We start from the raw sequence: 72089 nt of genomic DNA, 5'->3' as shown, positions 1-72089 counted from the left end.
TGCTTAAATAGGGAAAGGTTCTCGCAATAGCCTCCAAATCAACAACCTCCTCGGTATCTTCAAACGCCACATCCCAAAGCCGAAGAACTTTCAAATTTGTCGAACTTGAGATCATTTGAAAGAACCTGAACCAACTAAATGTGAAATTGCTAACATCAACAACTTCAAGATTTTCAACCGTTTCGCCTAAATCAAGATGTATAACACTAACATCGTCGAATTTAAAAAGCTTCAATCCCCCATTTCCAATTAGATCAAACTGCTCCATGGCACAATCTTTCAAGTGCAAATCTTCTAGACAGTCCGCCTCCAAAATAAATTTATCCAAACTAATTGCTTCCACATAAATGCTCTTCAATGTTGGACTATTCAACTCAACAGTCACTTGAGAATCCGACAAGGTGATCTCCAAATTAATAAGGGATAAAGACTCAATCTTTGGGCAAGCATTCAAGAGAAGACTCAAATCCAATGCCGAAATGCATACATAACTAAGTGAAAGCAATGTAAGGCAAGGAAACCTCTGGTAATTAGGTTCTACTCCCGTGATGGTATTGTGAACAATGACCAACTTCTCCAACTTTCGTCTACCACAAATATCGAGAATATTAATACTAGGGTTAGTCCGGACATTGTAATACAAGCTCTTCAAACTTTCCCTAGTATACACTAACCAAGCGGCGACAGTTGAAGCCGAGAACTCATCACCATCATCCATTATAATTGACAACCCTTGTAAACCATTAGTTTGAAAAATCGTTAATGTAATTATGATCTCAATTTGGCTTGTCAATAAATCGCGATAAACAGGTGAATCATTGAAATTAAATGTGAGAGAATGGAGATGATTGCGAAAAGCATCCCTCCATTTTCGACAAGTTGCTGAAGCAAGCACAACATCCCTAGCAACCCCAACTCGTGATAATATGTTACCAATCACTTCAGAAGGAAGATTCTTCATCATATAACTCGTATCGAAAACCAATCAACCCCCACAAATAATTAATAGCACAATTTAGGGGATTAATTCTTCAAACCCAACAAAAGATCACATCTTTATTACAATTCTATCCATCCCAATTTGTCAATAATCAAATCATCATCTAATTGTTCTGCAAAATTAACAAAAAAACTTTCATCATCATCATCACAATTCACAACAACAATCATGTCCCATCTCTTCACATTAGATCAATATTAACACAAATTCTTGTATAAGACGGCCTTAACAATAATTTGTCAATAATCAAATCATCATCTAATTCTTCTGCAAAATTAACAAAAAAACTTTCATCATCATCATCACAACAACAATCATGTCCAATCTCTTCACCCTAGATCAATATCAACACAAATTCTTGTATAAGACGGTCTTAACAATAGTTTGTCTAAAACGGGTTTTAGTAACCGTTTTTCTTATTTTTTCTAACCATATTTTCAGTTACTGGATCCATTTTAGACTATATCGGTGTAAAACGGCCTTACAGAAGACCAATTAATTAAATGAATTAAATAAACGATCATTCAAACACATGAAGATCCAAAATTTAGCAATCATACGAATCAAAGCATGGAAATCAGCATCTGGGTATTCATAAAACTAACCTAATCTCATGAAAAAATATGAAATGTAAACAAAAATGGGAAATTAAGACATACCCAATTGAGAATATTGCAATCAAAGAATGCCCAGATGAAGCATTGATTCAAAAACACCTGGAAATCATCAAATCAAAGCCAAAAAATGCAATTGAAATTGATGAAATTAGAGTTTGTTGGAAGATGAGGTATGAATTTTAAGAGTGAAAAAATGAAGAGAGAAATGAGAAAAGGTCAATTTTTGAGTAGAAAAGGCAATGATAAAAGGCGTATGTCTGGGAGAGAGACTCGCCAACCATTTAGAAAATGCGGCGGGCCATTATTCCCTTGGTTTAATTGTCATCTTTAATTGTTTTTTTTTTTTTTTGGTCAAAAAAAAAAAAAAAAAATTGTAGAAGTTTTTTTTTTTTTTTTTTTTTTTTGACAATAAAAAAAAATTGTAGAAGTTGATGTTGGATTGTTGGTATGTTTCTTGGTTAATAATCTTGTGCTCATCTATAAATACTATTAAAAGGCTAACCTAAAATGTTCAATTAAGTCCACGTAGACAATGCCACGTAGGATAAAAAAAGCCACGCAGACATTTGAAGCCCACCTCAGGCCCCATAACCCAAATGTCACATACACATTCATACCCAATTACCCCGTCTCTTATCATCACTGTTCCTACCGAAAACGACAATCCCCCTTTTTCCGCTCATTTTGTTAACCGGCATTAATTTATTATTACATGACATTAATTTAATTCATTTATCTATAAATTAATTTAGTTCACTTATCTATAATATTAAAAGATATTATCTATATTCTTAAATGATTTTTGTATATTAAATATATTGTTTTCCCAAATTTATGTAACCTTAGAAATTACATCAAATTTTCATAATTTATAGTTAATATTGACATTTTAATTGAAATTTTTGTGATAAAACATGTTAATAAAATTTATAATTTATAATTAAAATTGAAATTTTTATAATAAAATATGTTAATAAATTAATTAAAACTTATTAATTAAAACTCTTCATATTACTTACCACCCACCATTTTTATTAACATTTTTTCCTATTTAATTCATTTTTTTTTAATTAAACACGGAAATAAATTGATTAAAACTCTTCATAATACTTAACACCCACCAAATTAATTAAATTTTTTTTCTATTTAATCAATTTTTATAATATAATATGTTAATAAATTGACTAAAACTCTTTATATTACTTAACAGTTAACACCAATAATTTTCATTAATATTTTTTCCTATTTAATTCACCTCTTGAGTTTCTCGGCAATCAATTATCTAATTAAATAATACCACAAAATAAATTAAAAATAAAATTAATATATTGGATTTTATGGTTGTATAATGGCTATAAAACCTATAATAGTTTCTATCTATAAAATCTTATTAAAAGGCTAACAAAAAAATGTGACATTGCAAGTTTAATTGTGATGTGACAACTTTTAATGTGACATGGTAAAAAAAAGTGATATGGATTACCAATTTAAGAAAATTAAAAAATATAAGGTAAAAAAAGTTAAAAAAAATATAAGGGATAAACACAAAAAAAAAAAAAAAAAATTGTAAACCATTGATCTCCTCTCATAATTTTATTTATTTATTTACCTTATTTATTTAATAACCATTATTTCCTTTATTTAATGAAATGACCTTTTAACTTTCCTTTCATCATTACTATATATACTCCTATTTATGTACCATATTTTTTTATTTTTCTTTCATTCATAAATTTTTGAGAGAATTTGTAATAGAATTTTTCATATATATAACTATTATATTCACCCTAATTTTCAATTTTATTCAAAAAATAGCACCTAAATTATACATAGAAAAGTAAACTAATTGTTTCATTTTTCTTATGTTTTGTATTAATTTGTTATTATTTTTTGTGTTTGTATTAATATTGCAGGAGAATGAATTTCCAACTTTATTCAAAAAATTGGTAGGTAAGGTATAGCTAAAGAACTAAATTAATTATTTCGCTTTTTATTTTTATTATGTTTTGAATTAATTAGAATCTTATTAGTTACTTTTTTGTGTTTATATTAATATTGCGGGAGAATGAATTTTCAACTTTATTCAAAAAATTGGTAGGTAAACTATACAATGAGAACTAAATTAATTGTTGCACTTTTTATTTTTATTATGTTTTGAATTAATTAGAATTTTATTAGTTATTTTTTTATGTGTGTTTGTATTAATATTATAAGAGGATGACATACTCACATATCAATAACAATGCACGAGATTCGAAATAATGGCTATGAATCTTCTTTACAGATTTTTTTTCTTGGTTTGGATGACTCTTTCATTTTTGTCAGTTTTTCATTTTTCTACAATGGTGTATTAGAAATATCGAATGGTAGCAAAAATCTTTAATAAGTTGTTGACATGTTGTTGCATTATTGTCCTTCACTCTTTCATACACTTTAGTCTCCTTTGTAACACTTATGTTTTATTTTTAGGGTTATTTCATAGGAATAATCCTTCCTATGGGTGGTCTGCATTAATTACTCCATCCTATCAATAATTCCAATTAAATCCAACCTATACAACATACCTTCCCATAACAGTCTAAGGTAACCGGCTACCTACTCATAAGGTCATACAAAAAAAAAAAAAAAAAACTAAAACTAATAAAACAATACTAAATTCTAAAATCAACAAAAAAAAACTCTCTTATCTCTTCCCTGTCCTCTTCTCTCGGCTCTCACTTTTCGTCAGATCCCACCAAACAAACGCCTACCATATTCATCACCACTTGATTCCTCTTTTCCGATCATCAGACACCCTACAACCACACTTCACCATTATACAAAAATCGACCACACAATACCCAACATCAATGACGACGGTGTGTCAATTAGTGGTAATAAATTCCATAGCTACAGACCTCGAAGGCCTCTCCACCGAAGCTCTTTATGGTTATCTTTATTGTCGTTGTTGCCATGATGGTGTTCCGAAACGCCAGGAGAGAAAGAGAAAGCGGCAATTTGGGTGAAATAATTGGCGTCGAATCGTTAATTAGTCAATATAATTATGAAATGGAGAGTAGGGATTTTGAGGTTGGTATTTTTAGGGGTCTGATATCGGATATATGAGCTATGATGTCGGAAAATTGGGGGCTTAAGGTTAGCAATCGAAATCGTATGAGAGCCAAAGGACGAGGAAGGATTCAGGGTAAAAAAACGATGAGGAGGTTACAATTCGGTGGGGTCATGTGTCGATGGTGATGAGGAGAAAACAAGGGAAGAAGGGGAGTGTGAAGGACGGTGGTGGTGGCACCGAAGGGAACAGGAAGAAGTGTGGAGGGTGGAGGAGGGAAGGAAGGCACTCGTTAGTGTCGGTGGGGAAGAGGGAGAGTTAAGGAGCAACAGGCGCCTTTGAGGAACAATGGGGTGGGGAGGAGTGGTGGTGCTGATGGTGGTTAGGGGATAGGTTATTTAAAATAATGTCGACGGTACAGGAGGGGGTGGTAGAGGTGGTCGGCAAGATGGTTGTTGCGAGGTAGGCTTTTGGATGGTGGATGGGTGAGATGAGTGTTTTTACAAAAAAAAGGGAAGGAGATGATAAATTTAAGAGTTAAATAAAGAGGGAGGAAAGGTTACCTGATACAACCGGTCAAAAAATCAAGTGAGTTTGTTATTGGAAGGTATGATGTATAGGTTGGATTTAATTGGAATTATTGATAGGATAGAGTAATTACTGCAGACCACACATAGGATGGATTAATGTTATGAAATAACCCTTATTTTTACTTTGTCAAACAGGTTACAAATCAAATTGTTTAGCCAAATTACGATACACATGTCAATTTGATCTTATCATAGTGTTATAATATGCATAAATAGTAATTAGTTAGAAAACGATTCTTATTCTCCAATTCATTGTTTCAATTCCAATGTGTAATTAGTTTTGCTCATCTTATACTAATAATAATAATTATTAGAGTTCACTTATAAAGTTTTGATCCTTACTTTACTCTCTTACTTTTTGTCCCATATCTAATCTTATATATACTACGGAGTATATTATTATAACACAAAATGTGATATTTTAAATATATGTAATCTTTCCTTGGAATTATTTGGAATAGTTGTTAAAGTTGCTCACATAAAAGTTCACGACCGTTTCTTTGCAAGATAAACATAGGGCCAAGTACTTTAAAATGCACCAAAACGACAATAAAAAAAAGATCTTCATTCAAGCAATAAAGAGGCAAAATGCAATGTTTGTTGGTGAAAAAACCATTCATATTCTATAATCTTTAAGCTGGTCAAATCAATGGTTAAATAATAAAGAGACAATTGAAGAATCGCTAATTAAAGAGACAATTGAAGAACCATTAATTGAACAGGCAATTGAAGAATCATTAGCAATTAAAACGAGAAAATTGAGAGTCATTGATTTTCTTTCTATAAAATCTCATCAAAATACCAATTCATATTGTCTTATTTGATACCAGGTTGTCGAAACCAACATTACCCGTCCTTTGAAAACAAGGGACGACAATGGAGCGCAATTTCATGTTCCAATACTTCTATGGCGTCAAGATTGTCCATAAGACCAGAAGTACCCGAAAATTCAATTTGACGGATTGTGTCCTCACTTCAAAACAACCAAGCTATTCACATTTTGGTTTGCGTACCATCCAGAATCAAAAATTTGGTGTATTAAACTTTTGTTTTAAAATACCGTTCTCCCAGTCGTGTTTATTTATTTACTTTTTTTTTTAATTATTTGTGAGTGGTTTTTTAATTAAAATTAAACAAATGATTGAGAGGGGGACTACTCCATATAAGTTATTCACAAATTAAACACTTAAACACAATCAATTATTAACGATCCCGTGATTTTCACGGGCTCCAAAACTAGTTTGGTTGTTATTAGGTGTGTAGAATTGTAGATAGGTAGAGGTGGTTACGGAATGGGTCGGGTAAGGTCAAGTCAGGTTGGTCATTGATTTCAATTGGTATCGGTAAGATTTACGTTGTCCTTGCCTGTGCAGTGGGGAGGGGTGACGGGTGACGTGGTGCATGGTGGGGCGGATTGGTTCAAGCCTCCTATGATCTGACAAGGGGTGAGAAGGATTAGGAGGATGGACTTTTTTAATGTTTGGATGGGTTTTGGGCAAGTTGAACTTTGGAAATTCCACCCTGCGCGTTGAGGCAAGGTCGAGTGGAGGTTGGGTTGGGTGGGGTGGGATGGGGCAAAAGCAGAGTTAAACCACGCCGAACTGGGTTGACCTACCTCTTGGAGTAGTTTTCAAATCACACATACTAGATCAATCATTCTTTTTTACTCTGTATAAGTCATAGTGAGATTATCTAATTTAGTTAATTAATTCAAGATGCTTTTATAAGAGTTTACATGTGAGACCTTTGAATTGGAGTTCGTGTTTTAACTATTGAGTATAGGCGGACACTCTTATATTGGTTCACGTAAAAATTGGTATTGCACATTGATTAAAGTGTTTATAGTTGTGGTACTAGTGTATTGTAATTAGTCACTAGCTTGTGGCTATTAATGTTCTATGAAGATACATTAGTTATCTTCTTTGTCCGGATTTTTTCCTTATAGAATATTTGATTTTGACACAGGACTAAGGAGACGGGACATACTTTATTATAAATATCTCTGAAGAATTCAAGCAACTTGCACAAGAGAAAAACTAGCAATTTGCCTAAAACATTTGAACATAAAAATGTAAGGAAATGATTAGAACAAAGCGCAAATAAGCATGAGAAGATTAACCGTATTATTCCAGACTTAAGTACTTCTGAAATTGTCGTATTTTGAAATTCGATAAACTATAAAATGGTTATATATAGTTTAATTTGTTATTTATTTTCGAGTGAATTCGAGTTAAAGAGCCAAAAAAAAATCGAGAAAGGGGTGAATATACTTATCATATATCTCGTAAGCCAAAGAGAGGAGACAAAGAGATTACATAGTTCGTTCCTTGCTTCAATAAATAACAAGTTTAGTACACTACAACTTCCAAATTGCAACAAATAATATTTTGTAATCTAAATACGGAGTACAACTCTTTCTTTATAATCAGACAACATATAAAACTATAAATCCAATAGGATAACAATTTTATGATAACTTATTAGAAATAGTATTTTCCTATTAGTGAGATATTTATTAAATTCCGTTTACACGGAAAATGAATATTGCATTCGCGATAATTTGAAAACCAAAGAATCGAGTTATCAGATAAAGAATTTAGTCACTTGAGGGGGAGGTGGGTTGTTGGTCGGAAGTTGGTTAGTTGGTGATGGAGGTGGTGGAGAACCGGGAGAATTATTTCCATTTACCGGTGATGGAGAATGAACCGGGGTGGACCATCCAGGTTGTCCATGAACCGGTACATTAGGTGCATACCGGGGCCTCCTTAAAGTCGGAATATGTGCGGGCCTTCTGTGCACCGGTGTTGTTGGACTGTGTTCGGGTTTCTTGTGTTGTGGCATTGGATATTGATAGGGATGTCTATACTTGGGCTTTGGTTCATAAACGGGCTTATTGTAAGTTGGTAGCTCTTTATTAACGGGTTTTCTATGAGATACCGGGGTTCTACTGAATGGTGTCGGGTTGTGCTTAGGTGACCGAATGTAGGGTTTATCGGGCTTCCCAAATGCATTTGTCGGAGCTCCATGTTTCGGATTCGATTCATCTTGTGGTAGTGGGTCACCCAATGAAATGACAATCAATGAGAACAAGAGCAAAGATATCAAACAATAGTTCGTAAGTGCCATCTTATGTATTTGAGATCGTGTTGATGAGATAGAAAATGTTTTTTTTGCTCATGAGTTTTAATACTTACGCTCCTTTTATATAATGAATGTTAAAAGTTAGGATTTTTAGCGACCTTTCTTGTTTTTCTTTCAAAAGAATTGTTGTTTGATAGCAACACAAAGGGTGTGAATTCACAGATACACCTGAAATGATGCAAACATGTATTAAATATTAACCCAACATACTCGAAGTTTTTGTTGTCATGAGTCATGACAAAGAGCACTTTATCCATATGTTTTTTTTTTTGCTACAGTTCTTTTGTGTTGTTATTTTATTTCTTTGTTGTAGTTATTCTTAAAACATTAGAGTACATCCTCATATAAATAACATAAATGCCAAATAAATGTCTAGGACGTAGTCACGTAGGAAGTAGTATATTGGTGATGGAAATAAAATCGAGGACTAACACTACACACTAGGTGACCATCAATAAAATCTCCTTTTTCATTGTAACCTTACTCCTACTTATTTTTTTTAGGTTGTTTTATCATGTTGTTTTACTTTTTATTTATTGTAGTATTCCGTAATATACAAAGACGGTATCCACGGACCACGACACTTGTAGCTCAACAATCAACAAGTGCGAGGCTTATTTTATTACTCTCTTCGTACCAGATCAATAATAATACTTACCTAATACGGTCGTATCACACCAATAGTAACATTCCTTATTTGGCCCACAACATTACCAAATTATCCTTATATCCATTTGATATTTACATAAAATGCCACTACATACCCCACATATCAATTCACAATTAAACCCACAATTACATACCCCACCTATTTTCTTCCCCTCTTTACCCCTTCTTTTAGCCTCTTTTCTTAAAAACCCCATTTTTTACCACATTACCATTTGTATGGTACGGAGGGAGTATGTTGTTTTACTTTTTATACTTGTTTTCTTGTCTGGAGAGCGCCGACAAAGATCAACCCGGCTCATCTACGTGGCATCATCAAATATTCTTTTTAATCCAGTCAAAGGCTCCGTTTGGCACGACACTTCAGGTAGCTTATTTGACCAAATTAGCTTATTTGACCAAAATTTTCGCTACCTGATTTTTTTATAAGTGTTTGGCAAGTAGCTTATTTGGTCAAATAAGGTACCTGAAATGAAATGCTACCTCATGTAGCATTTGAGAAATCAGGTACCTGAAATGACTTATTTTCCATTTTTTACCCCTTTATTTTATAATATTAAATAATTTTCTTATCCTTTTACGTCATTTTACCAAAATCAGTTACCTTTTCAGCTCGTTTGCCAAACACTTTTTTATATAATCAGCTACCTTATCAGTTCCTAATTTTCAGCTACCTTATCAGTTACTTTTTCAGGTTTCAGTTAGCTTTTCAGTTTTCAGCTACCTTTTCAGGTTTCAGGTACCTTTTTAGTTAGTTTTACCAAACAGAGCCAAAGTGTCCGTTCACTACCGCTTTGACTGAAGGAGTGTATTAGAGAATATTAGTAAATGTGATTATAAAACATATTATCATAAGATAATACTCCCTCCTATTCATTTTAACTCTCTCCCTTTCCTTTTTCATCTATTCATATAACTCTCCTTCTTTCCTTATTTAGTAAAATTTTATACTTATTTTAATCATCTTACTCCACAACAATACCCCACAATACTCATACTTTATCTTATTTTAATCACCTTACCCCACAACAATACTTATTTTAATCATCTTACCCCACAATAATACCTTTCCTCTCTCCAATTATCTTACACCACCACAATACTTTACAATAAAATAATCATACCCTTAATTTGCGTGCCATTTTGAAAGGGGAGAGTTAAAATGAATAGGAGGGAGTATATTATAGCTAAGAGATATTATTTATATTAGTTAAGAAATATTATCTTTAGAAATATTTTTAGGATGTTCCCCAAGGTACTCTCCTAGTAGCAATGGTTATAATCAGGGGCGGATCCACCTAGTAGCAAGGGTTATATTTTCTCCAAGTAGAGCAAATACTCATTGATGCTTCTTATTGCTGGTACCGTACGAGATTCTAGGGTGAGATTATCAGTCAGACCCTTCAAAGTCTTAAGACTCTGTCACATCAGCTTTCCACTAACTTTTATTATTTCTTTATTGTTCAGACTCATCTCAGACTCACCTCAGACTTTATACATTATCCGCCAGACTCACCCCAAATTCTACTTTTTCACTCCACTTTATTTTTTTAACAAAAAGAAAGGACATATGTTGTTCACCTATTGGATAATTTTTCTTTATGTGGGGTCAAGACTCACCCAAAGTCTTTAAGTTGAGTCTTGGATTTCTAAGACTCAACTTAAGACTTTGTTAAGACTTTGTAAAGACTAAGGTAGATTATTGGTAGTCTTGAGTGAGTCTTGTCTCAAGACTTACCAAAGTCTTGTCTCAAGACTACCAATAATCTTACCCTAAGTTGGTAGTCTTTTGACTGCAGCCGGTTTCTGTTACTATTTCATTATCCCAAACTGAGACTTTGTCACACTATCTTTCATTATTCTTTTTGTCACTCGCAAACTTGCGACGAGTCAAATACTACACATGTGGGTAGATAAGACAAAACAGAATGCTACTCCCTAGGCACTCTACTTTTGTCTTATCTACCTACATAAATAGTACTTGGCTCCTCATCATCTTGTAACGGATATATCCATCACAAAGGAGAGATTTACTGCCTATTCGCAGCCTCTCTTATTGAGCTTTATCAACATTGAACTCCTTATTGATTTCATTCTCTTTCTCAGTCTCATTGATTTTCTTAGCCTCTCTTTCACTACTCTCTTTATGAGTTTTATCAACATTGAACTTCTTATTGATTTCCTTCTCAACAACACCTGTTACTCCTAAACCAATGCTTTCTACAACATCATTCAAACGAGACTCCATATCATTGTCTTGCTTATCTTGGCTTTCATCATCACCATGCAAGTCTGTAACTGACAAGGGTAAAGTCGTGTCCCCTAAATCAAAGTAATCCTAAGTCGGTACTAACTAATAGTCAGCGATAAGTAAGGGTATCGTATCCACATGGAGGTGGTAATAATCTAGTTTGCTAATTCTTTAGTCCGTCTTAAAGTAACAATTTTCTTGAAGGTTGGTTGGTTGATTTCTATAATTAATCGCAAAGTAAATAAAGGTGAATTAAATAATATTAAATGGTCTAGGGATCGGGTTCACTAGGTCAGTTATTCGGGGGTGTGATTTAACTAATTAAAAGATCAATTAAGTTATTTAAGGTTATATGATCGGTCGACTCAAATATACCCTTTAGATCTAAACTTAACATGCAGTCGCTATAATTAAGCTAGTCTATTCAATTGTCGCAGCTGTGGACAGCGGGCCGCCCACGGGGGCGCTTGGCGAGGGGGGTGCTCGGAGAACAAGCGTTTGCATTTTGTAAGGAGTCGCCACCAATTTTTATGGGAAATTGGAACCGTTCGAATACCTCGTGTCATGTCAAGACACAAAGTAGTGACATGAACACTAAGCAATCGTTACCCTTAGCATTCTATGTCTAGAATGACTCTCGTGGATGCCAATGAACACGGGTGCTCACGGAGATCTGGAGTAAGGGGTGAGGGTACGTATTAGGAAGCTCTTTTGATCGAACACCTAATCCCGCCCGCCTCGATAGCGGCCTCTACTAATGATTAGGGAGTTTATTCGTACTCGATATACCGTCGGCTATATGCATGCAATGCAACATCCATTGAATTAATCCTAGCATGTGAAGAATTAGACTAAGTCGGTGAACAATTAGTTTATCATGCAATTTGGTCGGATTTGGGATTTAATATTGATTACATGTGAAAGCAAACAAACGATACAAAACAATAATTATAAGTTACAATAATGAAAATTACATTAATTACATCGGAAAAGGCGATTTACGTCGAAAATACCTTTAAAACGGATAATTTGATAAAAAGGAATAAAAGAAATAAAAGAAATAAACTAACGAACAGAAGTTAGCGATAATACGAATATTAGTTGATTAATACGTAAACTAATTAAACTACGTCAAGGCAGAAAAGGAGTTCAGAGACAGAAATCACCCTGGAACAAAGAGCAATCGCGCCCTTTGGAAGAGGCGCAGCGATTCTTTGCGTCTGTTCAAGGGTGAGTTCTGGCCGTGGAAGCCGAATCGCAAACCGTTAATGTCGATTGGTGATTTTAATGATTGATTAAATTATTTGACTCGGATGAAAGTGATTAATGGATTATTTACATACGATTAAAGTCATAAAACAGTAAAACATGGAATTTAGACGGATTAAGCGGGTTAATTATGTGAAGGGTCGATGTTAATGAATGATTAATTAAACTAAACAAATTAATTAAACTAAACATGATGAATGAATGACGGATATGGATGCAAATATATCAATGACGAATCTTTAAACCCAATATGAACAGATTGAACTTCTAAAATCCGGGTTTGAATATTGATGACGAAAACCCGCAAATATTGATTATAAGGGATTTAAGTCGGATTTGAGATGATTAAAACATGTGAATGAATAATATACATATGAATTATTAATGATAAATAATTATACGAACGAATTAAAGAACAAGAGAAAATAAATAAAACAAAAGACGAATTACAGAGGACGAGGAAGAAGAAAAGAAGCGAGAAGCTGGCGGCCTCACAAAGAGGCGCAGCAGTGCTGCGCTCCTTGAAGAGGCGCAGCGATTTTTGCGTCTTTTCTCGACGTCTGTCTCGGAAATCCGCAAAAAGGTTTTAAAGACGGTTTTAGAAATCGGTTTTAATGAGGTACTTTCGACGTGAATCTTACAATGGTGATACGATAAAATAAATAACAATAAATAAAGAGAATTATTACACCCTCAGACTTACATGTTGACGGAACGAGATGAACTAAGAAGATCGATTAGTGAATGCTCGACGCGAATGCAAGAAAAGAATGCCCTCTAAAGAGGAAAACGATTTAACAAGTTGATTAATTAGATTGATTGAGTGTAGTGGTCAAATTGGTCGGTCATGCAACGGAGAGGCTGGTACCCGGAAGGATCCGAGCTTACGTGGTCGAAGGTTCAAGCACGTAGGCGCCAATTAGTAAGAACGAAGTCTAGAATGCAAAGGGAGAAGAGAAGGGCGGACACTCGCGTGAGAAATATGAGGAACGAAAGCTCCTATTTATACTAATCACACGGAGGTTTAGGGTTTCGGAGACTCTTTGGAAGTGAATCTCGGAAAGATATAAAAAAGATACGTAAATCATGCAAAGAAGGGCCTGGGAAGAGGCGCAGCAGCCACTGCGTCTCTTGGGAGAGGCGCAGCACCTGCTGCGTCTATTCCCAGGAGGTTTCCTCCTGATTAAGAAAGATTTCCGTGTTTAAGTTATGGTAGGACGGAATTGATTCGATTATCTTTTGAATATTACGGGATATTATTTGCCAAAAGATAGAATTTGAGAAATATGGAATAGAATTATCCGGAACATTCCAGAACATTCCGACTCGGGATTTAACTATCGAAAATGGAGACGGTTTTTGACCGGACTCGAATGCACTCTAATTATCGCCAAAACGACCGTATCGGGACGTAGATGACAACTAAGAGGTTGACATTAATATTTGAGCAATCACTTGACGATAATCTTACGAATTGTCACAAATCGTTCCGCGAACCAAACATGCGGCCCAATCATCACCGGGTGGTTTGCGAGAGGTGCAGAAACGAGGTGTCTACAGAGCCCCTACTTTGACTGAGGCTTGGACAAGGCGAAAGTCAAAGTATAGCCATCAGGTCAATCGAAGATTACAACCCGACGACTATGGCGACGCGCGAGGCGCTCAAGGGGTCTGAGCCAAGGACCTATCGTCGGGAACATTTTAGAGTCTGTCGACTATCGGGGAGGGTCGTTTAAAGTCCATTAGACTACGTAAGGAAGCTCGCCAGCCATAAGAAGAGATCATACCTGAAATACCCCGGGTGAAGCGGGACTGAAGACGCTTCGGCAAAATTCTTTGGTCTGAAGATAACTTGGTGTCTGAAGACGTTAGGGGGTCACAGGGACTCTGAAAGGAACCTCTGGAGAATGACACCCTGGTCGAACTCCGCGGAGAAACAGGAAATGTTGAATGCAGCAGGACGTCGGTAGAAACTGCTGGGGAATCCGCTTGCGTCGGTCTCAAACGAACTCTGGCGAAATTTAGAGGCTGAATTTGCTTGCGTTGGTCTCAAGCGAACTCTGGCTGGGGAATATACTGATGACTTTGGGGGAATCTGCTTGTCTCTGTCCTCAAGCAAACTCTCGTTGGGTGATTATTTTGACGACTAGGAACATCTTGATCGTCATGGTAGAAACTTCGAGTGAGCAGTACTGCAAAATACTACTGCACCGGATAAAATAAATTGAGCAATACTGCAAAATACTGCTGCGCGGGGTAAAATGGGTTTGGACAATACTGCAAAATACTGCCGCGCTGGGTAAAACGTGGGCCGGAACGAAAGAAAATCGTCGAAACGGACCAAAATGGTAAGAAAAGCATCGAGGAAGAGGCGCACCAAAGATGGGCCCACAAATAACGAACTCATAACGAACTTTTGAAAGTTCGTATGGAGGGAACAAAAGGAAGAGGCGCAGCAAGAGCTGCGTCTCTTGGAAGAGGCGCAGCACCTGCTGCGTCTTTTCCCCAATTTGGCAATTCCTGCGTAAAAACGCGAAATCAGAAGGTTTATGTTCATTTATTTTCGAAACCTATTTTCTTCAATTTCTCTCTCAAATCTTCACCATTTCCGTCAAGGTTGGATTCAAAAGCTTGCTTGAAATATGACTAATCGAGGTATGTGTCTTAATCTTGCATTAATCATCCATATTTGTCGAATTTTGAGCCGCAATAACTAGGGTTTTCGACCCATTTGATCGAAAATTTGGGGCTTTTCCCCCAAATGGATTTGTCTTGCCAAATTGATGTTAGGAATGGATAATAGGCAATGTTAGGAACATAACCATGTATTTGCTTTGAATTTTCATCGAGTTTTGAGCCCTTGAGCGAATTTTGAGACGGTTTCACAGCTAGACCGCTAATGGCTTCGAAAATGGCCTTAGGATTGCCCATTTGTGATGAAATTTGATATTTGGGACCCTTGGGTGATGGGTAAACTTCCTGTCATCTTGGAATTTTGGTTTGTGACAACTTTTGCAGGACACTCTAGGGCATAACCGCCATTGTAGCGAAATGCTGCCGAATTTTCGACTTTGAACCCGGAACTAGGCTTTGACTCGGACTTGACTTGACCCACTTTGTCACATGAGTGATTGGGTTGGCGAGAACATGGCCAAGGATGGCCAGAAATGGGGAATTCCCGGGCCTTGGAGGCTCGAAAATTTCTTAACAAAGGCTTGTTGTCACGTGACGCGGCCTGAATTCACTTTAATGCTGCAGGTGATGACGCTTCTACTTCGGGGAGGACCCCCATGGATATAGACGCTGCTACTATTGAGGAGGCTTTGGAGCAGGCCTTCACCGCTGCGGTGATGGCTGCTGCAGACGAGGTTCCCGAGGAGGAGGCTGCTGACGAGGAGGAGATTCCGAGACGGGCCCACCTCGGACGAGGGGGTCGTCAGCTGAGGGGAGCTCTCGCGTGGGCTGAGACCTGGGAGAGTAGGCACCTTGTATGGGCTGCAGAGGGTCACTTGTCCTACAGGACGGTGAAGAGTTTGGTAAATAGGAATTCCCTAACTCATTACCTACCCCTTTCTTCTTTTGTTCAATTTACTTTCAAATTTACTCAAAACTAAAGATAGCTTTATTTTGAATCATAATAGAGGCGGGAACATCCGGTCGTTCTCGGATATACGACGGCGATGGAGCACTACGAGCGGCCGTCGGCGGAGGAGAGGGCCATGATCGAGCGTGGAGCGTTTGGTCCTCTGGTTCAGGTCCGGAGGGATATCGTGAAGAGGAAGTTGCGGGCCAACCTTAGCCTGGTTCGCGCTTTCTTGGATCGATTTTGGGATACGACTTCCACGTTTCACCGCTTTCGGTGAGGTGGGAGTCACCTTGAGGACTACGGCATGATTTCCGGTCTCCGCCGTGCGGGGGATCGAGGAGATGGTGTGGCCGGAGACGGCATGAGGGCGGATTCGGCCGAGGCGAGGAGGTTGATCGGCCGGAACCGTCGAAGAAGGCTGTTGCGGTGCCGGGCTTGGTACCAAAGACCTATGTTCGAGATTACTTTGCGGGAAGACCCGGCAGACGGTGGTGATCGATGGGAGGGAGATCGCTCCTCCTCCTTGACCGGTGGCAGAGGGCTCGTCTTTGGCTTTGGTGGTTCTTGTCTTCGATTTACCTCGGAGACAAGGGTGAGAGGTCACGACGAAGCTTCTCCCCTTTCTTTCGACTTGAGTTCCCTAGGGCGTTGGGACCGGGTCATCGCTGGTTTTGCGGTCCTCATCCGCTTTATGAGGGCCATGGTTCGTCCGGAGTTGATGGAGAAGGGGACTTCTCCTGGCGTCGTCGGACCTGGGCTACTGTTGGAGGTATGAACCTTCCTTTAGACTAAAGTAAGTTCTTTTCTTTGTTGAATCACGAAAGACCGTCGTTGATTATTATGCTTTGCAGGCGTGGGTGTATTCTTACTTCCCGGGCCTCGCGCCCAAGAGGACGGAGCCACTGGAGAGGGCCTACCCGTGGTGAGGATCGGGTCATGTGCCGGACGAAGAGCAAGCGCTCTTCTCACAATGTCTACCGGCGGGATGTGAACGCTCTTCAGCCGAGCAGCGTGAGTATCCTATTTGTATGCATTTATTCTTCTCATACTTTGTTTTAAATTGATCATAGGAATGACTTTTGCCTTCATATTATCGCAAAGTGGGTGCCGGACCTTGGGCGGAGTACGCCGGAGCGCCTCCTTTGTCGCCGAGGTCCTTCGACCCGGGAGCTCGAGCATTCTTTGTTGTGGACGTCGATGGGTCTGTGTGGTATCCGGGCGAGCGGTTAGCTCGTCGGTGCTTTCGGGGCGCGTTGACGGTTCCCGTCGATCCTCCTAGGACGATGTTTAGGGAGCCTTCGAGGCCGAGAGGAGGCGGACTTGGCCGGGCGCTAGTGGCGACGACCTTCTTCTCGCTCGGTGAGGACTACTCGGCGTTCCTTTACGGGAGGTTGGCGTATTGGCCGGTAGTGGTGAGTGTCTTTTGTTTCTTGTTGGATTTTGATTTTCGAGAATTGCGACGAAAGATCATCGATTAACGAGAGCCATTTATCTTCGTAGGAGGTTGAGGCGGCGGGCATCGAGCCCCCAGAGTACCCCGAGACCCTCGAGTACACCGACGCATCGGGAGGACGACGATCTCCGAGCTGCGTGACTTTGACGTGGCTGTGACGGATGCGGGCCTAGATGACTGGCAGCATCTGATTCGGAGGGTGAGCCTCTTATCTTACGCAGTTTTCGTGCAAGAACTCATTTGATTGAACTTGTTCAGTTTACTGACAATTCTTTTGAAATGCAGGTCGCGCCATCTCGGTTTGTGGCACTCTGGAGGGTAGCTAACCGGCTACGAGCTACGGCCATCGAGGCACTCGTCGGTGGTCGAGGTCGTCAGGTATGAACCTCATTCATTTTTCATTGATCTTTGGTTTTTCAGTTTTGTTTGAATTGATTGACATGAGCCAATTTCTTGTTGTTCACAGGCCGACCGTGAGCTGGAGCGAGAGTTGACCCAGTCTCGGGAGGAGACGGCTCGTTTGTCGAGGGAGCTCGAGTTTCGGGATGCCGAGATCGCCGCTCTTATGGCGAGGGTTGTCGAGCTGGAGGGTACCCAGCAGTAGTCTGCTTGGTTTTGATTTTGAACTCTTTTTTGGATTTGTTTGGGGCGCAAGCCCCCAGTTTACATTTGGACTTGTTTGGGGCGAAGCCCCCAGTTGCACATTTGAATTTGTTTGGGGCGAAGCCCCCAGTTGCTTGTATATTTGCTTTTTGTTGTATATACGACGGCCTGAGTGCCTTTTGTTGCTGGGTTGCATTATTTGTACCTGCAGGTTAGCTTTTGGACAGGTTTGGTAGATAACGGTCTACACCGTCATGCTGCCGAAATTTACATGTGCAAATCACGTAAAACATACATTTTTATACACATAAGGCCTTTAATTAGTGCAAAATGAGACTCGAAAGGATGTGAAAATGCAAAAATTTTGCCGGAAATGACCGGACGGTAGGGAGGGTTACCCCCGAAAAAAAAAGAAAAAGAGAAATCTATAAGTTAGAAATTAGAATTAAAAAATATTAAGAAAATGAAATGACTTAAGTAAATGTTGAAATAAAGAAGAATTAAAATGAAAATTAAAAAGTGTGAGAAAAATGGCGGAAAATGTCGACGTCGCCTCGAAATGCGCGCTTGCGGATTAAGGAAACCTGAAGCATGGTAATTACGGATTTACCAAAATAAAATCCCGTAGGAATAGGAAGTTATTCGCTTATAGAATTAGGAAAGATCCAAACGCGGAAATCACAGAGATAAGGCTGGGGAAGAGGCGCAGCATGAGCTGCGTCCCTTTGAAGAGGCGCAAAGAGTGCGCGCCTGTTCCCTGCAGTGTCGGTTCGACGGATTTTTGGAAACAGCAATTAGTATAAATAGAAGCGTCGACGAAGCTTTAAATCATATAATTCTTCCGTCTCTTCTTCGTCGATTCACACATAAAAACTCTCAATAAATTTTCAAGAGAAAATTATCATCATGAATACCTTAGAGGTTCGCTTGAAGGAATGGACTAATGAGTTTTCGAACATTGAGAAACATGACATGGGTGCTTATAACCTTGGATCTTTGCTGAGTTTGAAACTCATTAAGGTTGTAAAACCGTTCTTGGACGCTTGCCTTGATTATTGGGACCCAAATTACCATGTTTTTGCGTTCCCGGGAGGTGATATTTGTCCTTTTAGGAGGAAATTGTCGCTATTGGGGGTGGGACCCCGAACATTTACCTGCCATCCCTTCTACTGCTCAGGGGTATAAGAGCAAGTTTAGAGATTTGCTTGGACTTACTAGACTTGAGGTAGATCGCCTTGTTACTCCGAAGGGCGTGAGGATGCTAGATTTTATAGACCGATTCATCAACAGGGCCGACCCTACCGTCTCTTATGTTGCTAGGAGGAGAGCATTTGGCTTCTGTTTGCTTCATGTTTATGTCTTTCAGGGACATGTTGATGAAGATTTGAGAGGTGACCCTCGTCTATTGGGCCTTATTGAGCAAATGGAGCTGCGCAGGAGCCCAGCTTGTCTATGTTTGGGGGAGATCATCTTGGGTTTGGACAATAGGAAATCCAACCGCGATCTTCCATTTTCGGGGAGTCCCGTCATCTTACAGGTAAAAGACACCCTTCTTTGTTTCTTTTTTTTTTTTTCTTCGTTTTTTTTTTTTTTTTTTTTTTTTTTTTTTTTTTTGTGGGTGTCTAATACCTGTTTTTGGTAGGTTTGGCTTATGGAACGGCTCCGATTGCTCGAGCCCCCAGTTCATGCACTTTCCTATCATGCCCGTATGATTTCGATGAGGACACGGCTGTACATGGTGGACTTCACCCGGGTCTGTGATTATTGGAAGAACAAGCTGAAGAATGATGATGGCCCGCTGATCAGGTGGGTTGTTCCGTGGTGGCACCTCAAGTCTGTCACTGGAGTGTCTTCTTTGGATCCTACTAGGTCCATCCGCATTCCTGGATTGGAGTTTATGGTATGCATCTTTCCTGAGAGATTGATGAGGCAAGTCGGGTTGAAGCAGATGATCCCTAGGCTCGACACCGTTCATGATCGCTATGGCGCTTACTACGAGAGCCGAAGGGAGTGGGCTATGAAGTGGGCCCAAAGAAACATGTGGTTCTTGAATTTCTCCTCCAATGCCTTGTGGGTGTCGGACTCTTATCTGATGTGGAGGAAAGCCGCAACTTCGGAAGAGCGCGAAAGACTGAGGAAACGCGAGCCCGTTGACTACAAGGTGCGCGAGGGAGAAAAAGAGAAGGAGAAGCATCTGACTGAAGGAGAAGAAGAAGCCGGGTTCCAAGTCATTCATCCTTCGAAGAAGTCGAAGACTACTCCTGTCACAGAGATGGTGGTTGGCAAGAATGGAAGAGTCAGGCCTCGAGAAAGACCGTTGGTGATTAGGTCTGAAGTGGTGCAAGAGCGCCCGGCTCGAGGTCGTGACAAGAAATATGACAAGAATGACAAGGGTAAGGGAAAGATGGAGGAATAGCCCGAGTCCTTATTTATTATTTGATTATTATTATTATTGTTGTAATGAAAGGGAGGGATTTTTAGAATCCTAGCCTATTCTATTTTTTTTATTATGTAACGTATTATTATTATTAGAAATTGAATGAAATAAAAGAGGTTAAGTGGTTACGAAACCGTTGTGATTTTCCTTAATTATTCTTGTCGAATTTCAAATGCAATGCAAATGTCCTTCTATTTACATTTTAAATATAATGGTGGGTTGAATCCCGTGAAGGATTGCCTACGTATTCACTTTAAGAAAGCGAAATCAAACCCTTGCGCGTAGTTCAAGTAAATGTAAAAGAATAATTGTTCGAAGCAAGAGCTTGTAATGAACATAGAAAATAGGCATGAGCCTTTGCTTACTCGGGAGGTGCGAATTTAGTTTGTTTGATGATACGAGGATGACAATTTTGCCAAGATGCATGAGCATGGTGACATTCAAATGGGCCAGGGGCCGTTTATTTAGTGCCACAAGAGCGACACGTAGGTTTACGCGAGGCGCGTTTTTGTCCCTATTCTAGGCATAGTATCGTTTCAGTTGGTCGAGATTTGTGGGGTTTGAGAACTCATTCCGTCTAGGGTCGTGATTCTAACCGCACTCGGGAGTATTGATTTGACTAGATATGGTCCGGCCCAGTTAGGTTTGAATTTTCCCCTTGGGTCGACTGGTAAAAGAGCTCTGACCGATTTGAGAACCAGATCTCCTTCTTTGATGTTTCTTGGCCTAACTCTTTTGTTGAAAGCTCGTTTGATACGTGCTTGATATGTTTGGACATTATGTAAGGCACGAAGCCTACGTTCATCCAGGAGGATGAGTTCTTCGTATCTATCCCTTTTCCAATCAGCCTCCGGAATTTGACTTTCGAGTAGGATGCGCAAGGATGGTATTTCTAGCTCGACTGGTTGTACGGCTTCCATGCCGTAAGTCAAATAGAAAGGAGTAGCCCAGTGGCGCCCCGACGGATGTTCGATACCCCCACAAAGCGAAGGGTATTTTGCTTGGCCAATCTCTATAATTGTCAGTCATTTTCTTGAGGATTGTGACGACATTCTTGTTAGCCGCTTCTACCGCGCCGTTAGTCTGTGGTCTATAGGGCGATGAGTGGTGATGCTTGATTTTGTACTTGGCTAGCAATTGTTCGGTTTCAGCTTGGAAGTGGGACCCATTATCACTGATGATCTCATGTGGGCAACCATATCGACAGATGATGTTATTTTGGATGAATTTGGCTACATTTTTGGCCGTAAGAGCGGTGTAGGAAGCCGCTTCTACCCACTTGGTGAAGTAGTCAATTGCTACTAGAATGAAACAGTGACCTCCTGTTCCGGCTGGGGTTATTTTCCCAATTATGTCAATTCCCCATGCGGAGAATGGCCAAGGAGATGTCATTGTATAGAGCAGCGAAGGAGGGACATGTTGTACATTCCCGAAGATTTGGCAATTGTGGCAATGTCTCACATATTTGATGCAATCGGATTCCATTGTGGTCCAATAGTACCCTAGACGTGTGATTTTCTTTGCCATCATAGGTCCACTCATGTGAGGACCGCATTCTCCGTCGTGGACTTCTTCCATCACCTTTCGTGCCTGTGAATGATCAAGGCAACGTAGGATTACACCAAGAGGTGTTCTTTTGTATAATTCTCCTTGCATGAGAACGTATTGCGAAGACAATAGGCGTATAGCTCGTTGTCCCCTCTTGTCCATATCTGGAGGATAGGTACCATTAAGCTTGAAGTTCAGGATTGCTTGGAACCAGGGTTCCTGTGCGATTTCTTCTTCATTGGTAATTTGATGGACATAAGCCGGCTCCGACCGTCGTTCGATACACAAAGGCATTTCCATCATGTAATCTGGCATGTTTATCAAAGACGCAAGTTTCGCAAGAGCGTCTGCAAATTGATTTTCCTCTCGAGGTAGGTGTAAGTAGGTTACGTGATCAAAGAATTGAGCGACTTGGTCTATCCTAGCCTGATAGGGTGCGAGGCTTTCACTTCGGATTTTCCAGGATCCCGTAACTTGGTTGATGATTAGTGACGAATCTCCATGCACTCGGAGGTTTTTGATGCCTAAGCTTATCGCCGCTTGTAGTCCAATTAGACAAGCCTCATACTCATGGGCGTTGTTTGTCACCTCGAAGTCGAGTTTGACAAAGAATCGGTGTATGCTCACCTTCGGAGAAATGAGCAACACTCCTATCCCAAATCCTCTTAGGTTTGATGCTCCATCGAAGTATAGGTCCCAGGAGTCTACATCTGTTTGAAGTATATCCTCGTCGGGAAATGACCAAGTATCTATGGTTTGTGCGTCGTCGATGGGATTTTCTGCGAAGAATTCGGCGACGGCGTGACCCTTTATTACTTTCAGTGGCACATATTTGAGGTCAAATTCCGAGAGCATCATGGTCCATCTTGCCAAGCGTCCGTTGAGGACGGGTTTCTCGAAGAGGTATTTGACTGGATCCATTTTGGAGAATATCTTGACGGAGTAACTAAGCATGTAGTGACGTAGCTTCTTTGTTGCCCACACAAGAGCGAGGCATGTCTTTTCGAGTTGTGAGTATTTGCACTCGTATTCCAAGAACTTCTTACTTAGATAGTAAATAGCTCTTTCTTCACTTCCTACGGTTTGAGCTAGCATGGCACCCATGGCGGTTTCAGTTACCGTGAGATACAAACCAAGAGGTTGATCTTGTTGTGGTGGCATGAGCACTGGTGGCTTAGCCAATATCTCCTTGATTCGGTCGAACGCCTTTTGACAATCATCGTCCCACATGGTGTGGTCTGTTTTCTTGAGTTTCTTGAAGATAGGCTCGCAAATCATCGTAAGTTTCGATATGAATCGACTTATGTATTGAACTTTTCCAGTGAATCCTCGACTTCTTTTTTGTTTGGGGTTGTGGCATTTCAATCGAGCTTTGATTTTGGAAGGATCTATCTCTATACCTCTTTGGCTAACGACGTATCCTAGGAGTTTACCAGACGTTACCCCAAATGTGCATTTACGAGGATTGAGTCTCATGTTATACTTCCGTAGCCTTTGGCGAAGAACTTGCGAAGGTTCGCAATATGTCCCTCTCTCTTTTTGGATTTGACGATCATATCATCTACATATACCTCCACTTCTTTGTGCATCATGTCGTGTAAGAGTGTAGTTGCGGTGCGTTGGTATGTAGCTCCGGCGTTGATCAATCCGAACGGCATTATCAGATAGCAATAGGTTCCCATTGGGTGATTAACGCGGTTTTATGCATATCTTCCATGGCCATCTTGATTTGGTTATAACCCGCATACCCATCCATGAAGGATAGTAATGCGTGGTCGCAAGTATTATCCACCAATATGTCGATGTGAGCGGAGGGAAGTCATCTTTTGGACTCGCTTTGTTCAAATCCCTAAAGTCAACACAAACTCGGATTCTCCCATCCTTTTTGGGCACGGGTACTATGTTAGCTACCCGGTGAATACTCGGAAACTTTGATGAACCCGCTTTGAATTGCTTATCCACTTCTTCCTTAATCTTTAGAGCCCATTCTGTTCTCATTCGTCGGAGCTTCATTTCAGGCTTGAAACCTGGCTTAATCGGAATTCTATGTTCGGCAATATCCCTGTCGATCCCTGGCATGTCTTTGTAGGACCAAGCGAAGACGTCTTTGAATTCATTTAGGAGGTCTATGAGGTCGGCCCGTTCGGTAGAGCTCAAGGTAGTCCCTATCCTAAGTTCTTTGGGTTCTAGTTCGGTTCCTACATTGATGGGTTCGGTGTCCTCACCATCTTGGTCCCCCTTCCCTTTCGTAATATTTCTTTGGCTACGTAGGGAGGTATTTCGGTCAAGTCCGGGTCTTGGTCATCCTCAGTATCATCATAAACAGAATTGCACTCAAGATAACGCAAAGAGTAAGGTAACTGATTTATTCATATTAAAATTTGAGTAAAGTTGAAACAAAGAAGCCAATCGATCCATGGTCGGTGGCGGTAAAGGAACGATGGTGGGGCATTTCCGAACTACGTGACTACTAGATGCTAGGCTAGGAGAAACGAAGGGAGTGGGGATGACAACGGGAGTAGACTCTCTAATGACTTCTCTAGACTCCGACTCTGACTCCGACTCGAACTCGTCGTCTTTCGGGGTTCTCCTTTGAACATCTCTCCTTCTCCAAGAGTGAGCTTGAAGAGTCTTCCTTGATTGTTCGTCCATTTGATCGATTTTCTCCATCCTTTCTTTGTTTTGTGTCGATTTTGTGATCAACGCGGTGGGGTTGAAGCGATTGTCTGAAGTATCATAGTAATGATCTCATCTGCGCGCCCTAATGAATCGGTCCTCTCCAACAATAGGCTAACGGCTTGTTCGTCAAAGCAAGGTGCTTGACGGGTTTTGACGGTAGGAACCGTTTCGGGAGGAATGAAGTAGCAATCGTGAAAGATCTCGATTCCGGCTAACTTCCTCTCAAGGTAATGCCAAGGTTCGGGAAACCCGTGAAAGAGTTCTGAACTTCCTTCTTGAACGAAGTATCCATTTAAGGTGGGGAGATATGGCCTCATTTGGACTCCTACATACTTGCGATTTTGGACTTGAGCGAGCATTTCGAGAACTTCTTCAGTTGTGGGTTTGTACCCTAGTCCAAGTGGTATTCTTGATGAGTTGCCTTTCTTGTATGGCGCGAAGGTGCTCTTTCGAATCGGGTTCAAAGGCATTCCAGGGAAGTATCCCTGATTTTTGAGTATGTGGTTGACCACCAAGTTAGAGTAGGGATTATAGTATAAGGGTGCCAACTCACTTTCTATAACATTTACACTTTGGAAGCCCCCAAGTTCATATATGGGATCCGTAAGGACTTGATTGCTTGATTGCTTCTCAATTATTGCTTTGATAGGCGACGAAGTGATCGTCACGACTTTGCCATTGAGTGGGATCTTGATCTTTTGGTGAAGGGTGGATGTTAATGCTTTGGAAGCATGAATCCAAGGCCTTCCCAGAAGCATGTTGAATGAAGCTTCGATGTCCACTATTTGGAAGTTGACTTTTCGCTCGATTGGTCCCGTGGCTATGGTTAGGCTAGTAAGTCCAACCACTTTTCGTCGTGTACCGTCGTATGCACGTACACCTTGATTGGTGGGAGTCCAATCCGACTCTTTCGTGCCTAATTTGTATGCCGTTTTGAGGGGTATGACGTTGACCGCGGAGCCATCATCTACCAAGGTCATTGGCACATTCTTCTTTAGACAAATGACGGTGATGTATAGAGCAAGGTTGTGACTAGCGCCAAAAGGTGGCAAGTCTTCATCTGAGAAAGTAATAGGATTACTTAACCTCGGTGATTCTTGGAAGACCAAGTTGACTACATCTTCGGGAGTAGAGTTATGCGCTACACTCAGTTTGGCCAAAGCTTGCAGTAAGGCTTGGCGATGCGAGAATGAGCTTGCCACTAGTTGCCAGACTGAAAGATCAGCCTTGGTTTTCTGTAATTGCTTGAGCAAATGATCGGTGGGGTCGTCTTCGTTGTCATTTGGTGTGATGACATTGGTTGGACCGTTTTGAGTGGTGCTTTGGTATGGACGACCCGAGCGAGTTAGGTGATCCACATCTTGGTCTTCGCCATTTTGGACTATTTCTTTGACTAAGGAGTTTTCGATGAGATACTCGTCTTCGTCGTCATCGGCCCAAACCCCATTGATTGCAGCTAGTTCCTTCATCCTCATGATGTCACTTTCTAGTTGTATGATTTGATTGACTAGCTTGTCGACCACGGCGACTACTTCTTGCATAGTGGCATTTTGAGAGAAAGTCAATGGTACGTGTTCTTTAGGCGTTGCCTTGAGATCGCGTAAGTTCGTTACCATGTTTTCTAATTCCCACACTTGTCTATCTACACTCCTTGCCCATGCGATGAAGTCGGAGATGGTAGGGGAGATGGTAGAGTAGAGTCTCTCTTTCTCAATTGCATGAATTTCATCTTCGGTGGGAGAAATGAGATGTGAGCAATCTAAGGTAGATTCGTCACTTGTAATCACTAGAACTCCAAGAGGATTCTGAGTGTTGTTGGGTTTACCTCCTGGTGGAATTGGAAGTCGACCGTCTTCAATCATATCCTGAAGCACGTGTTTCAACTTGTAGCATTTTTCTGTATCGTGCCCCTTGCCCCTATGGTATTCACAGTAGGAATTTTCATCCCAGAATTTGGACTTCCTTTCAGGTTCGGGAGTAGGCCCAATGGGTTGAAGTTTACCTTGCTTCATTAGTCTTTTTAGAGCGTTGGAGTATGTATCTCCAAGGTTTGTGAACTTCCTTGGTGGGCTAGTTTTCTTGGATGGCTCGAGAAGGTTAACTTCGTCGGTCTTGCTAGTAGAGCCGTATGAACGACTTGTGGACCCTTGGTATCCTCGACCTACCGTTTTGGACAAGAGTCCTTTACGGATGTCGTCTTCAATTCGTGTCCCTAGTACAGTTAAGTCTTTGAAGGTTTTGATGTTTTGATATCTCAAATGGTTGGCATATATGGGCTTGAGATTGTCCACGAACTTTTCCACAAGAGTGGCCTCATCCGGGCGTTCAACTAGTTGGGTACTAGTCTTCCTCCACCTACTTAGGAAGTCGGTGAATCCTTCTTTGTCATTTTGGGTAAGAACCTCTAGAGTGCGCATGTTGACTTGGATCTCGGCATTATCCGCGTATTGTTTCGAGAACTCGATGGCGGCGTCCTCCCAAGTAGCGACCTTTTTGTGATCTAAAGTGTAGAACCATTGCTTTGGGATGGTGTCGAGAGATGAAGGAAAGATCCTTAAGTACATCTCGGGTTTGATGCCTTTGATAGACATGTAGTCCTTGAATGCGCGGATGTGGTTCAAAGGATTCTCTTGTCCTTTAAACTTAGGGATATCCGTCATGCTAAAGTTAGTGGGCAATTTGGAATTGACGGCTTCATACTTACGATTGTTCTCCCCAGTAAATGTCATTTCCCTTAAGGTACATCAATTGCTCCTCTAGGTATTGGAGTCTTTTCTCATTTGCGGTCGTCCCTTGGAAAGGGTTCTCATCTTTAGACTCGTCATCCGAAAATTGTAGTACTTCTTTTTCAGGAGGAGGTAACTTTCCCTCTACATCAAAGATGCGGCCTTCGATAAGTTCGAGGCGGTCATAGGTTTGTTCTTGAGTAATTTGCATTTGGGCTATCGCGGCTAGGATTCGATCACTATTTTCTTGAAGTTCTTTGGAGGTTTGTTTCATCACTTGACCAGGCATCTTGGAAACTGGATAAGAGATCGACGACGAATCAAAACACGATCGACCATTCTATCACACTTGCTAAAAGAGGAAAAGTTTTGACTCGTGAAGTGGGTGTGTGCCACTTGTGTTGAGTGAGTTTTGAAAAAAAGACAAGGTCTTTGAAAAAGTGTGTCCTAGTCAACTGTAGTGTAGTTGTAGGAGTGGACTCGAAGTGAGGTTTGAAATGAGCTTGTGGCCCGAATTTTGACACGACAAACGGACAGAGTTTTGACCGGATTTTGCGCTAATTAAAGGCCCCTTTTTTCGAAATTTTTGATTGAAATTGGGTTTTGATTTTTTGAAAATTCGTCATGATTTGTTTTGAAATGGTGATCACGTAAGGTTTACATATTTATACAAGCATTATAACGGGATGCTGAGTGCATTTAGAAGGGTTTTGGTTTAAAGGGTGGGTTGCCATACCGAACCATCAAACCCGGTCCGTGGAGAGGCTCGTGCCAAACAAGAGTAAGGCCGATTCTAGTCCATTTCCTCAAGTAGTGAAGGCCCTTGATACAAACAAGAGTAAGCATCATGGTATGGATGACGTCAATCGCTATCCATCCTTAGGCCCAAATAAGAATTAGGACCGTTTAGACGGGACGATTGGTCGAATGGGTTGGGTTGGGCCTAGGAAGGGCCAATTAAACGGTCAGAAGACCGAGTTATGAAAACCGACAATTGTCTTGTACAAACTTATTCCCTAACCTTGTTCGAGTTTCACCCTAGCTACACGTAAGTGTATATCCCCAGTGAGTCGCCAAAACGTGGACGGGCCGCGCACGGTGGCGCTTGGCGAGGGGGTGCTCGGAGAACAAGCGTTTGCATTTCGTAAGGAGTCGCCACCAATTTTTATGGGAAATTGGAACCGTTCGAATACCTCGTGTCATGTCAAGACACAAAGTAGTGACATGAACACTAAGCAATCGTTACCCTTAGCATTCTATGTCTAGAATGACTCTCGTGGATGCCAATGAACACGGGTGCTCACGGAGATCTGGAGTAAGGGGTGAGGGTACGTATTAGGAAGCTCTTTTGATCGAACACCTAATCCCGCCCGCCTCGATAGCGGCCTCTACTAATGATTAGGGATTTTATTCATACTCGATATACCGTCGGCTATATGCATGCAATGCAACATCCATTGAATTAATCCTAGCATGTGAAGAATTAGACTAAGTCGGTGAACAATTAGTTTATCATGCAATTTGGTCGGATTTGGGATTTAATATTGATTACATGTGAAAGCAAACAAATGATACAAAACAATAATTATAAGTTACAATAATGAAAATTACATTAATTACATCGGAAAAGGCGATTTACGTCGAAAATACCTTTAAAACGGATAATTTGATAAAAAGGAATAAAAGAAATAAAAGAAATAAACTAACGAACAGAAGTTAGCGATAATACGAATATTAGTTGATTAATACGTAAACTAATTAAACTACGTCAAGGCAGAAAAGGAGTTCAGAGACAGAAATCACCCTGGAACAGGCGCAGCAGACACTGCGCCCTTTGGAAGAGGCGCAGCGATTCTTTGCGTCATTCCAAGGGTGAGTTCTGGCCGTGAAGCCGAATCGCAAAACCGTTAATGTCGATTGGTGATTTTAATGATTGATTAAATTATTTGACTCGGATGAAAGTGATTAATGGATTATTTACATACGATTAAAGTCATAAAACAGTAAAACATGGAATTTAGACGGATTAAGCGGGTTAATTATGTGAAGGGTCGATGTTAATGAATGATTAATTAAACTAAACAAATTAATTAAACTAAACATGATGAATGAATGACGGATATGGATGCAAATATATCAATGACGAATCTCAGAAACCCAATATGAACAGATTGAACTTCTAAAATCCGGGTTTGAATATTGATGACGAAAACCCGCAAATATTGATTATAAGGGATTTAAGTCGGATTTGAGATGATTAAAACATGTGAATGAATAATATACATATGAATTATTAATGATAAATAATTATACGAACGAATTAAAGAACAAGAGAAAATAAATAAAACAAAAGACGAATTACAGAGGACGAGGAAGAAGAAAAGAAGCAGGAACTGCGGCAGCCTCACAAAGAGGCGCAGCAGGTGCTGCGCTCCTTTGAAGAGGCGCAGCAGTTGCTGCGTCTTTTCTCGACGTCTGTCTACTGGAAATCCGCAAAAAAGGTTTTAAAGACGGTTTTAGAAATCGGTTTTAATGAGGTACTTTCGACGTGAATCTTACAATGGTGATACGATAAAATAAATAACAATAAATAAAGAGAATTATTACACCCTCAGACTTACATGTTGATTTTAACGAGATGAACTAAGAAGATCGATTAGTGAATGCTCGACGCGAATGCAAGAAAAGAATGCCCTCTAAAGAGGAAAACGATTTAACAAGTTGATTAATTAGATTGATTGAGTGTAGTGGTCAAATTGGTCGGTCATGCAACGGAGAGGCTGGTACCCGGAAGGATCCGAGCTTACGTGGTCGAAGGTTCAAGCACGTAGGCGCCAATTAGTAAGAACGAAGTCTAGAATGCAAAGGGAGAAGAGAAGGGCGGACACTCGCGTGAGAAATATGAGGAACGAAAGCTCCTATTTATACTAATCACACGGAGGTTTAGGGTTTCGGAGACTCTTTGGAAGTGAATCTCGGAAAGATATAAAAAAGATACGTAAATCATGCAAAGAAGGGCCTGGGAAGAGGCGCGGCAGCCCATCGCGTCTCTTGGGAGAGGCGCAGACTGTCTTGCGTCTATTCCCGAGGGAGGTTTCCTCCTGATTAAGAAAGATTTCCGTGTTTAAGTTATGGTAGGACGGAATTGATTCGATTATCTTTTGAATATTACGGGATATTATTTGCCAAAAGATAGAATTTGAGAAATATGGAATAGAATTATCCGGAACATTCCAGAACATTCCGACTCGGGATTTAACAGCTATCAGAAAATGGAGACGGTTTTTGACCCGGACTCCGAATGCACTCTAATTACTGCCAAAACGACCGTATCGGGACGTAGATGACAACTAAGAGGTTGACATTAATATTTGAGCAATCACTTGACGATAATCTTACGAATTGTCACAAATCGTTCCGCGAACCAAACATGCGGCCCAATCATCACCGGGTGGTTTGCGAGAGGTGCAGAAACGAGGTGTCTACAGCAGCTTATATTAGTCTTAACCCGGTCGGTGATAATCCTAATTTGCAAGACTATTTAACTAATCCTGGCCAGTAATTAATCAATTAGATTCAGGATAACAATTGAACAACTTAAAGCAGTTTAACAATTAACTCATTAATGAAACCTCCTTCTAACAACGTAGATCCCCTTTCACTCTAGATTAATAATTTATCTACTCATACTAATAAGATCTACGATAATAAGACGAATAAGAAATATAATTAAAAGCATAAAAGATGAATAAAACAATTTAAAGAAAATATTGAATAAATATCGGAATAAGGATTTAATGAACATGTGCGCAGATCTAAAATAATAGTAACCAAAATAATTCTAGGAATTTTCTAAGAGTTTTTGAAGTAAATAAAACATGAAAACAATAGGGCACGAACTTCCCATTAATAATACAAACAAGTCGACTTAAGAAAGTTTCGCGGAAAGTAGGAAAGTAATAAACACTCGATCGAGTATAGTAACACTCGATCGAGTGTCCACATCATCACGATTCGATCGAGTAAAGAAACACTCGATCGAGTGACTTCGGTAGATCACTTTCTTCGTGACTTCTCTTCTTGTTTTCTATCTCGATTTTCGAGCCATTATTTTCGTGCTCCGTCTGGACGACTCTGCAGTGCTCTATATTATGCAATTGCTCCACAAATGCATCTAATCTGCATTAAAACACAAAAGGCGGAAGTATCGACATTTCTAATATAAACGGCATATAATTAACATATTATAGCACAAAACAGTCTCAAAACTCATGGCTGCTTTATCGCATACCGGCACCCTCAAATATTTTATGTTGCTCCTCAAAATTTGTGTGTTTCTTTATCTGACATGAGTAACCCTTTTGTGCGATTTATGGACATTTGTGCTCCAGGACCCTGTAATCCCAAAAACCGTGTATTTTACAATTCAATTTGAACTGTTCGGGAGGTCGTATCGGACCATATTTCATTTTCTCCCGGTTTATAATCCATGTATCCGGGATTACTTTAGAAGTTATCCTATTAAGTTTGACCCCAAATACCAAGTATTAATCCATTTTTCTAAGGTTATCCAAATTTTACTCGAAGCTTATTTATCGCATGCCGACACACTAAAATGTTTTTTTTCTCCTCAAAATTTATGTGGCCGCTTTATCTAGCATGAATAACCAACTATGCGATTTCTGGACTGTTTTGCTCCTTGACCATGTAATCTCGAACACCGTGTATTCAATTTGAGTTGTTCAGGAGGTCGTATCGGACCATATTTCTTTTTCCCCCAGTTTTTATTCCACGTGTCCGGGATTATTTCAGGAGTTACCCTATTAAGTTTGTGCCCCAAATATCAAGTATTCTATTTTTTCATATTTATCCGAATTTCACTCAAGGCTGAGTTATCACATACCGGAACCCTCAAATATTTTTGTTGGTCCTCAAAATTGGTGTGTCCGAGTTATCTGGCATGAGTAACCCTCTTTGTGATTTCTGGACATTTTTTCTCCGGGACACTATAATCTCGAAAATCATGTATTTTAAACTTTAATTTGAGCTGTTCGGGAGGTCGTATTAGACCATGTTTTTTCTTCTCCAGGTTTTCTTCCACGTTTCCGAAATTACGTTAGAAGTTACCCTATTAAGTTTGAATCCCCAATGCCAATAAGTATTGATCCATTTTTTTCATGATTATCCGAATTTCACTCAAGGCTGGTTTATCGCATTCATGGCACCCTCAAATGTTTTCTGTTGCTCCTCTAAATTTGTGTGTCCGCTTTATCTCACATAAGTAACCCTAAGTGTGGTTTTTGGACATTTTTGCTCTGAGGCCTTCTAATCACGAAAATCGTGTATTATTTTTTTACACTTCAATTTGAGTTGTTCGGGAGATCGTATCGGTCCATGTTTCTTTTTGTCCCGGTTTTCTTCCACGTGTCCGGGATTACTACAGGAAATACCTTATTAATTTTGAGCTCATATACCATGTTATAATCCATTTTTTCATGATTATTCGAATTTCATGACTCAAGGATGGTCTATCGCATATCGACACTCTCAAATGTTTTTTGTTACTCCTCAAAAGTTGTGTGACCACTTTATCTGGAATTAGTAACCCTGAGTGCGGTTTTTTTACATTTTTGTTCTGAGGGCCTCTAATCCCAAAAACCGTGTACTTTTTTTTACACTTCAATTTGAGCTGTTCGGGAGGTCGTATAGGTCCATGTTTCTTTTTGTCCCGGTTTTTTTTCCACGTGTCCAGGATTACTTCAGAAGTTATCCTATTGAGTTTGAACCCCAAATACCAAGTATTAATCCATTTTTCTATGATTATCCGAATTTCGATCAAGGCTGGTTTATCGCATACCGACACACTAAAATGTTTTCTGTTGCTCCTCAAATTTTATGTGGTCATTTATCTGACATAAATAACCCATTGTGAGATTTATGGACTATTTTGCTTCTTGACCCTGTAACCCCGAAACCCGTGTATTGAATTTGAGCTATTCGGGAGGACGTATCGGAGCATGTTTCCTTTTCTCCCTGTTTTTTTTTTCCACGTGTCCAGGATTATTTCATAAGTTACTCTATTAAGTTTGAGCTCCCAAATGCCAAGTATTAATCCATTTTTTCATGATTATCCGAATTTCGCTCAATGCTGGTTTATCGCATACTAGCACCCTCAAATGTTTTCTGTTACTTCTCAAAATTTGTGTGGCCCTTTTATCTGGCATGAGTAGCCCTATGTTCTATTTATGGACATTTTTGCTCTAGGACCCTGTAATCCCGAAAATCGTGTATTTTAAATTTCAATTTGAGCTGTTCGGGAAGTCGTATCGAATCATGTTTCTTTTTGTCCCGGTTTTATTCCACGTGTCCGGGATTAGTTCAGAAGTTATGTTGTTAAGTTTGAGCTCCAATCCCGAAAACTGTGCATTTTACACTTCATTTTGAGGTGTTCGTAAGGTCATATCGGACCATGCTTCTTTTTCACCTGGCTTTTGTTCCACATGTCCGGGATTACTTCAGAAGTTACTCTATTAAGTTTGAGCTCCAAATACCAAGTACTAATCCAATTTTTCACGGTTATCCGTATTTCACTCAAGGCTGGTTTATCGCAGACCGGTACCCTCAAATATGTTCTATTGCTCCTCAAAATTTGTGTGACCCTTTTATATGGAATGAGTAACCCTTTGTGCGATTTCTGGACATTTACTCCGTAATTCCGAAAACCGTTTATTTTACACTTCAATTTGGGCTGTTCGGGAGGTCGTATCGGACCATGTTTTAGGCCTCGTTTGGTTCATGCGGGAATAGAATTCCTGTGGTAGTTTGAAATTCACCGGAATCCAACTCCTACATCCAATTCCCATGAAATGATAAAAATATGTTTGGTTGCCATAGGGGAGTTTGTTTTTCCCAGGAATTAAACTCCCATGCAATGTTTGGTTGAACCGTGTCAATTTACATGATTTTAGTTTCTAATTACCAATATACCCCTCCGTAATATTACTGACAACTAATTTATACAAATGGGCAAATGGGTAATTTTAAGGAAATGGGATGGGGGAGTTTCCAATTACCTAAGTAGGGGTTGGTAATCAAACTCCTACATCATGTAGGAGTTGAAAACTCCCTTGGAATTGTAAACTCCCCCATTTTGTAATATGGGGGGCAACCAAACATGTTATTAAAAACTCAATTCCTGGGAGTTTAGAATTCCCATGAATTCAGAGTGTAACCAAATGAGGCCTTTCTTCCAGTTTTTATTCCACATGTCCAGGATTACTTCAAAAGTTATTCTATTAAGTTTTAGCCCCCGTCCCAAATACCGTATATTATACACTTCAATTTAAGTTGTTCGGGAGGTCGTATCAGACCATGTTTTCTTTTCTCCCCGTTTTTAATCCACGCGTCCGGGATTACTTCAAAAGTTACTGTGTTAGGTTTGAGCCCCCAAATACCAAGTATTAATCCATAGTTTCATGATTATCCTAATTTCACTCAAGACTGGTTTATCGCATACTCGAACACTCAAAATTTTATGTTGCTCCTTAAAATTTGTGTGACAGTTTTATCTAATATGAATAACCCTATGTGCGATTGCTGGATATTTTTGCTCCAGGACCCTGTAATCACGAAAACCGTTTATTTTACACTTAAATCAGAGCTGTTCGGGAGGTCGTGTCGGACTTTGTTTTTTTTTTCCAGGTTTTTATTCCAAGTATCCAGGATTATTTCATAAGTTACCCTATTAAGTTTGAGCCCTCAAATGCCAAGTAATAATCCATTTTTTCATGATTAACAGAATTTCACTCAATGCTGGTTTATCACATACTCGCACCCTCAAATGTTTTTTGTTGCTCCTCGAAATTTGTGTGGCTCTTTTATCTAGCATGAGTATCCCTCCGTGCGATTTATGGACATTTTTTCTCTGGGACCCTATATTCCCGAAACCCGTGTATTTTACACTTCAATTAATTAGATAGAGTTGTTCGGGAGGTCGTATCGGACCATGTTTCTTTTTCTCCAGGTTTTTATTCCACGTGTTCAGGATTACTTCACAAGTTACCTTATTAAGTTTGAGCCCTCAAATGGCAAGTATTAATCTATTTTTTTATGATTATCCGAATTTCACTCAATGCTGGTTTATCACATACTCGTACCCACAAATGTTTTATGTTGTTCTTCGAAATTTGTGTGGTCCTTTTATCTGACATGAGTAACCATGTGTGCGATTTCTGGACAGTTTTGCTCCGGGACCCTGTAATCCCGAAAATCGTGTATTTTTCACTTCAGTTTGAGCTGTTCGAGAGGTCGTATCGAACTATGTTTCAATTTCTCCCGGTTTTTATTCCACATGTCTGGGATTATTTCAGAAGTTACCCTAATAAGTTTGAGGCCCAAATACTAAGTATTAATCAATCTTTTCAAGATTATCCGGATTTTCCTTAAGGTTGTTTTATCGCACCCTTAAATATTTTTTGTAGTTCCTCAAAATTTGTGTGGCTCTTTTATCTAGCATGAGTAACTTTCTGTGCGATTTCTAGAAAAAATTTCTCCGGGACCCTATCATCCTGAAAACTGTGTATTTTACACTTCAATTTGAGCTGTTCGGGAGGTCGTATCGTACCATGTTTATTTTTCTCCCTGTTTTTATTACATGTGTCCGGGATTACTTCAGAAGTTACCTATTAAGTATGAGTCCCAAATACCAATTATTAATCAATCTTTTCAAGATTATCCGAATTTCACTTAAAGGCCGATATATCGCATACCGGTAGCATCAAATGTTTTCTGTTACTCCTCAAAATTAGTGTGACCCTTTTATCTAGCATGAGTAACCATCGTTGCGATTTCTGTACAAATTTGCTATGGGACCCTCTAATCCTGATAACCGTGTATTTTACACTACAATTTGAGCTGTTCGGGAGGTAGTATCAGACCATATTTCTTTTTCTCCCGGTTTTTATTTTCTGTGTCCGGGATTACTTCAAAAGTTACCTTATTAAATTTGAGCCTCAAATACCAAGTATTAATCTATTTTTTTATGATTATCCGAATTTCACTCAAGGTTGGTTTATCGTATAATAGGACCCTTAAATGTTTTCTGTTGCTCCTCAAAATTTGTGCGGCCCTTTTATCTGGCATGAGTAACACTATGTGTGATTTCTGGATATATTTGCTCCGGGGCCTGTAATCCTAAAAAACCGTGTATTTTTACACTTAAATTTGAGCTGTTCGGGAGGTCGTATCAGACCATGTTTCTTTTTCTCTTGTTTTTTATTCCACGTATCCGGGATTACTTAAGAAGTTACTCTATTAAGTTTGAGCTTCAAATTCCAAGTATTAATCCAATTTTTAAAGAGTATCCTAATTTTACTCCAAGCCTGATTTATCGAATACAGGCACCCTTAAATGTTTTCTGTTGCTCTTCAAAAATTGTGTGGCCCTTTTATCTGGCATGAGTAATCCTCTGTGCGAATTCTGAAAATTATTGCTTCAGGACCCTGTTATCACGAAAACCGTGTATTTTACACTTTAATTTGAGTTGTTCAGAAAGTCGTATCGGACCATGTTTCTTTCTTCTCCTGGTTATATTCTGCATGTTCGGGATTACATTAGAAATTACTATTATTAAGTTTGAGCCCATATACCAATTATTAATCCATTTTTTTAAGATTATCCGAATTTCATTCTACGTGTTCGGGATTACATTAGAAGTTACTATTATTAAGTTTGAGCCCATATACCAGTTATTAATCCATTTTATTTTAAGATTATCCGAATTTCACTCAAGGCTGGTATATCGCATACCGGCACCCACAATTGTTTTATATTGCTCCTCATTATTTGTGTGGTCCTTTTATCTGACATGAGTAACCATCTGTGCGATTTCTGCATAGTTTTGTTTCGGGACCCTGTAATCCCGAAAACCGTGTATTAACACTACGATTTAAGCTGTTCGGGAGGTCGTATCGGACCATGTTTCTTTTTTCTCCCGGTTTTTATTCCACGTGTCCAGGATGACATCAGAAGTTATTCTATTAATTTTGAGCTTCAAATTCCAAGTACTAATCCAATTTTTCAAGATTATCCGAATTTTACTCCAAGGCTGATTTATCGAATAAAAGCACCCTTAAATGTTTTTTGTTGCTCCTCAAAATTTATGTGGTCCTTTTATCTGGCATGAGTAACTATCTATGCGATTTCTTGACAATTTTGCTTCGGGACCCTGTGATTCCTAAAATCGTGTATTTTACACTATAATTTGAGCTGTTCGGGAGGTCATATCAGACCGTGTTTTTTTTTGTCCCAGTTTTATTCCACTTGTCCAGGATTATTTCAGAACTTACCCTATTAAGTTTGAGCCTCAAATACCAAGTATTAATTCATATTTTCAAAATTATCCAAATTTCACTCGAGGCACAAATGTTTTATGTTACTCCTCATAATTTGTGTGGTCCGTTTATCTGGCATGAGTAACCATCTGTGTGATTTCTTGACAGTTTTGCTTCGGGACCCTGTAATAGCGAAAACCGTGTATTTTACACTACAATTTGAGCTGTTCGAGAGGTCGTATCGGACCATGTTTATTTTTCTCCCAGTTTTTATTCCACGTGTCCGGGGATTACTTCAAAAGTTACCCTATTAAGCTTGAGCCCCAAATAACAAGTATTAATCCATTTTTCCAAGATTATCCAAATTTCATTCAAGGCCGTTATATCGCATACTGACACCCACAAATGTTTTATGTTGCTCCTCATAATTTGTGTGGTCTCTTTATCTGACATGAGTAACCATCTGTGCGATTTCTGAACTGTTTTGCTCCTGAATCCTATAATCCCCAAAACCGTGTATTTTACACTACAATTTGAGCTGTTCGAGAGGTCGTATCGGACCATGTTTATTTTTCTCCCGATTTTTATTCCACGTGTCCGGGATTACTTCAAAAGTTACCTTATTAAGTTTGAACCCCCAATACAAGTATTAATCTATTTTTACAAGATTATCCAAATTCAATTCAAGGCCGGTATATCGCATACCGGCACCCACAAATATTTTATGTTGATCCTCATAATTTGTGTGGTCTCTTTATCTGACATGAGTAACCATCTGTGCGATTTCTGAACTGTTTTGCTCCGGAATCCTGTAATCCCAAAAATCGTGTATTTTACACTACAATTTGAGCTGTTCGGGAGGTCTTCCCGGACCATGATTTTTTTTCTCCCGGTTTTTATTCCACGTGTCTGGGATTATTTCAGAAGTTACCCTATTAAAATTGAGCCCTAAATACCAAGTATTAATCCATTATTTCAAGATTATCCGAATTTCACTCAAGGCTGCTATATCGCATACCGGCACCCACAAATATTTTCTGTTGCTCCTCATAATTTGTGTGGTCTCTTTATCTGACATGAGTAACCATCTGTGCGATTTCTGAACTGTTTTGCTCCGGAATCCTGTAATCCCAAAAATCGTGTATTTTACACTACAATTTGAGCTGTTCGGAAGGTCGTCCCGGACCATGATTTTTTTTTCTCCCGGTTTTTATTCCACGTGTCTGGGATTATTTCAGAAGTTACCCTATTAAAATTGAGCCCTAAATACCAAGTATTAATCCATTATTTCAAGATTATCCGAATTTCACTCAAGGCTGCTATATCGCATACCTGCACCCGCAAATATTTTCTGTTGCTCCTCATAATTTGTGTTGTCTTTTTATCTGACATGAGTAACCATTAGTGCGATTTCTGGACAGTTTTTTTCCCGGGACCCTGTAACCCGAAAACTGTGTATTTTACACTACAATTTGAGCTGTTCGGTAGGTCGTATAGATTCATGTTTCTTTTTCTCCCGATTTTTATTCCATGTGTCCGGAATTACTTCAAAAGTTATCCTATTAAGTTTGAGCCTCAATTCATAAGTATTAATCCATTTTTTCATGATTATCCGAATTTCACTCAAGGCTGGTTTATCGCGTACTAAAACCTTCAAATGCTTTCTATTGCTTTTCAAAAATTTTTATGGTCCTTTTATCTGGCATGAGTAACCATTTGTGCGATTTATCGACAGTTTTGCTCTGGGACCTGTAATCACGAAAACCGTGTATTTTACACTACAGTTTATGTTGTTCGGGAGGTCGTATAGGACCATGATTCTTTTTCTCCCGGTTTTTATTCCATGTGTCCGACATTATTTCAGAAGTTACCCTATTGAACTTGAGCCCCAAATACCAAGTATTAATCAATTTTCTCAAGATTATCTGAATTTCACTCAAGGCTAGTTTATCACATATCGGCACCCTCAAATGTTTTCTGCTGCTCCTCACAATTTGTGTGGTCCTTTTATCTGGCATGAGTAACCATCTTTTCTATTTCTGGACATTTTTTATTCGGGAACCTATAATTCCGAAAACCGTGTATTTTATACATCAATTTGAGTTGTTCGAGAGGTCGTATCGGACCATGTTTCTTTTTCTCCCGGTTTTATTCCACTTGTCCGAGATTTTTTCAGAAGTTACCCTATTAAGTTTGAGCCTCAAATACCAAGTATTAATCCATATTTTCAAGATAATCAGAATTTCATTCAAGACTAGTTTATTGCATAACGGCGCCCTCAAATATTTTTTGTTGCTCCTCAAAATTTGTGTGGTCCTTTTATCTGGCATGAGTAACCATCAAATTGAGGGAACCAATTAAATTGGGGGTGATCGAGTTAGACAGTATTCCGGATAAGAAAAAGGAGTTGGAGGATGAGATGGATGAATACAAACAGATGATTAGGGAGGCCGGTAAGGTGACGGTGCACGGTACCAAAAACAAAGAAGCTGTTCACCGGCTTCTTAGGTACCATGACGTTTTCGAGATAGAGGTGATTTCCAAGGTGGATGATGGCAAGATTGAGAAGATAAAAAGGAAAAAAAAGCTGAAGAATAAAAGTGTCAAGGAATTTACCAAGCTCAAGAACCAGACATTCGACTTCAGGAACGTGGGTGGTTCGTCATTTTCAATGAGGAAATTCTTTTTTTTTTTAAAGGGAAAGCCCGAAGGCTTTACTGCATTACTAATAACGAATCAAAGGTAATAGCATCGTTCACAGTTGGTGGCAAAACATTCGACCAAAGAAATCTACCAACTACTCTAGGAAATAAATGAGCTAAAGCATGCGCCACACCATTGTTTGTACGACTAGTATACGACCACACAACCGAGCTAAAAGAATTACATAACAATAAAATTTCATCTAAAATTAAAGCAAGCATATTTCTTCCTGTCTTCTTCTTCTTCAGCGAGTCAATCAACACCAAGCAGTCACTTTCCACCATGATCTTTCGATGCCCACGTCGCTCCGCTTCCTTCATACCTTCCAGCACAGCCACAGCTTCCGCAAATTGAGGCTCCCAATGTTGTTCCATGACCTCCGACACCCCCCCACACAACCTCACCCCTCTCGTTTCTGCAAATCACCCCCACACTAATCCCTTCACCATCTTTGACACCCGCATCTACATTCACCTTAACGAAGTCCTCCGGTAGTCGAGTCCATCCCTTCCTCACAACCTGCCCCTCACGTCCTCCCTCAGTTCGCTTAATTGCCCTTAAGAAACCCCCACCTTCGATCTCCTCCACCACTTCCCGTGCCCTCCTTACCACCCCCTGTGGGTTCACCTCCTTAACGTCAAAAATGACGCTATTTCTGTGCTCCCACAAAGCCCAACACCCTACCATAAAAAGCATATGTTCTCGGCTGCCATACTCCCTCCACCTCTCCTCGACCCAGTTACGTAAATCCCCACAACCAGCTTCCTCCTCCATCGAAAGGTCAAGACCCTCCCAAACCCGTTTAGCAATAGGACAATCACGAAATAAATGGACACTAGACTCTAGAAAAGAATTACATAAGGAGCAGAAAGAGCACTCACCTCGAACTCGGATTGCTATATTCGCTCTCGTTGCCAATGCCTCATTGCAAAGTTGCCAAAAGAAGAGCTTCACTCGGGGCCACACCGGGACTTTCCAGAGCCATTTCTCATTATCCCCATTCGACACTCCCCCAAAATCCAAAGCTTCCTTTTCCCCAGCTAGTCTCCTATAAGCGGGTTTCACAGAAAAAATGCCATCCTTTTCCGCCACCCAATACCAAGTATCCTCCGGCTTAAGCTCACTAACCCGGATGTTTTTAATGCGTTCGCATTCGAAAGGAAGGAACAAGGACGAGATGAGCTCCGTATTCCACCCGCTGCAAGTAGTATTCATCAGCTCCGCTACTACCATGGCGTCATGCCCATCCACTCTAGGAAAAAGAACCCTCTCTGTTTGCGTTCCAACCAACCACGCATCATGCCAAACCCGAGTAGACAACCCGTTCCCAATCCTTCTTCTCCAGCCACTTCCCAACATGTCCCTCGCCTCCAAAATACCCCTCCATGTATAGCTCGGATAATTGCCCAAAGTTGCAGTCATAACATTCCCATGGGGATAATACTTAGCACGCATGAGACGTACCCATAACCCATCAGTCTCGGTCATGAATCGCCTGACTTGTTTACCAATAAGACCAACATTAAACAATTTAAAATCTCGAAAGCCCATACCTCCTCGACTCTTCGTTTTGCACAACTTATGCCACGCCACCCAGCTAATACCCTGCTTCCCCTCTTCATGCCCCCACAAAAACCGGGATATCAAAGATCTCAGCTCATCGCAAAAGTTAACGGGAATTTTAAAAATACTCATCACATAGGTAGGGAGTGAATTGGCCACAGCCTTTATAAGAACCTCCTTACCAGCCCTAGACAATATTTTCCCGCGCCAGCCACTTAGTCTTTTGCTTAGCTTATCTCTCAGAATATCCGTCAAAGCCTTTGATACGTGCATTTTATATAGTCTTTTTAGCCTACTTTATGCACGTATTTCTATGCTTTTATCGTGGTTTTATGCTACGAAATGCCCCGAATATGCTACTTTGGTGTATTTTGTCTTATTTGCAGGAATGGATCCGAAAGTGGTAGAATCAAGCTACTTACCGTCCGTTTAGCATGCATTTGGAGAAAGAGATAATTTGGAGCGGGATTTATTGTTGTCTTGGGATGCGTGAAGGTGTTTCGGGAGCTAAAAGGACAAGTCAAAGACCAAATTACAAGACCAACACGAGCTGGAACCAGGAACCACTCGATCGAGCCTTATCTTTGGTCGATCGAGTAAACAGACGAAGGAACTGTTCGATCGAGTGGCCAACTGTTCGATCGAGCCTTATCGTTGGTCGATCGAGTAAACAGACGCAGGAACTGTTCGATCGAGTGGCTTAACTGCTCGATCGAGCAATTACAAGCTACTGGGCCTCCATTCACATTAAGCTTAGATTAGGTTTTACTTCTTTTGAGGCTATAAATAAATTGAAGGAGTTAGCACGTGATCCTCTCTCTTTTTCTCTCTTCTCTTCTGACTGACTCGGTTACTGTACTTTTGCTACTGTTACTTTTTATTTCTTCATTTCCGGATCCTTTAATCTAGTAATTCCTTCTTCCCTTTTTCTCTTTCTTTTTAATGTTTATTGTTATTATTTATTTTATTCTTGTTTCCCCCATCTCCATGTCTAACTAAATCCCTTAGTATGTTAGGATTAGGGAAGCCGTGGTAGCATGTTTTAACTGACTTGAATAGGTTAGACTTGCGGTAGGAATTGTATTAAGCAATTTAATTGTTATCCGGTCGAATGAATGCATGCAGGAGACCATAAATTTAGTTAACCCCGACCTAGATCGAAAGATTGGAAGGGAAGGCTTGCTTAATTACAATAGGGTATTGCAGTGAGGGCGAAAGTTAAGCTGTTTACACTCTAGGGCGGTTTAAGGACCGAAAGGTGATGACCATAGCTCTTCTTATCAATAGTTTAATCGCCTCAGTATTTCCAATAGTATAAGTATTGATAGCTGCCACGGTAGACCGACTCCTAGCATACTCCCTTTCCTCTTGCTGTTAGTTTCTCCTTTCCATTTCCCTCGCTTTAGTCTCTAGTTAGTTAAATCAATTCAAAACCCCCATTTCTGTGACACCCTGACAGACCGAATTAAACAGATAGATAGCAACTTAGCCTCCCTGTGGAGATCGACCCTACTTGCTGCTAGCTTCTGTTAGTTGTATTTAGGTATTTTATTTTTGGTGTAGAAACGACCGCATCAAATTTTGGCGCCGTTGCCGGGGAGGCGACGCTTTTTATCTGTTTTATTTTTGTTTGTCTTTCCGCCTCAAGGGAAGACCAAGTACCTTGAGGCTGCTCTTATCTTTTTCTTTAGTGCTGTTTTGATAGGCCTACAGGTTTATTAGACAGGCTACTGAGGGAGATTATCGAAGGGAAGGCTTGAGTACCTTCGATCCCTCTTGTCAAGATGACATCTGTCTCCCGACTAATTGCTCAGTTTGAAGCCCAAGCTGAAACACCTGCTAGTTGGGAAAGGAAGAAATCTTGGGGATGTGGTACTGCTGAGCACAATGCAGCCGTAGTTGTGCCGCCACATCCACCCCATCAATGGCCACCGCAACAAGATCCTCATGATACACTGAAAAAAGAAATCGCGGAGCTGAAATCCTTAATCCTTGAATATGATAGATATATGGGTACTCAAGTCACTGAGTTGCAGTCTGAAATTGCTCGGCTAACAATATTTGGGTTGGATGATCGGCAACCAGAAGAGGTGTACTTGATCAAGAGCAGTTCTTCCCATGAAGAACCCGCGTTGCCCATTGCTGAAAATGATTTCTATATTTCGGATGACGACTTTCTAGCGTATTTCCAGAGTGTATGCGGGGATGTTAGCACTGTACAGGAAGAATCACTCGATCGAGTGACTTATAATGGTCGATCGAGTGAATTTCCCGAAGACAGTCCTCGATCGAGTAATATCCCTTCTCGATCGAGTGAAGTGCAGGAGGATAGTGGTCGATCGAGTGATTATTCTGCTCGATCGACTGAATTGGCCATTGGGAGCTATAATTCGTCACTTGGGTTCATATTGGATGACGAGTTTGACGATGATGAAGGTTACGGTGAACCTCCCTTATTCACAGCCGAGTCGGATACACTTGAAGCTGCGATTTACGGGATGGATTCCACTGAGGAGGCTGATGAAGAAGCAGCTGAGACGGTAATTGCTCCTAGCACGGAGGAGGTAATCCATTCCTTTGTCAGTGATTCCATCGTTGAGAGCGACCAACCCGAGGTAGTAAGCGATAATTTCATTATTGTTTGTTTTAACAGTATATTGCCTCGTTTAATTTGTGCTCCTTCTTTTAATGCTACACCCTCTCATATGTGGACGCATAATTTAACGAATTTTCACCGTCCTTATCAGTTTGCTAATCTGAATCGGGACCCCCATATATTGACAATTGCTCCCGCGCTCCTTTATTTTGTGGATAAATTTAGGAGCGCTCATAGGAAATTTGTTCGGCTTAAAAAGTTAAACATTTTAATTTCCTATTTCTTGATTCCACTTTGGTGCTACTTATCTTTGTTGTGTAGCACATGCGCAAATTATTTGAAAGTTTGCGCGCTTTGAGTTGTTTTGATTGTGACTATTAGAGAGGCTCGAAGAAAAGAAGGTCGAGTGGGACTGATGAAGCTAGCGCTACCGGAGGCAACCGGCGATCTTATTTTGCTTTTTATTTACTTTCAGTTGTAATAAATGGTTTTTATACCATAGACTTTCTCTAGTATGCTTGTCTTGTTAGTTTGCGGGCTGTTTTTATTGCGTTTTGCAGGTATGCACTGGGGATTACTCGATCGAGTACTCTTTGTACTCGATCGAGAGCTTTTTCTGCTATATTCACTCGATCGAGTGAAATATTTACTCGATCGACCACCTGCGAAAAGAGAAACTACTCGATCGACTGCCTTTCTTCTCGATCGAGCAGTTTTTGGATGCCCATTCATTCGATTGACTTGGATTAGCTTCTTGAGACGGTTTTCCGGGCCCTTAGAAACCTCCCATTTCATGGTCGGTTTGGGGAGGTCCCTTATATTCGCGCTATTTTGTGAGTCTTTCCGCATTTACTCTCTTTCTCCTTTCAGTTTGCATTTCCTTTCCATGTTTTGGTACAATGGGGGCATTGTACGGTTTGGTTTGGGGAGGTTATGCATCCATATCTGTGTCTGCATATTGTTTTTATTGCATTTCTGTTATCACGTTTAATTTTCTGCTTGCATTGTTATTTATTTCATAAAAATTTAAAATTCCATGAAAATTGAGAAAAAATTGTTAAAAATTTCAAAAATTTCACGTTTATTTTAGCATATAGGTTGAGTCGGAACGGTAGATTTCCATGATGATATTGCACTACATTTGTCTTTTTGCTTAAGCCTTGCATTGAACTGTTACCTTTTAGCTTTGTCTTTTGCATAATCTACGAGTTTATGTTTAATTTAGCTGAACGAATAGACTTACCTGAAATTTTGGCAACCTACTTATAAATTCTAAGATTTAGAGCTGTATAAACTGGTGTCATTTATGACCAGTTTCATGTAGGATTGTGAGTAGTTACTCCTTGCATAACATGTTCATTAATTTGCACGTATATGAAATTCAATTGCTTTTTGCCTACATACATTCGGGTTAGTGGTTGGTGTCACATGCAGGGAGGTGCTTACAATTTCCCTTTCTTTCATTTTTACCCACAAACTCCACATTAGCCAAATTTGCCAGTTGACCCTTAGCTACATCCAAATTTAGCCTGCCTTGTCAAGCTAGTTTAGATTGTTTTGCGGTATATTTTCTATTGTATCAAATATTGGCGCATAATCTATTGATTCGGAGTTGGTATTTTATGAAGAAAAGGAGGATGATGGAAAAAAAATGACGTGAAAAAGAAAAAAAAAAGAATATGAAAGAAAAAAAAAAGAATTTGAAAAAAAAAAAGAAAAAAGAAACCGAAAGAAAGAAAAAAAATAGAAAGAAAAAGAAAAAAAAAGATGTTGTTTTGATTAGTCGGTTTCGCTCCTATGCTTTATTTGTATTATTTGAGGAGTATGTTCAGTTTGGTTTGGTGAGTTTTATGCCAAATGAAGGGCATTGTGCGTAATTCATAATTGCTTAAGAATCGGATGTTGTCATATGGTTCTGTTTAGTTACTAGCTTGATCACCTATACCTCCACATTCCCATAAATGTTTTGCCTTTTCTTACCCATTGCCTCACTTTACCATATCTTTGTAAGCCCTCGGCTGTGACAGGACCTCGTTTGGTTGGAATGTGTGTACGGTAGTTAGAATTGTCTATCATATTAGCTGCATGCATGTTTATGTGGGTCGTAGTTTAGGTGAGCGACTATTTTTCTTTCTCTCTTATACATATATGTTCGCCCTTTGCTTCATGAGAGAAAGAGTGACCCGTGAGAGTCCATTATTAAAGGTCTTGCAAGGTCGACGGTTCAGCTTTGTTTATAAACATCTTATAACTCGTTTGCATTTGACTGTTAGCTATAAGTGTTAGTTTGCTTGCATTAAATTGGCTTAACTGGGCATTTGTCGCTAGCTCTGAGTTATCTTTTTCCGTTCCTTTAGTTGCATTTTAGTTTACTCGGGGACGAGTAAAGGTTTGGTTTGGGGAGATTTGATACGTGCATTTTATATAGTCTTTTTAGCCTACTTTATGCACGTATTTCTATGCTTTTATCGTGGTTTTATGCTACGAAATGCCCCGAATATGCTACTTTGGTGTATTTTGTCTTATTTGCAGGAATGGATCCGAAAGTGGTAGAATCAAGCTACTTACCGTCCGTTTAGCATGCATTTGGAGAAAGAGATAATTTGGAGCGGGATTTATTGTTGTCTTGGGATGCGTGAAGGTGTTTCGGGAGCTAAAAGGACAAGTCAAAGACCAAATTACAAGACCAACACGAGCTGGAACCAGGAACCACTCGATCGAGCCTTATCTTTGGTCGATCGAGTAAACAGACGAAGGAACTGTTCGATCGAGTGGCCAACTGTTCGATCGAGCCTTATCGTTGGTCGATCGAGTAAACAGACGCAGGAACTGTTCGATCGAGTGGCTTAACTGCTCGATCGAGCAATTACAAGCTACTGGGCCTCCATTCACATTAAGCTTAGATTAGGTTTTACTTCTTTTGAGGCTATAAATAAATTGAAGGAGTTAGCACGTGATCCTCTCTCTTTTTCTCTCTTCTCTTCTGACTGACTCGGTTACTGTACTTTTGCTACTGTTACTTTTTATTTCTTCATTTCCGGATCCTTTAATCTAGTAATTCCTTTTTCCCTTTTTCTCTTTCTTTTTAATGTTTATTGTTATTATTTATTTTATTCTTGTTTCCCCCATCTCCATGTCTAACTAAATCCCTTAGTATGTTAGGATTAGGGAAGCCGTGGTAGCATGTTTTAACTGACTTGAATAGGTTAGACTTGCGGTAGGAATTGTATTAAGCAATTTAATTGTTATCCGGTCGAATGAATGCATGCAGGAGACCATAAATTTAGTTAACCCCGACCTAGATCGAAAGATTGGAAGGGAAGGCTTGCTTAATTACAATAGGGTATTGCAGTGAGGGCGAAAGTTAAGCTGTTTACACTCTAGGGCGGTTTAAGGACCGAAAGGTGATGACCATAGCTCTTCTTATCAATAGTTTAATCGCCTCAGTATTTCCAATAGTATAAGTATTGATAGCTGCCACGGTAGACCGACTCCTAGCATACTCCCTTTCCTCTTGCTGTTAGTTTCTCCTTTCCATTTCCCTCGCTTTAGTCTCTAGTTAGTTAAATCAATTCAAAACCCCCATTTCTGTGACACCCTGACAGACCGAATTAAACAGATAGATAGCAACTTAGCCTCCCTGTGGAGATCGACCCTACTTGCTGCTAGCTTCTGTTAGTTGTATTTAGGTATTTTATTTTTGGTGTAGAAACGACCGCATCAGCCTTCTTAGATCGCCCTATAACCGTGGGTAACCCCAGATAACGCTCCTGCTCCTCAACTTCGACATAGCCCAATCGCCTGACCAAGTTACTCCTCTTCACCCGTGGGATACCCTTGCTAAAGGAAACAGTAGTTTTGTCGACACTAACCAATTGTCCCGAGGCATACTCATACCGCCGAAGAATATCCAACACCACATACGCTTCCGCATCATTAGCCCTCCTAAAGAAAATGCTATCATCGGCAAATAACAAATGCGATATAATTGGTGCTCCATTCGAAATCCTTACGCCATGTAGACTACCCCGCTCCACAGCCCTCCGCAACATACTCGATAAAGCCTTAGCACAATGGATAAATAAATAAGGTGATAGCGGGTCTCCTTGCCTGAGTCCTCTAGTCGGCATAAATTCTTCAGACGGTGTACCATTAATGAGCACAGAAAAAGATACAGTCGAGACACAAGCCATTACCCTATTGACCCACGCCCTATCGAAACCCATAGCATCAAGAATATTCTTCAGAAATTGCCACTCCACTCTATCATACGCTTTAGCCATGTCGAGCTTAGTAGCCATATACCCCTCGGTACTATGCGAGCATTTCATGTAGTGAAAGACCTCGAAAGCGATCATGACATTATCCGAAATAGCCCTACCAGGTGTAAAAGCACTCTGGTTTTCCGAGACAATCTCATTAAGGAACAGCTTCAGACGGTTGGCCAATACTTTTGACACAAGTTTATACGCCACATTACACAGACTAATGGGTCGAAAGTCACGAATCTTATCCGGTGCTTTTTTCTTTGGAATTAAAACAATATTTGTCTTATTTAAATTCCTTGGAGAGAGCTCACCTCGTAAGATAGAAAGAACAGTACTCATCACTTCCCCCCTCCCCCCCCCCAGTGCTCCAGTAAGTCTGATAAAAAAGCCCATTCATCCCATCTGGTCCCGGGGCCTTCAAAGGATGCATTTGATTTAAGGCTTCCATTACCTCGTATTCACTATAATCACGCCTGAGCTCGGCATTCATATCTTCCGTTACACGATTATGGAGTCCCTGCAAAATATCATTATCAATCCTAGGATTTGACGACGTAAACAACTGCTGAAAATAGGCATTCGCCACCCCTGCCACGCCCTCATCTCCTTCCCTGGAAACCCCGCCATCATCTACAAGCTTGGCGATGAAATTTTTCCGCTTCCTTTCCCCGGCTCGAGTATGAAAAAATTTAGTATTTTTATCCCCATCCTTAAGCCAAAGAGCTCGAGATCGTTGCCGCCAAAATTGCTCCTCTTGTTTCCGCAAGGTTGCCAATTCAGCCACAATTTTCCTCCTCTTGTGCACATTCTCCACGGTCCTCTCCATCTCATTTAAAGAGCCAAGTTGTTTCAGCTTTTTTCCAATACTCCTGCCAATTTTCGAAATATTAATACGCTTCCACGCCCCCAGCTCTTGTGCACACGCCTCCAACATCCTCGGTAAGTCACCTCGACCCCTTTCAACACCCCGCTCAATCGCCTCAGTACAGCCATCCTCTCCCACCCAAATTTGCTCGAATTTAAATTTTGAGCTCTTCACCGCACCCATTTCCCTATGATTCAGGACCAGCTTAATAGGGGCATGGTCCGACCATTCCCTATTAAGGTAAAGAAGCTTCGCATAAGGGTACAAGTCTAACCATGACGACGAAATTAGAGCTCTATCAATCATACTTTGTCTATTTGCCTCGCCAACCTGACCATTATCGTACGAAAAGCTATATCCCTCCCACGGGGCATCACGTAAGCCACATTCCTCAATCGCCTCACGAAAGTTATTCATCTGCCTTTGTAGACGGCTTCCCCCTTCATCTCATTAGAGAATAAAATCTCATTGAAATCACCAATACATACCCAGGGAAGCTGTGACTGGCTCTTCAGCAGTCGAAGTAATTCCCAAGAGAGATGTCAGTCAGCCACTGATGGCCAACCATAGAAACTAGTAAGACGCCATTCCCGACCCTCTTCACGAATAGTAAAATCCATACGATGAACTGACGCAGACCCAAAACGCAATCCACCTCCTTTCTCCAGAGCATAGCAAGACCACCCGACCTCCCCACACTATCCACCTCTATACCAAAATACCCATCCAGCCTCTCCTTCACCCTCCTCATCTCACGACCACTAAGTTTCATTTCACATAAAAACAAAATGGTCGGGGCCTCTCTCCGTACAAGCGCACGGAGTGCAATAACTGTGTCGGGGTTGCCCATGCCCCGACAGTTGATGCTTAAGATATTCATTGGGCCTGGCGGAGGTTGACCACCGTCAACCTCCGCCTCAGGTATTAAGACGCCCCCATCTATGAAAGGTTTAGCACGCTTCAGATTCCCCTCAACCCCCTGCTCCTCACGACTCCTCTTATTACTTTCCTGCTCCCTCCTCATCCCCGTCCCCCCGCCACCTTCACTGCCCTGACCACCACCCCTTACTAACTTCTTGAAACTCCGTACCCCTCCCCCTTTCTGAACCCCCTGTTTTCCCATTACTGCAGAACCCGCCACCATCCCCTCGACCTGACCACTTCCCTGCTCCCCCATCTCCACATCGAAAGACAAAGTGTTGTACACAGGGGACGTCGTCATCAGAGCTTACACCTGCCTACTCCCATCACCCCTCTCCTCAGACTCACCGCCCTGTACCCTTACCACACTCTCAGTCTCCTCCATACCCGACTCGACATTAACAACACTTGGAGGGCGATTTTCCTCACTTGGTTCCACTGGAGTTTTCTTCTTCCTGAGATCAATAGCAATGGATTTCAGCTTATCAATCATTTTCGAGATTGTATCCTCAGTTTCTTTAGCACTCACTTCCTCAAATTTAGCACGTAAATCTCTCGCAGCCATCCCCGTACCTTCCTTCACCATTTTCACGACTTTCCATGGCGATGCCCGAAGCCAATCCCCAAATTTCAAGTCGTCTTCCTCGTATGGTCCATCGTCACAGTCCTTCTCTCCATGCCCGATCAAACCATAGCCATAGCAATACGTCGGGAGTCGCTCATATTTAACATTATAATTCATTATACGGCCAGACCTCATACGAATTGGCAGACTGGCTTTCAAAGGATTTCGGATATCATAGCGGACTCGAATACGAATTGCCCTATCCAGCTCTATATTAGGGCCATGCTCAAAACTCGTAAAAGTTCCCAAACAGTTCCCAAGCCGTTCAGCATTCGCTAAACTGGTTCGCCCCGAGATGGGGAGATCATAGATACGTGCCCATATGGGAAAGAAATAAAGAGGAACTTCCGTGATTTTACCTACCTGTGACGGTTCATCGAAACACCATATGAATTTCTCGAAGTGCCATGGTTGGCCTTCTAAAACCCTAGCTTTATCTCGTTCTGACCCAAAGCGAAAAATAAATGTCTTTTCCTTCGCATCAACCACGTTGCCCATCATTGGCTTCGATGGATTCCATAACTTAATCATGGTCTCAATCGCTGCCTTTACGTTAATCGATCTTGATGCCCAAAGTTTACCCACCAGTAAGAATTTCTCACCCTTTTCCTTCTCGCCGACCTCTTCCTCCCATTCGAATACTCCTTCATCTAACCCTTGAGGCTCTTTCCCGTCCCGGTGGTGACTCGTTGATCCACTATCCATTGGCACCTGCACAATAAAACATAAACAAAAACAAGAGAGAAAAGCAAACCAAGATTGAAACCAATCTCACGATTGAAATCGCAAGATGAGCCTCGATCGAGAGGAGAAAAACGAAGAAACTAAGACGGAGCCCTAGGAAACCCTAGACCCTAACTTTTGTTTTTTGTAGGTTATGAAGAAATTCTAGATACTACTCACTACTCTGTTTTAAGTTTATTTTTATTATTATTGATCGTATTTTCTGTATTTTTTGTAATCGTATGAAGGAAATTTATCATCCATATGGATATTTGGTAGTTTTTTGTAAATCGGAAATGGATCATCGATATCTTTTTTTCTGGGTTGTTAGTTTTGTCGATCAATGGATATCCTTTTATGTTGTTAATTTTGTCCTCATTTTTACCGATAACTTCGATGTTTTTTTTGTTAATTTTGTCGATTCAATTAATTATGAAGTTACAGTATCATCGGCGCGTGGATTAAGTTATGTTTTTTTAAAAAAAAAACGGTCAACTGAATTCAAAGAAACCAAGTTTACAATACAAAAAAAGGTGAGAATAGTGTTTTTGGGAGCGATAATATTGAAGTTGTTCGACGTTTCTTTCATTATCGCGATTTGTATGGGATTGAAATCATCGCTAAAACCATTGTTAATAATCATTCTTGCAACGAACTATGTCACACCCGTGGCAAAAATGTATTTAGCTACGATTTTATTCCGTGGCAAATTTTATTTTTATCACGACTTACATCACGTCCATTGCAAAATATTTGCTTAGTCGCAAATTAACGAACACCCGTAGCTAAGATATTTTCATACTTGAATCAAGGCATTTTCATGTTAAAGCAAACATAAAACAAAAAATGCTTGCTAAGAAAAAATACAAAAGTTAAATAAAAATTTGTACTGGATGTACCACTGTCCACAATTCAACAATTATCTATGTTAAAAGAAGAGAAAGTTTGGCTCGTACCTGCCAACATGGCACAGTTATCTGATCTGTACATTAATGTTGAACTGCTTCGAGTTACCCATGGTCAGCTCATATTTTTCATAGGTAGTTAACTCAGTCATGCATGTGAGCAGCACTGCTAGATCAACATCCTTTCTCCCAAATTTGTTAAATTTACTAAGTTATCTATCATTGTTTAACAAATTTGGAAGGACGGAGGTTGATTTAAATTGGTCATATAATAACGCAAAGGGCAATACAGTCATAAGTAACAAGAGTTAGTACTAAATTTCACATTTTGGACGGAATATTCTCTTTTATGTAACCGAAATTATTAAAATATGAGCAATATTTTTTGATAAAAGTTACATGTGGTGAGAGTAAGTTTCAAAAAATTTATATAAGCGAGTAAGTTTCAAAAAGTGAATTATATAAGAGAGTAATAATCAATTTACCCAAATAATTAAACGAGTCCAATAAAATTGAGGAGATGACGATAATCTTAAAAGGTTGACTAATAAGATATATGGATAACCAGAAGACAATCTGAGACGTCAATTTATCAATAAGCGGGTGAAAAGTCGCAGATTTTTTCCTAGGAAGATCAATCGAGATGCCCAAGTAGTTTTGATGTGGCTAAAGTCGTATTACCAAATCAAAGTAAAACTATCTCAGGACTAACAAGAATAGCTAGTGATAAGACAGGTATCGAATCCACAGGGAGGCGGTGAAAGCTAGTCTAAGAGTATTTAAACTGTCTAGAAGTAACCAATTTCGGGGGTTTTGTTTTGAGTTGATTCTAACAAACTAATTGCAATGTAAATAAATGATGAATAACAATAATATTAAAAGTCTAGGAATTAGGTTCACTAGGTCAATCAATCGGGGATTATCAATCAATTACTAAATCTATCAAGTTGTTTAAGGTCATAAGATCGGTCGACTCCATTATGCCCTTTAGATCGATTCTAATATGCGGTCGCTATGATTAGATACTCTCTATTTGGTTGTCGCAGCCTATATCAATTCTAACCCGGTCGGCGATAGGATCGATTCGCTACACTAATTAATAACTCAGGCCTCAAGTGATTAACTAGAAGAATTACAACAATCAAACAACAACTTTAAAGATATCAATAGCAATTAACTGTCTTTCCCTTTTAATTAACCTAGATCCCCTTCATCCTAGATGAGGGGATTAGCTACTCATGACTATAATAACAACAACAAATATGATTAAAGATGAAAACATAATTGCAAGATGAAAACAATAATTGAAGAACATAAACAATGATTTAATTAAAGAGGAAAGATTAGTACCATACAAAAGGAAGATTAGGGTTCTTAAGAGAGTTTCCAGCAATACTTAGCAAAATATAACGTAAGTTTACAATAAAACCCGAGTCTTTAATTTATAACAAAAGATTAACGTTTTAGGAAATTCCGGAAATAAATCCGTCAGAAAGGATCCTCGATCGAGTCAGAGGTGCTCGATCGAGTCAGCATTGACTCGATCGAGGAACTAGCTCACAGGTTCCTTCTTCTCTTCTTTGACTTCCAGTCTTCATGATTCCTCGTTTCCCGTGCCATGCTTCGTGTATTCTTCTATGCCGTCTCCGCCATGCTAATCTTAGCTTGATCATACTCATAAAGAGTCATTTCTGCATCAAAACACAAAATAGCGGCAGTATCGACAATTCATTGAAATAAAGCATATAAATGATGTAATAGGCACGAAACGGTATGAAATATGATGTAAAGGGAGCTATAAAAGTATATATGAAAGTGATACATCAAACTCCCCCAAACCAAACCTTTGCTTGTCCTCAAGCAAAGCAGTCAGACCAAACAAAGAACAACAAACATATGGTGAATGAATAACTCAGAGCAAATGTCTAGGCACATACAAGACTCAGCTGTCCATATCTATAACAAAGTAATGACCGAAATTGTGCTAATAAAACAAATTCAAAAGCACGGGTAATAGACTCACGCAGCTCTTACTCAAGATGTGACATGATACCGAGACTCAACCAAATACCTTTTAACCTTGCAAGACCATTTTGTCGGATTCTCGCGGTTTCACTCATGCACTCATAATGGGTGAAATAAATGTAAGATAGAAAGAAGTAAGACTCTCACTCAACTTATGAGATATGCATGCAATCTAATGTGATAAGAGATTCTCCAACTAATACGCATTCACGAAACAGACCAAGTACATGCATCAAGGACAGAATGGTGGTAAAGTGGCATGGGTATAGAAGTGGCTTGTGCAAAAGCACGTATGGATATGTGGGGCTCAGACGGTAGTCGCAGCTCTAGGCCATTAGCCAAAACTAATAAGTAATAAATCGACATCCAATCGGAGAAATAATCTCAACTTTGACAACATATGAGAGAAATGTAAAGGCTCTCCAAAAGTGCATTAGACTCCAGTAATTACCACACACGACCTCCTAACAAGACTGAATGAAGCATACATTATTCATCTTTCCTTCTTTTTTTTCTTTCTTTCTTTTTTTCGAAGCTTTTTGTTTTTTTTTTTTTTTCTCTGAACTCCTTTTTTTTTTCGAAGCCTCTTTTTTCTTTTTCTTTTTTTTTTTCGCTTCATATTACTTCTTTTTCAACATAAGAGGTCACACAATTGTTACAAAAAGATAGCTACTACCCACATGACAATAAAAGTCCCAACCCAACCAAAGTAGCTATGACAATAAGGCTCAAACAATCATGATTGTCTCCGAAAAGGTAGGCAAATTCTAGAATGTAGCTAAGAAATAGGATATAAAATGGCTACATGGTTCAAACGGGCTAACAAAAACCGGGTGATGTAAGGCTTATTTGAACAGTAAGAATCGCCTATCCACATGTACTTAACCAAATGAACGCGCGAAAGCTAAGAAACTAATGTCACACTTATGCAGTTTGATATTACATATACCACAAGGAGACCACACTCATCAGCCTAAATAACAATGAGACCGGTTTATTGATGTTCCCGGCCTAGGAAGCTCTAAAGACCTCAGAAATTTAAGTGGTTTACCAACAAAATAAAGTCAAGTCTACTCGGCATAAGGCATATTGTGACGGTCAAGACTTGAGTAAAGAGCTTTGTTCATCATAGCTAACAGGTCAAAACAATGTACATGGACAACTAAATGAGACTCAAATGCAAAGACAAAGCAAGTTATCATCATTGCTATACAATTCACCATGACTCGACTCAAAATAAACAAAAATAAATAAAAGACATGTTTTTGGATTTTATAATTTTTCAATTTTTTTTTTTTTTTTGAATTTTTGATTTGATTCTTTTTCCACACAACAATAAATAAAAGCACACAACAAAAATAAACACACTCCCCCAAACCTAAATGTCACAGTGTCCTCATTGTGACGCCACAAAGATAGCATCACACGTAAATCCAAAGAACCTATAGGACACTACTAATAAAGGAAAGAGGGTAAAAAGAAATGCAATAAAACAAAACAAGAAAGATAATACCATTTGTAAAGCAAAGAGCCTCCCCAAACCAATTTGGAAAGAGAGGGATGTAGTGACCGGTGTCACCACGGGCCTCGAAGTATCATTAAAACCATCAATATCGCATATAAGGACATAAGCTCGGGGATCGGGAACGGCGCTGCCACGGCCTCTACCACGAGTAGGTCTCCGAACACGGCCTCGACCACGAGTGCCTCCGGAGCAAAGAACGGTGGAAGTAGAAGCGACAAACCGGCCAAACGGGCCTCTCGGGAAAAGGGATGCCGGTGTCCTCACCGAAAACAGAAGTAGGCTGAGAGGGGCGGACTGGAGTGTAGAAGGGACGGCCTAACGCACCAAACTCGGTGCTAAACTGCCCAAACTCCGTAGGAGTCACCCCGTAAAGATGAAACACACGGCTGTCGTCACCAGGAGTAGTGTAGTAAGAAGGTGACACACCGCCATACTGTCCCCCAGAAGCTAAAGTCATAGCCTCCATCTGTTCCCACATCCTCCGCTCGTCACAAAGCGGTGTTGATGCCGTATGCATCCTCACTTCCCGTTCAACGACGGGATCAAAATGGTAACCGGAGCATAGCCACGGGAAGTGGGATAGGTCAAGGAGGTGGAGGAGGAGCGGGCCGGGTAGGAACCTGGCAAATGGGTAGTAGGTGCACGACGTCTCGGCGCCGCCGGTGGTAGTAGTAGTACTAGACCCGGAAAGGTAATCAAAAGATCCCGGGAATCGATAAGTAACGGGTGGTGGCCGCACACGCCCGTACTCTCCTCGAGGGGGTCAACAAAGCAAACAAAACGGGCGAAGGAAGAAGCATGTATGACTCACCGCGGACCCTCCAGTAATGGTCCGTCCCGTTCTTAATATCAATATAAGAAATATCATAGCGAAGGTGGTCATCATCAACAAGTGGCTCATAGTCAGCCATGGGCTCATATGGGTCATCACCCTCAAAGTCACAAACAGCCCTAGCAATTTTGGTGACAAGAGCACCACAGTCAAGGTTCCCGTACCGCCCAATCGCCCTATCAAATGCTGAGCAGACAAGAGCAGGGGGAGAGAATTGGAATGTCTCCTCCCTATAAGGATTTAAGTAACTAGCAAGTATTAAGACCTCAATAGTGGAGGTCTTGCTCTTATCACTCCGACCATACAACAAGTAACTCAGATACCTCAAAAACAGACGAAGGCAAACGTGTTGGACATCTAACAAGGCCATGGCACTAACGTCCGCATCCATATAACGAGTAAACAATGGAAAATAACGAACGGCAGACAACCCACCAACACCATACAGGTCCCCTTCAGTATGCTTATCCAATCCCAGGATTTCAGAAATACGGCCAAAAGTTAAAGACCGTTCAACATTAAGCAAACGAAATCTGATTAGGTGATCACTGGGGAAATAAGTGAAAGAACTCAGAAATTCAAGAGTAAGGGCAGGGTAAGATAACTCGTGGAGCGTGAAAAGACCCTGCAACCCGATTTCATTAAACATGCCAAACATAATGTCGTCTATCTTCAAAGTGCGCAAAATTTCCCTATCAACACAACGAGTGGCACTCATAGACTTGGATAACAGATACACAAACCTGTCCTTCTGCACTTTGTCACGAAATTCGATAAATGGATAATCGTCTAAGGGAGACAACTCATCCTCCGAAGACACAATCTCCTCCGGAATGACTTCGGGTTGTTGAACCGGTGCATTCCTTTGTCTAGTCCGCTTATTTCCTTGCCGGGAAGTCGACATTATCTACATAAGAACAAGTAGAAAATTAAACTCCAACAATGTCACAAAAACAGTCCCGGTTTTGGCACTTATGGGTCCGAAAAATCAATTTTTAAGACTCCAAATGACAATGAAAGCATCCAAAAACTTAGGGGAACATGAGTATATATCAATTATTGAAGATTCCAAGCAATAGAATACAATTCTAACCAATTTAATGCAAAATTTCTACCCGGATTTTGAAGAACCCTAATTCCCAAATTAGCAAATTAGGCATGAATTTCAACAAGTAAGGGGCTAGAAAGCAAGGAAATAGCAATTGTATACTAGCAAGGGAAGATTCAATGCAATAAACTCAAGATTTAAGCATGAAAACTCATAATTTTCGAGACAAGGAAAGACCAAAACGTGACTTACCTGAGCAATTTAAGCAATAGAATGGAGGAAATAAGCACAAGAGAATGATTCAATCAAGTAATAAGCAAGTAAGCACAAGTTATATGTGAGTTTTGATGATGATTGTTGATGAATAGGGGGAGAATGAGTAGAAAAGGAGGTAGAATGCAGGAATGACACACGAAATGAAGAAGGAAGTTGAAAGAAATAAGAGTAACAAAAGCATAAAACCGGTGAAAATCAAACGCGGAACCCGGTCTGTTTTGGATCCTCGATCGAGTCGCATGTGACTCGGTCGAGGAACCAATTTCAAAAATACCCAACTCTCGTTTTAAACTTTTTTAAATTCAGCACAGGTTCCTCGATCGAGTCGCATCTGACTCGATCGAGTCGATAGGTTCCTCGATCGAGTCGCAGCTGACTCGATCGAGGAAGTAAGCTCGGGCTCCTTTCTTCGCCATTTGTTACTCATGGCTTCAAATCCCGTCAAATTTCCTGCAAAAGACACTTGAAAGCACATCAAGTACCCTCTCCTCATCTCTCCAAGTTCAAAGAAACATAAAAAACAAAAGCAATACGTGAATTTAAATTCTAATTACAAACTAATGATTTACAAAATCCGAGCCGCCTCTCAGTAGCGGCTCGGTTTTTTGGTCCCCAAGACGACCGTAATTCTTCATCGATGAGAAGAATCAATGGGGAAGAGGTCAAGAGCCTCTATGATCCCCACGAAAGCACCTTCATAGTACGTCTTCAAGCGTTGCCCATTCACTTTGAAGGTATTTCCTGTGTCAGAATGCAGTGTAACTGACCCAAATTTGTTCACATCAGTAACAGTGAACGGTCCAGACCATCTACTCTTCAATTTACCTGGAAACAAACGCAAACGAGAGTTAAATAAGAGAACTTTCTCACCAACATGAAATTCTCTTTGCAATATATGCTTGTCATGCCACTTCTTCGTTCGCTCCTTGTAAACTTGAGCACTATCATAGGCATGCAGTCGAAATTCATCTAGCTCATTCAATTGCATCAGTCGTTTCTCACCCGCCAGTGAGGGATCCATATTCAGCTCCTTAATGGCCCACATAGCCCTATACTCAAGCTCCACAGGTAAATGACAGGACTTGCCATAGACAAGTCGGTAAGGTGAGGTGCCAATCGGCGTTTTGAAGGCAGTACGGTAAGCCCACAAAGTATCATCGAGCTTCCGACTCCAATCCTTTCTATTCTTGCTTACCACCTTTTCCAAGATCTGTTTCAGCTCTCTGTTGGAAACTTCTACTTGTCCACTGGTTTGAGGATGATAGGCCAATCCTCTGCGGTGTGTAACGCCATATTTCTTCATGAGAGAATTGAGATGACGCTCGTTGAAATGCGTGCCTCCATCATTAATCACTGCACGAGGCACTCCAAACCGTGGAAAGATAGTCTTCTGAAACAACTTAACAACAGATTTAGCATCACAAGTGGGGGTGGCAATTGCCTCCACCCATTTAGAAACATAATCTACAGCTACTAATATGTATTGGTTCCCAAAAGATGTAGGGAACGGCCCTTGGTAATCAATGCCCCAAACATCAAAAATCTCTACTTCGGAGATTCCAGTTTGAGGCATCTCATGCCTTTGCGAGATATTGCCAGTTCTTTGACAAGCATCACAAGAACGGACAAAGTTAGTAGCATCCTTAAGGATAGTAGGCCAATAAAAACCCGATTGCATTACCTTGGCAAATGTCCTAGAAGGACCATGATGACCACCATATGAAGAAGAGTGACAATGAGAAAGGATGGCACGTACCTCACCCTCTGGGATACATCGTCTGTATATACCATCAGCACACTCTCGGAACAGATAGGGATCGTTCCAGAAGTACCTCTTCACATCATGCATGAACCTCTTCTTCGCCGATAAGATAAATCAAGAGGAAGTGTACCTCCTACCAAATAATTGGCATAATCTGCAAACCATGGGGTATTTGCAGCTACAGCTAGAAGATGGTCGTCCGGAAAAGAATCATCGATGGGCAAAATCTCTCCCCGAGAATCTCAACTGGACAGATGATGATCGCAACAACATTTTGACAGACGGACTTATCACGGATTTCCAAATCAAATTCTTGCAATAATAAAATCCATCTAATAAGTCGAGGTTTAGCCTCTTGTTTGGTTAAAAGATATTTTAAAGCTGCATGGTCAGTGTGTACAATAACTTTAGAACCAACAAGATAAGCTCTAAATTTGTCTAATGAATAGACAACTGCAAGAAGCTCCTTCTCTGTAGTAGCATAGTTGATTTGTGCATCGTCAAGAGTCTTGCTTGCATAGTAAATGGCATGTAAAACCTTGTCCTTTCGCTATCCCAAAACAGCTCCAACTGCATAGTCACTGGCATCGCACATAATCTCAAAAGGAAGGCTCCAATCCGGAGAACGGATAATAGGAGCTGAGATAAGTGCTTGTTTGATCCTGTCAAAGGCTTGAACACACTTGTCAGTAAACACAAAAGGAGCATCTTTATGAAGAAGCTGAGTTAGAGGTTGAGCAATTTTAGAAAAATCCTTTATAAAGCGGCGATAGAACCCTGCATGACCAAGAAAACTACGCACACTTTTGACATTAACCGGGTACGGGAGTTGCTCAATTACCTCAACCTTAGCTCTATCCACTTGAATGCCCTTACCTGACACCAAATGACCGAGTACCACCCCTTCAGTAACCATGAAGTGGCACTTTTCCCAGTTGAGAACAAGGTTGCTCTCCTCATAGCGCTGCAAAACTTTAGTCAAGTTTCTCAAGCAAATATCAAAATCAGTACCATACACACTGAAATCATCCATAAAGACCTCCATGATAGACTCTATGTAATCAGAAAATATGGCCATCATACAACGCTGAAAGGTAGCAGGAGCGTTACATAAACCAAAGGGCATCCTCTTGTAAGCAAATACACCATATGGACAAGTGAAAGTGGTCTTTTCCTGATCCTCAGGATGAATGGGTATCTGAAAGAAACCGGAGTAGCCATCTAGGTAACAGAAATAACTATGACATGCTAATCTCTCTAACATTTGGTCAATGTAAGGAAGTGGGAAATGGTCCTTTTTAGTGGCCGTGTTCAACTTCCTATAGTCAATGCACATCCTCCATCCTGTGACAAGTCTAGTAGCAATCAATTCATTTTTATCATTCTTTACTACTGTAGTACCTCCCTTCTTAGGTACAACTTGGACAGATCGACCCATTTAGAATCGTAAATAGAGAAAATAATACCAAAGCATCAAGTAATTTCGTACCTCTTTTCTTACCACCTCTCGCATTGGAGGATTTAGCGTCTCTCGACCTTGTGCACTAGGCTTGTGGCCTTCTTCCAAGTGAATTCTATGCATACAAAAGTCAGGACTAATACCTTTGAGATCGTCAATGCTATACCCAATTGCCTTTTTATGAGTTCTCAAAACAATCAACAAAGAGATAATTGACCTTGATTAGGTTAGCATTGACAATCACTGGGTTCATTTCACAGTCATCAAGAAATTAATATTTGAGATGAGAAGGAAGAGGTTTTAATTCAGGTTTCTTTACCTCAGTTACCTTAGGTGTGACACCCAAACTATATACCTTCTGATGGGGGCATTCCTCTCCAGTTAGAAGCTTCTCAATTCGATGAACTTCTGGACTCCATGAACCCGTCGATCGATCATTTGGATCGAAACCGGGGCAATCTCCGGAGGATCCTGTCAAAACACATAGGAAGACACTCATCAATAGTAAAATCAACAATATCTATACTATGACAAGTCTCTTCTATCATGGGGTTTTTCAATGCTTTTTCTAAGTTGAAAATAATCGTGTCATCCCCACGCCTAAGGTTAATCTCCTTGCCTAACATCTATGACCGCCCCCGAGATGTAAGAACGGTCGCCCAAGATGATAGGGATTTGGTTGTCTTCACCATGTCCATGACAACAAAATCAACGGGGATGAAAAACTTCCCTATTCGAACGGGAACATCCTCTAACACCCCGCAGGGTGTTTAACGATTCTATCGGCCATCTGCAGTGTCATATTAGTAATCACAACGAACCCATATTTAACTTTTTACAGATAGAATACGGCATAACACTGACACTAGCTCCCAAATCACAAAGAGCTTTACTAATAGAAAGATGACCAATTTGACAAGGGATAGAAAAACTTCCTGGATCCTTTAATTTCGGTGGTGAGTTAATTGGCAACATGGCACTGCACTTCTGAGTGTAAGCAATAGTTTCCACCGCGTCAAAGGATCTCTTCCTTGTCAAAATCTCCTTCATGAACTTTGCATAAGCCGGCACTTGAGTAATTAATTCAGTAAAAGGGACACTTACCTGTAGATTCTTCACGACCTCCATAAACTTACCGAACTGCTTATCCAGCTTGGATTTTTGCTGTCGGTGAGGAAAAGGTAGAGAAATAGTTATGGGCTCAGCTTGCTTCTCTTTAGAAATAACTTTTGAAACACCGTCTGATGACAATTTGGGATCCTCGATCGAGTCAGGGGTGACTCGATCGAGCTGGGTGGATCCTCGATCGAGTCGCCTTTGACTCGATCGAGGAACCTTGGCACGTTCAGCTTTTTCGTCTTTTTTACTTTTATCGTCAGCTCGTGTTTCAACTTCGTCAGGCTCTTTCTCATCATCACTAAGCTCCAAATTACCCAATCCTTTGGGATGCATGTAAGGGGCTTCATCAACAGTAATGGGCACTTCATTTTCAAGACTTTGCAGGTCGGGATTCGTATAAGAAGTACCGCTCCTCAGCTGAATAACATTAGCTTGCTCATGAGCTTGCTTGCCTTGAGGAGGAAGACCTCCGGCCTGTTTTGATGGGTTTTGAAGTGCCATCTGAGCCACTTGGTTATCTAGCATCTTGTTATGGGCAATCAGCTCAGAAATTTGAGCCGTCTGCTTCTGCTGCATTGAAAAAGTTTGTTGCAAAAGATTGCGCAACTCTGTCATATCATTATTCGGAGCTTGTTGAGGAATTTGTTGAGGAGTTTGCTGAGGAGGCTGCTGATATTGGTTGTTGAACTGCTGGCCTCCTTGATTTTGCCTTTGATATCCCCCTTGTTGTTGATTACCGCGATTATTGGGAGGGATATAAGTATTCTTTTGCGGTTGTGACTGCTGCGGGTTTTGCACATTCTGGCTAGACCATTGAAGGAATGGATGTTCCTTCGTTCTTTCATTATAAAAGTTGGAGAAAGGTGTACCTTGTGCACCTTGTCTGTAAGCCTGAAAGGCAGCAACCTGCTCAAATGTGCTCATACAATCAGCTGCACCATGACCATCTAAACCGCATCTAGCACAAGTCTCCTCTACTTGCTGACTCATAGCATGAACTCTCTCTTTGCTACCCAATGATTGGGTAGTCTTCATCTCAGCAATCGGGCGAGAAATAGCCTCCGTGTGCCGCCAAAGCACTATCAACCCCAGTACCTCGCGTGCTTCCCCTAGGATTTCCATACCTCGCGGTATGGGTAGCAATCTGATCAATCAACTTCCACGCGTCACCATCTAGTGTGTTATCTTGAAACCTCCCATTAGCAGATGAATCCAAAAGGGCACGATGATCGTCAAACAACCCGTTATAAAACTGGTTGCAAAGGAACCACTTTGGGAAACCATGATAGGGAACTGATCGAACTAAACGCTTGAAGCGAGTCCAAGCTTCGTTCAAATCTTCAGTGGCTGCTTGCTTGAAACTAGTAATTTGATTCCTCAAAGCATTAGTCTTCTGAGGCGGGAAGTACCTCTTGTAGAAAGCAAGAGCCAAGGAATTCAATCAGAACTCCTTCGTATCCATATCCATATCTCTTAACCACTCGGCAGCTCCATCTTTCGAGAGAAAGGAAAGAGCACCGCTTAACTTGATCTTGTGTCACTCCGGTGTTAATGGGATTGAACAGCAGTAAGTGACAAACTTTTCCATATGCGTTGCGGGGTCCTCAAGTTGTCCCTCCAAACATGTTTCGTTCCACCAAATTAATGTAAGATGGCCGAATCTCGAATGTTCCATTGGTAGAAGTGGGCAGCTTGAAACCTTGTGGAATAGAATCTAAGGTTGGCTCGAGTGACCGGCTAGGGTAGACATGATGATATTTTCAGAACAGGAGTTTGTGAATAGGAATATCGAGAGATAGGAATTTATTCCTCTTCCTCTTCGTAGGGCGATCGGGTGACTCGTGGAGCTCGCCGTTTCGACGTCAAGTATACTCAAGTCTTCTACTTGACTCACTTCTTGATTAAATTTCCGTCTGTAGCGAAAAGTCTTCTCAGGTTCAGGATCAAAAGGAATAATCTCGGACCTATTAGACCTGGGCATAAACAGAACTAACAAGAAAGTGTGAGAACGGTCTCAAGGAACTGGGTTCCCTGAGACAAAAAGACAAAATAAACACAAAAAGACTAAACAATTGTTGCCTCCCGAAGAACGGCGCCAAATTTGATGTGGCTAAAGTCGTATTACCAAATCAAAGTAAAACTATCTCAGGACTAACAAGAATAGCTAGTGATAAGACAGGTATCGAATCCACGGGGAGGCGGTGAAAGCTAAGTCTAAGAGTATTTAAATTGTCTAGAAGTAACCAATTTCGGGGTTTTGTTTTGAGTTGATTCTAACAAACTAATTGCAATGTAAATAAATGATGAATAACAATAATATTAAAAGTCTAGGAATTAGGTTCACTAGGTCAATCAATCGGGGATTATCAATCAATTACTAAATCTATCAAGTTGTTTAAGGTCATAAGATCGGTCGACTCCATTATGCCCTTTAGATCGATTCTAATATGCGGTCGTTATGATTAGATACTCTCTATTTGGTTGTCGCAGCCTATATCAATTCTAACCCGGTCGGCGATAGGATCGATTCGCTACACTAATTAATAACTCAGGCCTCAAGTGATTAACTAGAAGAATTACAACAATCAAACAACAACTTTAAAGATATCAATAGCAATTAACTGTCTTTCCCTTTTAATTAACCTAGATCCCCTTCATCCTAGATGAGGGGATTAGCTACTCATGACTATAATAACAACAACAAATATGATTAAAGATGAAAACATAATTGCAAGATGAAAACAATAATTGAAGAACATAAACAATGATTTAATTAAAGAGGAAAGATTAGTACCATACAAAAGGAAGATTAGGGTTCTTAAGAGAGTTTCCAGCAATACTTAGCAAAATATAACGTAAGTTTACAATAAAACCCGAGTCTTTAATTTATAACAAAAGATTAACGTTTTAGGAAATTCCGGAAATAAATCCGTCAGAAAGGATCCTCGATCGAGTCAGAGGTGCTCGATCGAGTCAGCATTGACTCGATCGAGGAACTAGCTCACAGGTTCCTTCTTCTCTTCTTTGACTTCCAGTCTTCATGATTCCTCGTTTCCCGTGCCATGCTTCGTGTATTCTTCTATGCCGTCTCCGCCATGCTAATCTTAGCTTGATCATACTCATAAAGAGTCATTTCTGCATCAAAACACAAAATAGCGGCAGTATCGACAATTCATTGAAATAAAGCATATAAATGATGTAATAGGCACGAAACGGTATGAAATATGATGTAAAGGGAGCTATAAAAGTATATATGAAAGTGATACATCAAGTTTCCAACGAATTCAGCAGATTTCATCTTGAAAATAGAGTTATGTGTGATTTGGAGTTAACCGGCGTACTATTTTTTTCGGTAAAATGTAAGTATATTACTGAAAAAGCGTCACCATACAACAAGTAGATCGGTGGTCAAAAGACCCATCCTGATACTACTTACACCAGACTATATCAGGCCCAAGACTAAGCCCAACCGACAACAACAAAAGGCGTCTAGACATTACAACACTATCCTTATCTGTAAACAACACACACACCAGGAGATTTAAAACACTTTACTCTTTCCATCCCCCCAATCTCTCATATTCATCTTCACTGCCAACAGTCAATTGCGATTTTGCAATCTCTCCAGAAGGTCTCTGTCTCGCATTCCTAGATTCTCGGGAAACCTCAAGCTACGATCTATCACCTCTTTGATGATCAGCTTAACAAGTTTCAGAGGAGTTATCAGAGTTAATTCATGTTTACATAAGTTCCGCTGCTTCCAAATGGCATATAAACAGGCATTGATGATGGCGTTGATGATGTCTTTCCGCATCCCATGTCCACTCAAACCTCGTCTCCAATCAATGGACGCATCTGATGGGATACTCTCTCCAATCTAATCGCCAATGAGGGAAATGACTTTAGAGCTATACTCACATTCAAAGAAAAGATGTGAAGACGTCTCAGAGCCATTTCCACAGATTTCACAGGTATCATCATCACTTATCCCTAATCTGTGTAATTTTGCTTTGGTGTTAAGAGCATTATGCATATAAATCCAAGTTAGGAAGCCATGCTTAGGGATAGTATATTTGTTCCGGCATTTAATTTGCCATTGAATTCTATCCCCTTTGTTTCTGATGAAATCATACCATTTGTCTATAGTGTATTCTCTTCCTTGCTCTGTAGACCATGTGTGTTGATGGTAAGAGTCCTGGTACATGGATTTGACCTGACAAATCTTCCTCCATGACAAGCTAGAGTTATTCGAAGGAGAATAATAACCGGCGTATTAGGACTGAACTTACTAAATGATTTATCAGGTTTATCAACTATGTCAGTTCAAAACATTTGAAAAGATCACGCAAAACTTCAAAGGATGCAGAGGTGGCTTTGCAGCAGAAGAGTGCATCATTTACATAAAACATATGGGAGATTAGTGAGGCATACTAAGAGATATCGAGCTTTGAATAAGGCCAGATTATTCGGCTTTAGACATTTGTCAAGATAAGACCTTCATACACATTATAAATAAATAAATAAGGAGAGATGAGATTCCCCTCGCGTATGCCACAAGAAGGACGGAAGGAGGCAGATGGCTCACCATTGATAACAACACTATAAAATTGTTTAAATACATTCCCAAATGATATTTCGTCAAACAACAAGGAATCCGAGATGGTGCATAACTGCTATGAGGAATGCCATGACACCCGATCAAACGCCTTATACATGTCCAACTTAAGGACATCGTAGCAATTATTACATTTCTTAGTCTTGTTAATATAGTGCATGATCTCGTGCGCAATAAGACATCCATCAGACATCTGTCGACTTGGAATAAAAGTTTGTTGAGTATCAGAAATAAGTGAAGGGTTTACCAGTTTGAGCCGATTGGAAAGGCACCTATAAGCAAGACGATAAATAACGTATAAAGGCTAATGGGTCTATACTGGGAGACCAATTCAGGGTGATCAACTTTAGAATAAGGATAATATGACTATTATTCCATTTTTTATGCATAACTCCATATTTAAGAAATCGCATAATAGCAGAAGTAACAAAATGTCCAATCTAAAGCCAAAAAAGATGAAAGAAACGTAGTGTTTTTCCATCTAGTCTAGGAGATTTAGACCCGTCCATACCACGGAGAGCATGTAGAACACCAGTTTCAGATAAAAGGGCATAGAATAAGGATCATTCCTCAGGTGAAAGAGACGGAAGATCAAGTGATGGAAGCAAAGGATTGAAATTGCCTTGCGAAAAAACAATATAATTAGGCGGTGAAAAGCCTAGAAGTTCTCGAAAATAAGAAAGTATTTCTGCTTCAATGTCAGTAGGGGCATGGAGCCAAACACCTGCATAAATGCGAATGGCACACACGTTGTTTTGCAGATCGTTGCTTTACCCGGCTAAACAAAAAACGAGAAGGAAGGCCATCCATGACCACCCTTCTTAACTTTGCACATTGGATCCAGAAATCATGTTGAGTCTTTAGGAGTTGCAAACATGATGAATGCAATTGCTGAAATGCAGTAGGAGACAGAACGTCAACAATAGAAGAAGATGAAAAAACCAAATCATATTCTATCAAGGACCAGTTCATGTTGTTTGAAATACGATGTCTGATCACCGAGTTTATAACTGCATACCGAACCGCAGAAATCTTACGGGACAACACGAACATCGAGGAGCCAGTAACTTGATAAGTCCATAATTTATACATATTTACCTTATTATTTAGCTCCATTTTATATGAATTATGCACTACCTTTATTGTTTATGAGCTAATATTTGCTTTCTAGTTCCATTTGTATGTTTTCTCATACTTTCTAGGAAAATGAGCTAAAATGAGCTCAATTCTACTCAAGTACAAATACTAGAAGCATGAGCTAAGCTAAAAAAGAGATGATGGACCAACATAGAAGATGTGCATGGACTTGCATGGATAAAGTAATGGATTAATTTGAGAAATGCAAAATAAGGTCTTATGCAAAGTCAAGCCCAAGATTTGAAGTCCAATTAAGGTGGAAACTTTGGATGCTTAGTGAAACTTTGGATGCTAATATCACATTTAACCAAGTGATTAAAGAGGCATTAAGGATTTGCATGGGATTCCTCTTGGCAATTACTCAAGAATTGAAGGAAAATTAAGAGTGTGCTTAGGATGCTATTTTGTGATTCCTCTACAAATTTTACTCCCTTATTTCCTATATAAGGGGTGCTAATCTCACACGCTTGGGACACACCATATTTTTACACACTTTACATAGAAATTCTCTCTAAATTTAGTAGTTAGTTTAGGTTAGCTCTTAGTTTAGTTTAGTTTAGATTTACTTTATATTATTTACATTTCCTATTTACATTACAAGTTATAAAACAATTTACATTTACAAGTTATTTATATTACAAGTATTGTTCTTCTATTTCCATTTCCATTTCCAATTGCAAGGTAATTTCTTATTCATATTTCCATTATATTTATCATTTTAATTATCATTAGTGTAGTTTACATTTTTCATCATGTTTGAGTAGTTACATTTGTCTAAGGATTAAGGGAAACCATGCATGACTAAGTAAATTGTAAATGTTAAAATGAGGCTAAGTTAAATTGATAAATTGTTTCTATCACATGTTTGCATCGTCACGTTTAATCTATGTTTAAAGGCTTTATTCATTGATTAAGTTTGTTCATTCATTCTAAAAGTCGAGAGGCACGGAATTGAATTAGACTAAGCGTGTGTAGTAGGACGACCTAGTCATGGACGAGAGTTTCTCTAGGACCCGGTCTATGGTTGACACTAATATCGTAAGGTGGGTGTCTTTAAGCCTAAACATTTATCGTAAAATCAACTTCCTAACTTGACATGAGCATTTACATAATTAGCATGTGTGACCCGACCTCCCTAGACATTTTCTTTATTATTGTTTTATCATCACATCAAACCAAACCAATCAATCAACCGTTAACCCACCGAGATAAATTTTCAATCCATAGCAACTAATTAACAACTCTCGTCTCTCTGTGGTTCGACCCCTACGTACTACATTCATTTGTTTTACTAGGGTATAAATATTATCTTTGCATAGGTGTGCGATAGCCTATCATAACTGGTGTCGGCCAAGCAGTGATACCTTATTCGACAACTTCAGGAAAAAGAAGACGCCAATTTTCAATACGGTAGGGGTTTTTGAGGCCTTGGACGACGAGAGAAAATTTAAAATTATGGGGAGCATGATCAGAGATAAAGATAGGGGGATGCAAAATTGAAGCAGATGGGAAGAGTTGAAACCAATCGTAAGTTGCATAAGCACGATCAAGCCTTTGCATGATAATCTAAAAGGTACATCAAGTTGACCATTATTGAGTCGCCATGAGGTGAAATCTAATTGATCATAGATAGAACTCGAGCCACCAAGCTTGTAGGAATGTAGTTCCACTTGGTTAAAATCGCCAATAATCACAAAAGGGGAAAGACCCAGAAACTACTACATAGATCCTAGTCCATAAGGCAAGTCGATACACAAACAAGGGTTCCTCATAATAAACATAGCATAATTTTTGCAAGAATTTACAACAAAGGAAATATTACAAAATATATAGTGAGGGTCACAACTAAAAACTTGAAGAGCGATGAAGCCATCCCAACGCAAAAGAAGACCGCCGCTTCGACCAGAAGAGTCAACACCGAAAAAGTTTGGAAGACCCAGATGAGAAGTTTTCATAGCTGCCAAATGAACAAAAGTATGTGTTTCTTACAAAAACAAATTGGACGGATGATATTTATGGACATGCCGAAGAAAAAAAGGAATTGTAGGATCATCCGCCTCTCCAAATCCACTACAATTTTAGCAAAAGGTGTTCATTGATCCCAAGGTGATGAATTAAGGTCCGCCACAAGACCTATATCAGAACTCGCGTCTTCAGCGCTGAAACAAGACACATAAGAAGAAAGCGTTATTGAGGAATCCATGAGTTGAATAAATAACCATCCCTTAAATTTAAAGCACTTGGAAGGAGAATACTCCAACTCCGTTAATTCGAAAGTGCGGGACCGCTTATTAGTTGAACCAAAAGAAGCCTAAATCCAAAATGTTAAGTGACTTAGGGTCGAGTGTAACTGCAGCCAAAAAGTCTTAATTAGTCCAATATCAACTCTGGATTTATTGACATGAGGTCATCAGCAAAGAGCTCAAATGATTTAGGTCGACCATATTTCTTGAATTTGGGCGTAAATAAAGCCAAATTGTACCTCAATTTAAAAACAAGTTTTATCTTTGTGCCCGCAGCGACCAGTCGCCGATGATATATCACAACCCCCCAATTAAAACACCATCTACGTAGTTCACAACCACAACTCACCAACATTTCCAAATATGTAGACCTTGATCAATAAGAGTGATGATCATTCGATCACCACAAGTCCACAACTCATGCATTAATTAAAATAGCCTTAACAATCACTATTTGTATAGAGTTTAGACCCACAAATTACAATAACGTTATCAAAGTACCTTATCATAAAGATTAATACTCAACTCTCGCTGTCTCAATCGATTCTTTACATTTGTTTTCGGACACTATTTATATCTTAAGAGAATTTTTAATATTTTCGACAATCTATAAGAGAAAATAAAGTCAGCTATGCAGAATCTTGTTTGATTCGTCGTTGCGAATACATTAAGAATCCCCTACTACTAAGAGAATAAAAATTTTCTTAGTTTTCCCTCCAAAATGCATCTAGCTAAATAAGATAACAAGTAAAAATAAATTCATTACATTATTATCTTTTCAATCAATATATTCTTATAATTAAACTCTAATCTTTTAATTAAAATTCATACTTATGACTTTTTCATTAAAATCTATAATTTATTATGCAATCATTTCTATTTCCATAAATATTATTTTTCATCAGTTACACTCTAAAATTGCGCAAACCTGCT

The 72089-nt window shown here is 40.0% G+C and overlaps 2 protein-coding genes across 2 annotated transcripts in view; both read right to left on the bottom strand.

The window, feature by feature from the left end:
- Window positions 1-1872, bottom strand: part of LOC141591647 (F-box/LRR-repeat protein At1g67190) — a 2516-nt gene extending 644 nt beyond the window's left edge. Inside the window, exons 1-2 of the mRNA XM_074412049.1 lie at window positions 1660-1872; window positions 1-1112 (exon numbers count right to left, since the gene is read on the bottom strand). The exon at window positions 1-1112 is cut by the window's left edge and continues 644 nt beyond it. Coding sequence (XP_074268150.1) covers window positions 1-964 — 964 coding nt within the window. The 5' untranslated portion in view covers window positions 965-1112; window positions 1660-1872. The remainder of the gene's footprint in view (window positions 1113-1659) is intronic.
- A 39047-nt stretch (window positions 1873-40919) lies between these two features.
- Window positions 40920-50358, bottom strand: LOC141589691 (uncharacterized). The gene is made up of 3 exons (XM_074410321.1): window positions 49388-50358; window positions 48525-49293; window positions 40920-42470 (listed from the first exon to the last, which is right to left on the bottom strand). The coding sequence occupies exons 1-3, from the start codon at window positions 50356-50358 to the stop codon at window positions 40920-40922; spliced, it is 3291 nt and encodes a 1096-aa protein (XP_074266422.1).
- Between the last annotated feature and the right edge of the window lie 21731 nt (window positions 50359-72089).

The sequence above is a fragment of the Silene latifolia genome, chromosome 7 (assembly GCF_048544455.1).
Source record: "Silene latifolia isolate original U9 population chromosome 7, ASM4854445v1, whole genome shotgun sequence".
In the NCBI taxonomy this organism is placed as follows: Eukaryota; Viridiplantae; Streptophyta; class Magnoliopsida; order Caryophyllales; family Caryophyllaceae; genus Silene; species Silene latifolia.
Note: the sequence above shows the minus strand (reverse complement) of the source record. Positions and strands in the feature narration are given on the sequence as shown.

Bases quoted from the DNA above. Each gene is read 5' to 3' on its own strand.
- LOC141589691 (XM_074410321.1), bottom strand. From the start codon at position 50,358: ATGAATAACTTTCGTGAGGCGATTGAGGAATGTGGCTTACGTGATGCC. The intron at 49,294-49,387 runs GTGAGCTCTCTC...TCGACCCATTAG, and splicing joins TGTTCTTTCTATCTTACGAG to TCTGTGTAATGTGGCGTATA. The intron at 42,471-48,524 runs GTCGTTTCTACA...CACGTATCAAAG, and splicing joins GATCTAAGAAGGCTGATGCG to GCTTTGACGGATATTCTGAG.